The 72,089-nt window shown below is 35.3% G+C and overlaps 2 protein-coding genes across 3 annotated transcripts; both read left to right on the top strand.

Moving 5' to 3' along the window:
* Nucleotides 1-28,689: 28,689 nt before the first annotated feature.
* Nucleotides 28,690-39,366, top strand: LOC128223094 (tenascin-like). Its single transcript, XM_052932339.1, has 9 exons — nt 28,690-28,846; nt 31,704-31,914; nt 32,255-32,350; nt 32,948-33,100; nt 34,505-34,630; nt 35,637-35,768; nt 36,162-36,284; nt 37,797-37,955; nt 38,985-39,366. Exons 1-9 carry the CDS (start codon nt 28,832-28,834, stop codon nt 39,230-39,232), a joined length of 1,263 nt encoding a protein of 420 aa, XP_052788299.1. The 5' UTR covers nt 28,690-28,831; the 3' UTR covers nt 39,233-39,366.
* A 6,959-nt stretch (nt 39,367-46,325) lies between these two features.
* On the top strand, nt 46,326-62,565 carry LOC128224725 (uncharacterized). 2 transcript variants are annotated; one of them, XM_052934706.1, is made up of 7 exons: nt 46,326-46,378; nt 51,477-51,569; nt 51,901-51,931; nt 52,376-52,410; nt 59,253-59,293; nt 59,912-60,886; nt 61,691-62,565. In XM_052934706.1, the coding sequence occupies exons 6-7, from the start codon at nt 60,394-60,396 to the stop codon at nt 62,152-62,154; spliced, it is 957 nt and encodes a 318-aa protein (XP_052790666.1). In that variant the 5' UTR covers nt 46,326-46,378; nt 51,477-51,569; nt 51,901-51,931; nt 52,376-52,410; nt 59,253-59,293; nt 59,912-60,393; the 3' UTR covers nt 62,155-62,565. The 2 variants fall into 2 exon arrangements, with proteins under 2 accessions (XP_052790666.1, XP_052790665.1); XM_052934705.1 differs by having other exon boundaries at nt 51,864-51,931.
* Nucleotides 62,566-72,089: the final 9,524 nt, after the last annotated feature.

Below are 72,089 nucleotides of genomic sequence, written 5' to 3'. Positions count from 1 at the left end.
ATTTGTACGAGTATACTTGCTGAACGAGGTAACTGCGCATTTAAAGCATAATGTTTCGTATAACTAATAGCAGAAAACTTTAAGTCATAACTTAATGCTGGAAAAAACACAACAAATGTTGAACACACTCCACCATCATCGCTATATGTTGATAGAGGTAAACAACAATAACCTTTTATCGTATTAAATCTACATTCATTCCATGCGCAGTTACATTCCCACTAAGAACATTAAGGTTTCCAATAAATAAATATGTAAACGTTTGTTATGTTTGTTAATACCATTTTAGTTTGGTACCAAATAAGATGTTTCCATTTTGTAGAAGAAAACAAAGTATACAGATGTTCCGAGACTTATATAGTAAACAATCGTTTAAGATAATTTGACCATTAGACCAAACGATTTCTTTAAGTCATGCAAAATGATCTGATTTGCAACATCAGCAATTGATACGTACACACACAGTGCATTTCGGAAGTGAGAATTATGGGTTTACGTTAACGACTCAGTAAGTTTGACAGTGACGGAAATGTCAATTTCGATCTAGTAGAAATCATATTTAAATAATTATTCAATATTTATGATATTCTTTGGAAAGTTGTATTAGTTTTTTTATGATTAGTACTTTGGAATAAGAACACTAAATTGGGAGGATTTTAGGGCTTTGGCACTCGTTTAAGAAAGTAACATTTACAAAGGCAGAACTATTAAAGCGTTAAATACATTAATGATTGTATTCAAAAGCTGAACTATGTTTAATTCCATTCATCCTTGACATCTATGCGTTAGAAAATATAACCAATATGTAATAATAGCTCAGTTTAATAATGTTGACACTGTAAATTCTGTTTTCACACATTTTACAAATAAGCCCGTGCGAAGCTGTGTACTGATGACAACGTCATGAACAGCAGTAATTAATATTTATCGTCAATTTTTTGTATCATTCATCTTACGGCCAACACATATGAATTATGTGTTTAATTGTTTTAATGCAGTATACTTAGTCGATTTGACCTGCATGTGAATACGCATGTAATACAGGAACTAAATCTGATGTACTCATCTTTTAGTTGCTGGTGGTTGGTCTGCTACTAAGACGGAACCCTGTAATTGCAGGGTGTGCCCACACCATGGCGCATACCCTGAACAATGCTGTTATACATGCACCAGCACAGAATGCGGTTGTCCAAAACCTCAATTCGGCGGAACATGCCATTAAAGTTACGTGTATAGTCAATGCAATAAAGAAATGAAAAACAACGCGTGTTATTGTATGCTTCGTATGTATGAGGTCCTTTGTCTTAGAAAAAAAGGTGTTGTTGTCTGTTTTATGCATTATCATCACGAGAATACATGAAATTTAACATGGATTTATTTATATTAAGATAATCATGTTCAGAATCATTTAATGTGTTTTAATAATTCGTGAAAAATTATGATACTGCTAAGGGCATTGCAGAGCGATGCTGTTGTTTACATCGTTATCACAGGAGCTAGTCAATATGTATATATGCAATGCCCCTAGCAGAATCATATATATTTATAAGTATATTTATGTCTGTTTTAAGGAAAGCTGGCAACTTATATAACTATGTGTGATTCCGTATCTTATACAAAATGTGTTTTGGTGAGCATTTCGAGAGGTCATGAAAAAATACTCCCGATTGTTTTCAATCCAAATCTTCTCAGTTAAAAGTGCGATCTTAAACCACTAGACCACTCTCACCCTAATCCATTTGACTCGATCATAAAGGTTCGTAAGTTCACATATAGGTTATTGTGGGTAAATCCACGTCAAATGATTTACCGAGTATGGAACATAATCGTTTCGCATCCGTCTTTAAATAAAGGGTAATTGTTTGCTTCATTGTTAATACCTCCTTTAGCATAAGTACTGCATTGCTTAAAATCTCTCCTTACTAAACTTTTAAAAGGCCATTGTTCGGGGGATTTCCACAGTGACCTCATCCTTGCATCGCATACCTGGTGCTCAAGAGCCATGACAATACTAACAAAATGAACACTATTGTTTCTCTTTAATCTCTCGCAAATATATGTGCATATGCCAAATCTTACAATTCAACTATAAACTCTGTCAACCTTCTAAAACAACATTCAGTAATGATTTTGAAGTATATATTCCTTCACTAGTATCATTATTTGAAAATAAAAAACTTGAGTAAGAATCAGAGAGGGATCAATTTCAACCGAGTGCCGGACAAATCACGTAAACAAGGCTTGTCTTTTAGCATCAGCCTGGTCGTAAACAAAATTTGTCTACTGGTATCAAATGGTCAAAAACATGGTTTGTCTATTGGCATCAACCGGTCGTAAATAAGGCTAGTCTTTTGGCATCAAATAGTCGTAAACATGGTTTGTCTGTTGGCATCAAGCGGTCGTAAACAAAATTTGTCTACTGGTATCAAATGGTCGTAAACATAGTTTGTCTACTGGTATCAAATGGTCGTAAACATAGTTTGTCTACTGGTATCAAATGGTCGTAAATATAGTTTGTCTACTGGTATCAAATGGTCTTAAACATAGTTTGTCTACTAGAATTAAATGGTTGGTATAGTAGAACCAATAAGTCGTAAACAGCAGAGGCCAAAACAAAGTTTGTTTTTATGTTTGAAATTCATCAACATTTTATATACTTATTATGTTTTACCCTGTATATTGTTGTGAAAAATGTAACAGACGTTTCTGCGGTTGTCCTTAACCCCAAACATTCGACGGAACATGCCTTTAAAGTGACTAAGTAATGAATGTTAGTGTAATAAATTCGTCAAACATACCAATTATTTATATATATGTATAGTATTTATGCACTGTGCTGTTTGTAGAGTTGTGTGCTGTTGTATGTTTCTTGTTTGTGAATTTGTGTTCTATGTCTTTGGCTTTGCCCATTGCTACTAAACCGGGTTTATGTTAAAACTTTTTGCTACTGAGCATGTTTCTTTAGCCTTTTGCATATATATGGCCCTTTATATGACTGTCGTACGTGTGTCGTCTTAACTAAGGGAACGTAATAGATATGAGTGATATCGTTGTGCAATATCTAATGATGTAATGCCTCGTTACGTTGACAAGCAGCAGGACTTATATTGCAGAACAAATATATTGCAGCCAAACCATCAAGCGTCTTATGACAGGAAAAAATATTATATGTAATCAAATGTTTTTATTTATTAATGAATAAATGCGAAAATATAACTAACTGTATTTATTTACTTTACACGTCATTGCGTTGTAGGTAAAATAGTAGCGTTATTTTAAATACTGATATACCAAGTGTGTGTATACATGTACTGTAAGAGGTAAAAACGTTTTTTCCCAGGCAAACTGCATCTAACTAAAATTGCATCTATTTTTCACACTGCTATGAAGAGACATCAGTGCATGCATTATTTTTTATGCATAAATAGGTGTTATGTGTATCATTGTTAATCGATTTGGTTTTACCTTCTTCAGGCTTTGCAGTGATCTTTGATCAGTACAAAATAGAATGCAACTCAAATTAATTATAAATGATTATTTCTTTCATGCTTCACGATGAAATATAGCGGTTTTAACAGTGAAATGACAACAGTGAACGTATCAATTTCACCGCAAAATAAGGAGTGAAAATATCAACTTTCAGAACTACTTTTAAATTCCTTTGTTGGTACTTGCCTTGATCAAAACAGAACACTGGACTTCAGTAAAGGATGTAATAAAAGTTTAAAAATTAAAGAAATGTTTTATAAATTTAAATAAATATATATTTGTAATTATACGACTTACCTTTTATTACCGGTTATTCCGTTTATCTAACAGTTTCCTGATCTTTGAAGCTGAATGTTCGAACATTTTCTTTCATACAAAACAAATTACAGACAAAAACAACTGTTCGTAAATAAATGTAATCTTATATCATCGTTCAGATGTATTTTGAATTGTTTGCCGTTGTAATACGTAAAATGAGCTTCCTGGAAAATTCACACAACAATTTACAGATAGATCCGATATTTTTTACCCCACCCACACCTCAAAGTTTTTCAAAAAACTAGCTGGAAAACATCCTGTTTTAAGGAGAAACAGACTGGTCTCCGACAGTAAAATGACTGAATATTAATTTACTATGAAACATATGCAGTCTTAAACTAAGAAGAATGTTTAAAATCCAATGAGTATCCGCGCATTTGTTCTGCTTACACATTTGACCTTACAAATTTTCATTTATTAAATAGCGGCGTAGTAAATTGGTTATGTATTCATGCCCATCTTAAAATAAAAGTGGTTTCATTTAAGGAATGAATTGCGGGGTTGATGTCATTATCGGGGTATGAACGCAATTGGGCTGGTCAAAGTGTGTGGAGTCTCCACGCGCACTTTCACCAGCCCAATTACGTTCATATCCCCGATAATGACATCAATCCCGGAATTCATTACTTATATTTACTCCAATAGTTTCTTTTTTCATTCAAGAAAAGTTAAAAAAAAAACCCACTTCATTTCATTTAAGAAAACCTTTCATTAATCCTTCCTTACGCATGTTGTAAATAGAACGACCCGACTGTAACCGGAAACATTTTTTCTAATGACGTCACAATAACGCGGGAAAAGATCAACCACCTGAAATCACTTTTAAACGTAAAATTGAAACACTTATGGCAACAATACATTTAAAATATAATAAATTAACACTTTCTAAAATGTTGATTTATATGTAACGGGACCTACTGACACGATACCAACAGTAATTAGATCAATAGTTTTCATGTATATTGTTATGCGATGAATTGCGATCCGAACATATCCGAAGATTTTGCGTCCATCGATTGATGAACGCAATTGCCGAAAGGCAGTTCATTTAAGGAATGGAAGTTGAGGTGTAAACATTATTTTTTGGAACATATATGCACTAATAAAACTTCATAGTTTATTGTTCATAAAGCTTTGTACTAAAAACGAGCGAATAATAAGCTATAAGAATGAAGAACAGAGAACTACTTCTCAGAAAACCGAAAATAGAAAAGTTGACAGCTATAATTTTGCATGTGGGGCGCCCCACGGGTAGCGGCGTAAAACACATCCGTTACAAAAAGGGGATAATTCAAATATAAATAAAAAAAAATAACAATAAAAATAATCTTAAAAGAAACAGAAAATTTGTTTATTTCAGTGTAAGATCGCATTTTATTTCACGAGTGTCATAGAAAAACATATTTTCACGAGTAATACAAGTACAAACTAAAGTTATAACACTTATGAGAAGTATGAATGTTAGTTCTTGCAAAGCAAGGTTTTCCAAAAGATACAACCACATTAATCATAACTAAATTATATCCTTTTTAAAAATCAAACAAACACATACAATTACTGTTTTATTGGACATACTAGTGAATGAAAACATGGACATAGTTTAATAACGACATGAGACAATCAATACAAAAATGTTTTATTGCAACAGCCATACCATTATAATGCATAAAACATCAAAATTACCTCATAATTTTACCCTTAACATGGTATATAAAAATAGCTGTCACATTATTATTTACAAATCTTATAATTGCCAGTCTCAACCCTTACCCAAAACAAGCAACTTTTTTTGCACTAACGAGACGAGTTTTTGGTTGTAACAATAATATTCTCAAATCCTATACATTGCCATTAAATTGTAACAGAAGTTTCAACAAATGTTTTTTTTCTGCAAAAAATGTACAAAAACCCCTGCGATTTATAGAAAGTTGTGTGTTGTTTCTGACGGACAAGCACGGATGTATTCGGTATTAAACATACAACGGTGCTCTTTTTAAGGGTCGATACAGTCAAATGTTATTATCCGTTTAATCAAGATCGTGTACGTGGTATAATGGATACCACTAAGGTTAAGTAGTTACTTATACTTTGAATAATAACAGTTATGTGTACAAAAATGTGTGTAATCAAGCCTTCATGAATGCTTTTGATGATACACATTTAAAGTCGTAGTTTTTTTTGGTCAAAATAATGCAAAAGCCTCCTTGAAAACTAAAAACAAATAATAATATTTGGCAAAATATTACACAGATAGCAAAAAAGGACACCTCGCAGATCAAGTTTTAAATAAAAAAATGTATTTCATGTTTTGTATCTCTGTTGAACATTTAGCGCTGCTGTTAATTTGCCCCAATTCGGCAAATATATCCACAAGGGCAGCTTATACCCACAAGGGCCGTTGTCGTATTTTTGGTTGCGTTTATAATGCATTCGAGAAACTGCAAATATTTAAGAAAGTTTGTCAAAAACTACGTGAAACATAATACATTTCTCATTTGACATTTGATTCACGTTAATTTCAAAGAATAATATTCGTATTGGAATGCAGTCAAGGGTTCAAAAAAAATTTGATGAGTATTTTAAAATGCTTTCCCGATATATGATTCTTTACCGCTTGAAAACTCTTAAAACAAACGGCAATGTTTGAAACTTGGTATCGAATCTTCCAGAAACACAATCTGAATATGAAACTGATCCGGTATTCAATGACTAAGACTCAGAAGTGCGAATACAAACTCTTAAATTCATACTGGGCCCGTATTCACTAACATGTTAAGTCTAGGTTTGTGACCAAGACGCAGAAATGCGAATACGACCTATTGAATTCATACTGGGCTTAACATGTTGAGTCTATGTTTGAGACCTGACCACAGTAGTGCGAATACAACCACTTGAATTCATACTAGGCCCGTATTCACTAACATGTTGAGTCTAGATTTGAGACCTGGGCCTGTATTCACGTACGTGTCTTAGCCTCAAATGTAAACTTAGGACTCAAGACTCAGACTTTGGGCTGTAAAACGGTATTCACTAATGTTTCTGAGATCAAAGTTTGAGTCCAAAGTCTGAACCTGAGTCTCAAACGTTGAGTCTATAATTTAGAAGCTTTGCAACCTTCAAAGATGGCGGCTGGACATAGAGCTATCGTTAGAGATCATATGTATCTGAGGCAAGTGCCACGTCTTCGTGTTTTTCACGATAGGAGGACCTAAGGGAAGAGGAGATATTTGCTCGCTATCGTTTCCGGCTGGATACGATCTACTTCATTGTTGATTTATGCCAGGCAGCTGCCCGGGACACAGGCAGGTGTTTCGCAATACCTTTAGTGTTATGCGTTTTAAGCTACCTGCGGTTTTTGGCAACAGGAGCTTTCCAATTGACTGTCGGTGACACTGTCAACCTGAGCCACCCCACAGTAAGCAGAGTTTGCCGCCAGGTTGGACAGGTGCTTTCTGCTCTTCGGATCTGCTTCCCCTCCGGTGATCGTGTCCGCCAAGTGAAGCAGCAGTTCGGTGCCATGGCTGGTATGTAATATCCACTATAATATATTCACTTCTTAAGCTTAAACTTTAAAGGAATTACTCAGCAAAATATTGTTTATGTCACCTCCATTGAAGGAGAGTATTCTTAGTGGGACGCAAACCTTGCACCCTGTTATGTAGGTTAACCTAAAAATAGCTCAACCATAATCTTTTTCACTCTTTCTGGCATGAACACATTATGTTTATGTTTACCTGGATTTATGTATACATGTATGAAGTAAGTAATAATAAAAAAGGCTTGACAAGTGATTTTTAAGCATGACAATAACTGGAGGTAAATGAAGTTGTGCCTGTTTGACATATACCTTCATTTCAATGCAAATATTACTGTTGATATAAATATTTTAGTGAAATAAGTTAGAATTGCATGTACAAGGAGTTTTACATGTATTTTAACAGTACTGAAAGAAGTAACTAATATATAAAATCTTGATGAATGATCCAATTCCTCATTTGATGTGAATAAATATTCCATTTAAAAATCTGAGTATGAATTTCAATACATTTCGATGTTTTCACAGGAACCATGGAACGTAACCGATGATATACAGTTCCTGTTTTCTGGGACCAATAACAAAGAAATCTTAATAAGTCTAAAATTATCCATGATCATGTTTCAGGCTTTCCCAACGTTGTCGGTGTAATTGATTGCACCCATGTTCTGATAAAGAAGCTATCGACCAATGCAGAGGATTACATTGGGAGGAAAGGAGTTCCTACAATAAATGTTCAGGTAAATTGAATTGAATTGAATGTTATCCATTTTCCAAGAGTTTGAATTCATTTACCATAACCATCTTAATCCTTGAGTTTCTACTCAATTATAAAGTTATACTTAACATAACATTTATTGAACTGATTTGAATTATATGTAATTTAGCATTATTGAAATCACAAATATTAACTGTGTATATTTCAGGCTGTATGTGATGCCTCATATATGATCACATCAGCAGTAGTGATGTGGCCAGGGAGGACACACGATGCACGTATCTGGCGCCAATGTGCACTCCGAAGGAGGGTTGAAGATCGTAAGAACATTTATATGACTTAATTGGATACATTAGTACTGTTAATTGAAACCATATGCTTCCTATTTATTTATAGCATGCATTCATACAGATAAATATAGGCTTCCTAGATAAAGCAGTTAGAAATACTGGGACAATCTGGCTATTTTTTAATTGATCTGTTGTGTAGTTGTAATATAATGACACATTTAACCCACAGGTGATATGCAAGGGTTTTTACTTGCTGACAGTGGTTATGCCTGTACAAGGTATATGTTACCCCCCTACATAAATCCTGTGGGAGAGGCACAGGCACGTTACAATGGAGCGCTGTGTCGCACAAGGGTCACTGTTGAACACACCTTTGGAATTTTGAAGCAACGATTTCAGGTAGAATAACATTAACACTTTTTAAAATTTCCCTCTGCTTAAGGAAAATTATACAGATGTATGGCAATGTATTAATTATATAAAATATAGTAATATAAAGAAATTTGTTCTTGCAATGTATGTTTTTCCTCAAAACAATGCATTTTCTTGTTGTCAGGTACTTCGGAGGAAGTTGAACTGTTCCCCAGATAGGGCATGTATGCATATTAGAAACTGCATCACATTGCACAATCTGGGGATCGATCACAGGGATATCGTTGCTGTGGACCCAATCGACCCTATTGATAACCCCCATTATCATGGAGTTGATGTTGGGGACAACATGGATGGGAGGGCCGCCAGGGAGTACGTGACCAGAATGTACTTTGAGCGATAGGTAAAATCACTTGTAATACAACATTCTTTTTATCAATACATACACATGTACTGTTAAATGTGATGAGCTTTTCAGGCAGAACATCATAGATGGCAATCATAACATTTTTTTTTCATTTCAGGTGCTGAGATCCTGGCGACTATGTACCCATTAGCTTTTAATCATCCTCTGATGCATGCTAACCTGCTTGTAACATAGCATCAAGATGGACGGTGAATGTGTTGTACACCGTTTAAGTTATTAGCAAGGCAACCTTACCACAAAAGGACCTTGGTGTTCGGGTTAGGAACGCATGGTTTTCATACAGGACGATCAAGCACTAGTGAGTGGCACGTGCATGTAAATTGTTAAGTTTAACCTAACAGACTGATTTCCTGTTTTGTTTCTAGTTTTCATTTGAAGTAAGCATATAAAAACAACAAAGACATCATTTGATAGGTTTTGTGTTTTAATTACCTTACCACTATGAACAAGTAACAATGTGGAATGCTTCATATCACAATTGTGTTCTCATAAATGAACAGGCCCCAACTTCTCAAGTCTATTATAACGGTATTAATTTGATCACTATTTTTGTTTTCCAAAATTTTGCATTATATTTACTTCTTTAAGAAGTTTTATACTTTAGATAGGTATATGCTGTTGGTTAATAACATTTAACTATTTATTTTCAATCCAATTCAAATTTAAAGAAGTTTTGAGAAATTGTGACCATAGGATAAACTCTTAGAATGTTAACAAAGATGATGTTAACAATGCTGTTAACTTAAAACACTTCTTTTCAATACACCATTATAGTATAAACAAGAGCTGTCACATAGACAGCGCGCTCGACTGTTCGGCCGCTTTTCGGTATAAGGATTGAAACTATTTGAGGTAATACGCAAGTTTTAACATAAATTATAAGTCGAAACATGGGCTTAATTCTGTCAAAATGATTGATACAGTTACCTCCTCCTGTGTACATGTTACGGACATGATGGTGAACAAGCATGCAGAGTTTTAAAGCTAGATGTCAATGGACTTTGAAAATATTTGAGATAGTACGAATACTTTAATGTAAATTCTAAGTAGAAAAAGGGGCATAATTTTGTCAAAATGCTTGATAGAGTTACCTTCTCTTGTGTACACATATTTGAGGTGGTACACAAACTCTTACAATTTTTTTTAACATAAGTGGTTACGCCGACGCTCAGGTGAATAGGATAGCTCTCCTTATTCTTCGAATAGTCGAGTTAAAAACGATGAGGAATAACACTCATATATACACCACAGTTTTAACAAAGTATTGTAATTCAAATCAACCATAGGGCTTAGTGTGACAACTAGCTACAATTAAGCAATGAAAGTACAATACATATGCAAACATCACATACAGTTTTAGTTAGGACCGATATTATATCTGATGTACACTTCTATAATATTTGACAACGATCTGTATTCTCTGAAACCTAACATTAGTGTTTTATTTTGACTATATCATTTGTAATGATAATATAAACAACACAGATAAGTGACGCTCATGAAAATTGTACAGCCATACTTCCAAGACTTGCAGACTTTAAAAATGATACCATCTATTGTTCAATGCTAAGTAAATTTCGACAAGAACATAAGTCAGTACCTTACTGCTTATTAATTCACCATGCCATTTTTGACAAAAAGAACAAATACACTTATTGACTGTCCAATTAATGGATAAAATCACATAAGTTCAGATAAAATGTGTTTGTAAATTCCGTTAACAGTTTAGACTTTGCATAAAATGACAAACTATCAAAATCAGTTCCAGTTAAACAGGGACAGCTGTTTTTTTCATATAACTGAGATGTAATGATCATAACATATTAATAATATTAGTTGAATTTGATATATATCAATTAAAAAAACTACATAAAGTCATTGTTGTACATACATATATAAATATATAAATATATATATATATATATATATATATATATATATATATATATGAAGTCATGCATACAAAACACCGGGAAAGCTATCAATAAAAAGTATACACATTTGCATCAATAAAGTGCTCATTGTGAAAATAATCATCAGTATAAATTAACAGTGTCAATCATAAAGAGGAGACTTTCTCAAACTCCAGATGAAACTTGTGAATTCTAAATAAATGTGAACTGTGTAATAATTGAATATTTGGAAAGTTACAAGCAATACCCTTAACTTAATTGTCTGATGACTTTATGGCACCATACAGTTTGTAAATTTGATATGTATAAACTATATAGCAGACTTCATACCTTATGTCCTTTACAAAAAATATTTCATCGGACATGGACATTAGGTTTGTGTTTAATGCGACTATGGTAAACCTTTTTTCCTGTATTTACAACATGAAAATTTATGCAGTAGTCGAATAACATACATGGTTTAAAAACTTTAATAGCACATGAATTTCAGGGCATTACTTACTACAACAAGTACAGTTTGACTTGATCAAAAAATAAAGTCACCTAAGCCAATCATACCTGCAATTCAACACTGTACAAAGCTTAAAATATAAGAGGATTGATGTAGGATCTCAAAAGTAATTTTGAAGAACAGTTAGGTTAAACAAGTACATCACCCTTAAATACAATGAAAAATACAGGGACAAGCCAAAAATGTTTCAAAGGCAATCTAACAGTGTGCTTGTTACTTTCAAATATCCAATGAATTGGTTGAGCAGAATTATTTATTAAAAGTAAAGGAATCTACAAAAGGATTTCCTGAATGAGACTCAATGGAAGACCTTTGTAAATAATAGCTTTTGGCAGCATCAGCCATTTCCTTCACTGAAATAATTGCATTTTTTGTTCTAATAATAGGTCCATCTCGAGCTTGATCTTTTTGGTCTCCTCTCTAATCCTGACATTGTCAAGCGAAAGGTTTTTTGCAGTTAATTCATTTATTGTGGACTGCTCCGTGGTGACATGTTTTCTTTTTGGCTGAAAAACAACAAAAAACATATTTTTATTTTATACTCGACTTAATACATATAATGTCAGTATAGCTATCACATTTATCATTTACTTCCATCATACACTATTTTCAAACAAAATCATTATATATGCTGCTTCATAAATTATAGAAAAGATGTAATATCTGCTTTTTTACAATTTTGATATCAAAGAGTAACAAGAAGTTGAACTTAACAGTATTCATGAACACTAGATTCTTCGCAAGGGAATATATTGGTAAAATAAGGACACTGGCATATCAATACAGTATATGCATGAAACACCTTATATGTTATAGCTAAAAATCATATCAGATAAGACCTTTTCTAATGTGAGTTAATTTAAGAGCTACCACAGCAGATGGTACAAGCAAAGGAAGTGTATGCATAAAAAGTTCTGTCCTTAACTACGACACAAAAAAAAATCTCATTTAATCTTTACTTAATTGCGATTACCTTTCCCGGTTTTTTGCCTGCACGACTTCATTGGACCTGAAAGATATGAAAAAGTTATTTTGTTACGTCGACTATATTAAAGCTGCACTCTCACTCATATAATATGTCTTGTATCAGAAAGAGAATAATTTGGCGTAAAATATCTGCAAATAAGTAAAAAAAGATTGCATACAAAATATCATCTTGCAGATTTTCATATTTCTGTTCGAAAAATAATTGCTAAAACTGTTACTAACAGTTTAGGAAAAATACAATCAGTCTGAATCCTCAATTAAATGCAAACAAGAGTTATCTTAATTGGTTAATTAAATAGGTTGAATTGTTGAGTACAATTGTAAGAAGTCTCACTGCAATACTTTAAGAAATTGCTGGGAAATTAAATAAGGTGTGTTGGAAAACCGGCGATTGGGTGATTGTTTTTTTTCAGTACCAGACAACATTGCACGCATACATTCAGACTTCCTGCAAGACATAACACATTAATGAAAGTGAACGGGTTTACGGAATTGAATTGCTTCTATTGATTTCATGTGGGGATAAGGAATGAAACATTTCACCTCCTGATGTTTCTGGGATAGTGGCCCCAGACGTTGGCTCATCTGCCATGATCATTGAGACCGGTTTCGATGCCCCAGACGTTGGCTCATCTGCCATGACCATTGAGGCCGGTTTCGATGCCCGAAAAATTTGTTCAAGGTCTGCAATAATAAAAATCATCTCAAAAGTTTGGCATGGCACGCTGGATTGTTATTTCATCAATGGAAAACTCGTACAACTTCTAACAGTATACATAATGTGATTTTATTTTGTATTTATTATTCAAAGTCATAACAATTACAACCAAAAGATGAACACCTTTAAAATAAGAACTTGTTTCAGTCATCACAATTAGAATTTTGGATGAACAAGCCCGAACTCTTGTTTTATTTTATGGAATCATCTTTATGAACAAGTCCTGCTAATTAAAAATCAGAATTTGAGCAAGCCCGGAAGACATTCTACCAGAGCAGGGCTTGTGGGCTTGTGCTAATTTCGACCACTGCTGTTTACTGTCGATCATTTTGACATGACTATACAGTGCATATCAAACATTAGACTGATGAAGCTTTTACAAAACATATGTGATTGAAGGTTAAAACATATGCGAATGAAGGATAAATACCATCTGAATCAAATCCTCCGCCAATGCCCGTGACAACTTCGTGTGTGGCAGGATGGTCTGCCACACACGACTCTGCCACGGACAATACAGCCGATGGGCCCCCTCCTGTTGGTGGATGCCGCAGCCCACTGACTTTGTTGATGGCTAAACGAAACAAAGATAATATGCAAGAAAATGAACTTTTCTGTCAGATTTTCACACCTGACTGAATTAACAATTAAAGCAACCAAACATCTAGAAATATTTTGTTTCAGTTACTAATGTACTGACACAATGAGACTTGACACAATGAGATGCATATAATCATATACATGTATACTTTCAGTAACTTCTGCAATTGTTCATTGCAAATCTTTTAGATTGTTTCTGCCGCTATGAACTAGTAGAATGGTAAACATATTTTACTTACAGCGTCCTTTTACATTTTGAATTTTTTTCCTGCACTGTTCCGAAGAACGTGGAGCTGTAAATTTCCTTGAAATATAACAACATCAGGTGTTTTACTTTTAATTATTTTTACTTCAGTAATTCTTACTAAGTTGAATGTCCACAGGTAATTGTTTCAATGTATATTGCATTCTTATAAAAAAAATAAAAAAATATGAATATATATTTTTCATTTATTTGCCCATTCAATAACAAGTGTATCACATCAATTCAATGTTGATACATATATATTATAAATTAGTACAGTATGTTTCAGTGGAACAATAATGAGGCAGTAATACAGCTATGCATGGCCATGTTACGTAACTGTTATTTATAATAAAATTGTTAAAAGCTGTGTTTAATACCGCATGCAAAATATAAACCTTATGAACAATTATCCTTCGTGCCATGCTATCTCAACAAGAATTAACAACAAAAACACATGTACAAATAAGATATAAAGTCTGTTTCAACCATCAAACGTACTGGCTTACAACAGTGGCAATCTCTTGCCACTTTGCCCGGCGTTTAGTTGAAAATTTTTCAACACCACACCCTCTCATCTCTCCGAAAAAGATGATTCAAATTTTCACGTACGAGGCAGCAGAGTCTTACCTCTGCTGCCTCTATCCATGGGGGACTTTTTTTGTTGAGAAACCCTAAAAGAATAACAACGTTATAATATCTAAACTTTCTAGTCCATTGCTAAGGTATCTACGTAATAAAGATTTCTCAATGAGAAATTATTCAGTATATGATCAGCATGTAAATTATTTTTAACGAAATGCACGATATCAGTATCAATAATTTAATGAAAAACATGTAAACAATATACCTGTCGAGTCCATTATCCGTCTGTCAGTGATGTAACGGCGCGTGCGAGCACCTGCTGACGTAATCATAGAAAAATACCGCTTGCATCATCGACATATGGTATTCTCAGCTGAGTCTGAGTCTAAAATCGTTAGTGAACACAAAATCAAAATAGTCTCAGCATAGCCTGAGTCTGAGACTAAGACTGAGTCTGAGTTTGAGTCAATAACAAATGTACGTGAATACGGGCCCTGACCTGAGTAGTGCGAATACAACCACTTGAATTCATACAAGGCTCGTATTCACTATTACGTTGAGTCTAGGTTTGTGACCTGACCACAGTAGTGCGAATACAACCACTTGAATTCATACTGGGCCCGTATTCACTAATATGTTGAGTCTTTGTTTGAGACCTAGAGGCAGAAGTGCGAACACAACCACTTGAATTCATACTAGGCCCGTATTCACTAATATGTTGAGTCTAAGTTTGAGACCTAGAGGCAGAAGTGCGAATACAACCACATGAATTCATATTGGCCCAATATTCACTAACATATTGAGTCTAGGTTTGAGACCTGACCACAGTAGTGCGAATACAACCTCTTGAATTCATACTAGGCCCGTATTCAATAACATGTTGATTCCAGGTTTAAGACCTGACCACAGTAGTGCGAACACAACCACTTTAATTCATATTGGGCCCATATTCACTAACATGTTGAGACTTGGTTTGAGACAAGACCACAGTAGTGCGAATGACACCACTTGAATTCATACTGGGCCCATATTCACTAACATGTTGAGTCTAGGTTTGAGACCTGACCACAGTAGTGCGAATGACAACAATTGAATTCATACTAGGCCCGTATTCAATAACATGTTGAGTCCAGGTTTAAGACCTGACCACAGTAGTGCGATTACAACCACTTAAATTCATATTGGGCCCGTATTCACTAATTGGTTAAGTCTTGGTTTGAGACAAGACCACAGTAGTGCGAATGACACCACTTGAATTCATACTGGGCCCATATTCACTAACATGTTGAGTCTAGGTTTGAGACCTGACCACAGTAGTGCGAATGACAACAATTGAATTCATACTGAGCCCGTATTCACTAACTTGTTGTGTCTAGGTTTGAGACGTGACCACAGTAGTGCGAATACAACCTCTTAAATTTATACTGGCCCCGTATTCACTAACATGTTGAGTCTAGGTTTAAGACCTGACCACAGTAGTGCGAACACAACCACTTGAATTCATACTGGGCCCGTATTCACTTACATGTTGCGTCTAGGTTTGAGACCTGACCACAGTAGTGCGAATACAACCTCTTTAATTCATACTGGGCCGGTATTCACTAACATGTTCAGTCTAGGTTTGAGACCTGACCCAATAGTGCGAACACAACCACTGGAATTCATACTGGGCCCGTATTTACTAACATGTTCAGTCTAGGTTTGAGACCTGATCACAGTAGTGCGAACGCAACCTCTTGAATTCATACTGGGTCCGTATTCACTATCATGTTGAGTCCAGGTTTCAGACCTGATAACATTAGTGGGAACACAACCACTTGAATTCATACTGGGTCCGTATTCACTAACATGTTGAGTCTAAGTTTAAGACCTGACCACAGTAGTGCGAATACAACCTCTTGAATTCATACTGGGCCCGTATTCACTAACATGTTGAGTCCAGGTTTGAGACCTGATCACAATAGTGCGAACGCAACCTCTTGAATTCATACTGAGCACGTATTCACTATCATGTTGAGTCCAGGTTTGAGACCTGATCACAGTAGTGGGAACACAACCACTTGAATTCATACTGGGCCCGTATTTACTAACATGTTGAGTCTAGGTTTGAGACCTGACCACAGTAGTGCGAACACAACCTCTTGAATTAATACTGGGCCCGTATTCATTAACATGTTGAGTCTAGGTTTAAGACCTGATCACAGTAGTGGGAACACAACCACTTGAATTCATACTGGGCCCTTATTTACTAACATGTTGAGTCTAGGTTTGAGACCTGACCACAGTAGTGCGAACACAACCTCTTGAATTCATACTGGGCCCGTATTCACTTACATGTTGAGTCTAGGTTTGTGACCTGACCACGGTAGTGCGAACGCAACCACTTGAATTCATACTGGGCCCGTATTCACTAACGTGTTGAGTCTAGGTTTGAGACATAGAAGCAGAACTGCGAAAACAACCAATTAAATTCATACTGGGAACGTATTCACTAACATGTTGAGTCTAGGTTTGAGACCTGATCACAGTAGTGCGAACACAACAACTTGAATTCATGCTGGGCCCGTATTCACTAACATGTTGAGTCTAAGTTTGAGATCTGACCACAGTAGTGCGAACACTACCTCTTGAATTCATACTGGGCCCGTATTCACTGACATGTTGAGTCTAGGTTTAAGACCTGACCACAGTAGAGCGAACATAACCATTTTAATTCATACTGGGCCCGTATTCACTAACGTATTGAGTCTAGGTTTGAGACATAGAAGCAGAACTGCGAATACAACCAATTGAATTCATACTGGGCCCGTATTCACTAACATGTTGAGTCTAGGTTTAAGACCTAGAGGCAGAACTGCGAATACAACTACTTGAATTCATACTGGTCCCGTATTTACTAACATGTTGAGTGTAGGTTTGAGACTTAGACAATTAATTGCAAATACAACCACTTAATTCATACTGGGCCATTATTCACTAACATGTTCAGACTTGGTTTGAGAACTGACCAAAGTAGTGCGAATACAACCACTGAAATTCATACTGGCCCATATTCACACTCATGTTGAGTCTAGGTTTGAGACCTGAAAACAGTAGTGCGAATGACACCACTTGAATTCATACTGGGCCCGTATTCACTTACATGTTGGGTCTAGGTTTGAGACCTAGAGGCAGAACTGCGAATACAACCACTTGAATTTATACTGGGCCCGTATTCAATAACATGTTTAGTCTAGGTTTAAGACCTGAGCACAGTAGTGCGAACACAACCTCTTCAATACATACTGGGCCCATATTCATTAATATGTTGAGTCTAGGTTTGGGACCTGACCACAGTAGTGCGAACACAACAACTTGAATTCATGCTGGGCCCGTATTCACTAATATGTTGAGTCTAGGTTTGAGACCTGACCACAGTAGTGCGCACACAACCGCTTGAATTCATACTGGGCCCGTATTCACTATTATGTTGAGTCTGAGTTTAAGACCTGAACACAGTAGAGCGAACACAACCACTTGAATTCATACTGGGCCCGTATTCACTATTATGTTGAGTCTAAGTTTTAGACCTGACCCCAGTAGCGCTAATACAACCACTTGAATTCATGCTGGGCCCGTATTCACTAGCATGTTGAGTCTAGGTTTAAGACCTGACCACAGTAGTGCGAACACAACAACTTGAATTCATGCTGGGCCCGTATTCACTAATATGTTGATTCTAGGTTTGAGACCTGACCACAGTAGTGCGGAAACAACCACTTGATTTCATACTGGGCACGTATTCACTAACATGTTGAGTCTAGGTTTGAGACCTGACTATAGTAGTGCGAACACAACCACTTGAATTCATACTGGGCCCGTATTCACTAACCTGTTGAGTCTAGGTTTATGTCCTGACCACAGTAGTGCGAACACAACAACTTGAATTCATACTGGGCCCATATTCACTAACATGTTGAGACTTGGTTAGAGACCTGACCACAATAGTGCGAATACAACAACTTAAATTCATATTGGGCCCGTATTCACTAATTGGTTAAGTCTTGGTTTGAGACAAGGCCACAGTAGTACGAATGACACCACTTGAATTCATACTGGGCCCGTATTCACTAACATGTTGAGTCTAGGTTTAAGACCTGACCACAGTAGTGCGAATGATACCACTTGAATTCATACTGGGCCCATATTCACTAACATGTTGAGTCTTGGTTTGAGACGTGACCACAGTAGTGCGAATACAACCTCTTCAATTCATACTGGCTCCGTATTCACTAACATGTTGAGTCTAGATTTAAGACCTGACCACAGTAGTGCGAACGCAACCACTTGAATTCATACTGGGCCCGTATTCACATACATGTTCAGTCTAGGTTTGAGACCTAGAGGCAGAACTGCGAATAAAACAACTTGAATTTATACTGGGCCCGTATTCACTAACATGTTGAGTCTAGGTTTAAGACCTGACCACAGTAGTGCGAACACAACCTCGGGAATACATACTGGGCCCGTATTCACTATTATTTTGAGTCTAAGTTTAAGACCTGACAACAGTAGTGCGAACACAACCTCTTGAATTTATGGTGGGCCCGTATTCACTAACATGTTCAGTCTAGGTTTGAGACCTAACCACAGTAGTGCGAACACAACAACTTGAATTCATACTGGGCCCGTATTCACTAATAGGTTGAGTCTAAGTTTGAGACCTAACCACAGTAGTGCGAACACAACAACTTGAATTCATACTGGGAGCGTATTCACTAACATGTTGAGTCTAGGTTTGAGACCTGACCACAGCAGTGCGAACACAACAACTTGAATTCATACTGGGAGCGTATTCACTAACATGTTGAGTCTAGGTTTGAGACCTGACCACAGTAGTGCGAACACAACCACTTGAATTCATACTGGGCCCGTATTCATTAATATGTCGAGTCTAGGTTTGAGACCTGACCACAGTAGTGCGAACACAACCACTTGAATTCATGCTGGGCACGTATTCACTAACATGTTGAGTCTAGGTTTGAGACCTAGAGGCAGAACTGCGAACACAACCACTTGAACTCATGCTGGGCCCGTATTCAAGAACATGTTGAGTCTAGGTTTGAGACCTAGAGGCAGAACTGCGAACATAACCACTTGAATTCATACTGGGCCCGTTTTCATTAAACATGTTGAGTCTAGGTTTGAGACCTGACCACAGAAGTGCGAATGACACAACTTGAATTTATACTGGGCCCGTATTCACTAACATGTTGAGTCTTGATTTGAGACCTAGACGCAGAAAATCGAATACAACCAAAAGGATACATACTGGGCCCTTATTCACTAACATGATGAATTTGGGTTTGAGACCAAGAAGCAGAACTGCGAATACAACCACTTGAATTCATACTGGGGCCGTATTCACTAACGTGTTCAGTCTAGGTTTTAGACCTGACCACAGTAGTGCGAATGACGCCGCTTGAATTTATACTGGGCACGTATTCATTAACATGTTGAGTCTAGGTTTGAGACCTAGAGGCCGAAATGAAAATTCAACCGCCTAAATTCATACTGGACCCGTATTCACTAACATGTTGTGTCTTTGTTTGAGACCTGACCACAGTAGTGCGAATGACACCACTTGAATTTATACTTTGCCCGTATTCACTAACATGTTGAGTCTAGGTTTGAGGCCTGATCTCAGTAGTGCAAATACAACCACTTGAATTCATACTGGGCCCATATTCACTAACATGTTGAGTCTAGGTTTGAGACCTGACCACAGTAGAGTGAACATAACCATTTTAATTCATACTGGGCCCGTATTCACTAACGTGTTGAGTCTAGGTTTGAGACCTAGAGGCAGAACTGCGAATACAACCAATTGAATTTATACTGGCCCCGTATTCGCTAACATGTTGAGTCTAGGTTTGAGACCTGACCACAGTAGAGCGAACATAACCATTTTAATTCATACTGGTCCCGTATTCACTAACATGTTGAGTTTGAATTCAAGACTTAAGCTCAGAAATGCGAGTCACTTTTACGAGTTCTAACATATTGAGTATGAGACTGAAGTTCAGAAATTCGAGTAAGAAGGGTTTGATAACAAATATAGAATATTATAGATGTGTTTCATATCTTATTATGCGTTTGGCAAACTTGTGTGCGAACTATTTTTACAAGATAGTTTGTGTCAACGAAAGCTTAAAAATGAATCTGTTGTTTTTAGAGTTAAATTTGTTTAGTTTATAATCATTTTCTGTTCAAAGATTGTGAAACAATTTATTTCAACATTATATTAATTACTCATTGATACGATGCTTCGCAAATGTGGTATTGTGTTGTGGGGGCAACTGATGTACCATGAGAAAATCAATTTATCTGGCTTGGTGACCACAAACCAAACACACATGTGCCGAGACCGATAATCGCGCTTGGCTTGAGGGTGATCCAGGGTGAGAAGCGATAGCGCTAACAGGACAAATGGTTATTTATTTGTTTACCGCTTACATCTCCTTTTCGAACATATTACTTTGCTTAAATAAACGAGTACCAAACATAAGTTTAGAGGTTTTCCTTATGTAAATTGAAGAAATTACTACTACTAAAATAAACTACTACTACCACCACTACTACTTTTACTACTACGACTACTACTACTACTACTACTATTATGAAGATGATGATCACAACAACAACAATAATAATAATAATAATAATAATAATAATAATAATAATAATAATAATAATAATAATAATAATAATAACTATAATTATAATAATCTTAATAATAATAATAATGATAATAATAATAATAATAATAATAATAATAATAATAATAATAATAATAATAATAATAATAATAATAATAATAATAATAATAATTATAAAATTATATAAACAAAAATTGTTATTTTTTGACCCCCCGCTCCTCCACCCCCCATATCGAAAGTTGCATATACCAAGTCATAAATAAACATATGAAACATCACAATTTTTTTCATCATTTTTTGGCAAATTTAACATATTCAAGCATGTTACAAATTAACGTCGAACATCTTAAAGCATATATATACTTTAGGGTTTCAGTGTGATTTTCTTTACCAATTTGCAATTATGTTGGAATCTGATATGTATCCAATTAGAAAAAAAGGCTTATACGTTTTCCACTTTACGTACTTATCTTGTAATTACAGTATTTCAGTTATAAGATATGCAATATATCTAAACATGTGTTCAATTACCTAGCATCTGCCGGGCGTGATATCATTCACCGCAAAGAAGAGACAGTAATTTGATGCAATGGTGGGTGTTAATGCATAGGCAAAACAGCTTGTTATATCTGATAGTATCATTTTCATATATCCAAAGGAATACGTGCAAATATGCACGCGTGCAACTGTAGACAATTAAAATATTTAAAGGACGGTCAATTTGTACCTCCCCAAATCTTACACAAAATAAGTTTTGAACACTTTAAAGAGTGTAATGAAAGCTGCGAAATGATGGCTAATTGATATAAAACACATGCAAACTATACATGCTTGGATCGTGTGTGGATGCTATCCCCTTAGTAGTAAGTCTTACATTGATAGGTAAATGAATACGCTCATTGGCTGACGGCATTCTCTAATGAGTGAAATCGTTTTGCAGGCATGATAGATATTGCTACAATGGGATTTAAATTAATGGTATAACTTCCATCGACAGCATCATCAATATGGTCGACCTGACTGCAATATAAAACCTGACTGTAATGGTGAACCAAACAGCAATAGTCAACCTGACTGCAATTGTAAACCTTACTGCAATGGTCAACTAAAAAGCAATGGTCAACCTGACTGCAATGGTCAACCAAACAGCAATGATCAACCTGGCTGCAATGGTGAACAAAACAGCAATGATCAACCTGACTGCAATGGCCAACGAAACAGCAATGGTCAACCTGACTGCAATTGTAAACCTGACTGCAATGGTCAACTAAACAGCAATGCTCAACCTGACTGCAATTGTCAACCAAACAGCAATGATCAACCTGACTGTAATGGTAAACCAAACAGTAATGGTCAACCTGGCTGCAATGGTAAACCTGACAGCATTTTCCACTAAACAGCAATGGTCAACCTGTCCGCAATGGTCAACCTGTCCGCAATGGTCAACCAGACTGCAATGGACAACCTGACTGCAATGGACAGCCTGACTGCAATGGACAACCTGACTACAATAGACAACCTGACTTTAATTGACGACCTGATTGCAATAGACAGCCTGACTTAAATAGAAAACCTGACTGCAATTGAAAACCTCTCTGCAAAAGACAGGTGGGCTGCAATTGACAACCTAACTGTAATGGATAACCTGAGTGCAATGGTCAACAGGACTGCAAAGGTCATCCTGCCTGCAATATACAACACGACTGCAATAAACAACCTGACTGCAAAAATTGACAACCTGACTGCAATAGACAATCTGACTATAATTGAAAACCTGACTGTAACCTGACTGCAATTGACTACCTGACTTCAGTGGACATTCTGGCAACAATAGACAACCTGACTGCAATGGTCAACATAACTGCAATGGGCAATCAGACTGCAATGGACAACATAACTGCAATGGACAGGACACCCTGACTGCAAATGGCAACCTGACAGCAATGGTCAATTTAACTGCAATGGTCAACCTGACTGCAATCGGCAACATAACTGCAAATGGCAACCTGACTGTAATGAACAACATAAATGCAACGGACAACCTGACTGCAATGTTCTATATAACTGTAATAGACAACATGAATGCAATGTTCAACCTGACTGCAGTGGTCAACATAACTGCAATGGACAACCAAACAGAAATGGTCAACCTTTCTGCAATGGTAAACCTGACTGCAATGGACAACCTGACTGAAGCGACCACCTGGCTGAAACCTGACTGCAATAGACAACCTGACTGCAATGGCCAACCTAACTGCAATAGACAACCTGACTGCAACCTGACTGCAATAGGCAACCTGACTGAAATAGACAACCTGACTGCAATAGCCAACCTGACTGCAATAGACAACCAGACTGCAATAGACAACCAAAATGCAATAGACAGCCTGACTACAGCAGACAACCACACTGCTATAGACATCTTGACTGCATCCTGACTGTAATTGACAACTTGACTGCAATGGCCAACCTGACTAAAATGGACAACCTGACTGCAATGGACAAAATGACTGCAATGGACAACCTGACTGCAATGGACAACCAGACTGCAATGGACAACCAGACTGCAATGGACAACCTGACTGCAATGGCCAACCTGACTAAAATGGACAACCAGACTGCAATGGACAACTTGACTGCAATGGCCAACCTGACTAAAATGGACAACCTGACTGCAATGGACAAAATGACTGCAATGGACAACCATACTGCAATGGACAACCTGACTGCAATGGACAACCAGACTGCAATGGACAACCTGACTGCAATGGCCAACCAGACTGCAATGGACAACCAGACTGCAATGGCCAACCAGACTGCAATGGCCAACCAGACTGCAATGGTCAACCTGACTGCAATGGCCAACCTGACTGCAATGGCCAACCAGACTGCAATGGCCAACCAGACTGCAATGGTCAACCTGACTGCAATGGCCAACCTGCCTGCAATGGCCAACCAGACTGCAATGGTCAACCAGACTGCAATGGACAACCTGACTGCAATAGCCAACCAGACTGCAATGGACAACCTGACTGCAATGGACAATCTGACTGTAATGGCCAACCAGACTGCAATGGACAACCAGACTGCAATGGCCAACCAGACTGCAATGGACAACCAGACTGCAATAGACAACCAAAATGCAATAGACAGCCTGACTACAGCAGACAACCACACTGCTATAGACATCTTGACTGCATCCTGACTGTAATTGACAACTTGACTGCAATGGCCAACCTGACTAAAATGGTCAACCATACTGCAATGGACAACCTGACTGCAATGGCCAACCAGACTGCAATGGACAACCTGACTGCAATAGACAATCTGACTGTAATGGCCAACCAGACTGCAATGGACAACCTGACTGCAATGGCCAACCAGACTGCAATGGACAACCTGACTGCAATGGACAATCTGACTGTAATGGCCAACCAGACTGCAATGGACAACCAGACTGCAATGGACAACCTGACTGCAATGGCCAACCAGACTGCAATGGTCAACCAGACTGCAATGGTCAACCAGACTGCAATGGACAACCTGACTGCAATGGCCAACCAGACTGCAATGGTCAACCAGACTGCAATGGTCAACCAGACTGCAATGGACAACCTGACTGCAATGGCCAACCATACTGCAATGGACAACCTGACTGCAATGGCCAACCAGACTGCAATGGACAACCTGACTGCAATGGACAATCTGACTGCAATGGTCAACCAGACTGCAATGGACAACCAGACTGCAATGGACAACCAGACTGCAATGGACAACCTGACTGCAATTGAACACCTGACTGCAATGGACAGCCTGACTGCAATGGACAATCTGACTGCAATGGTCAACCAGACTGCAATGGCCAACCAGACTGCAATGGACAACCAGACTGCAATGGACAACCTGACTGCAATGGCCAACCAGACTGCAATGGTCAACCTGACTGCAATGGACAACCTGACTGCAATGGCCAACCTGACTGCAATGGACAGCCTGACTGCAATAGACAATCTGACTGTAATAGACAACCTTATTGAAATAAACAACCAGACTGCAATTGACTGCCTGACTTCAGTGGACAACCTGACAGCAATGGACAACCTGACTGCAATGGACAACATCACTGCAATGGTCAACCTCACTGCAATGGACAACATAACTGCAATGGTCAACCTGACTGCAATGGACAAGCTGACTGCAATGGTCAACTTAACTGCAATGGTCAACCTGATTAAATTGGGCAACATAACTGCAATGGGCAACCTGACTGCAATGGACAACATAACTGCAATGGTCAACCTCACTGCAATTGACAACATAACGGCAACGGACAACCTGACTGCAATGGTCTATATAACTGCAATAGACAACCATAATGCAATGTTCAACCTGACTGCAGTGGTCAACAAAACTGCAATGGGCAACATAACTGTAATTGACAACATAACTGCAATTTTCAACCTGACTGCAGTGGTCAACATAACTGCCATGATCAACCTGACAGCAGTAGTCAACACAACTGTTATGGATAGCATGACTGCAATGGTCGACCTGACTGCAATATGCAACCTGACTGCTATTGTCAATTTAACTTCCCTAGACAACTGACTGTAATTATCAACATAACTGCTACAGACGACAAGACTGCGATGTTCAACCTCACTACAATGATCAACATAATTGCAATGGTCAACCTGACCCAAATTGAGTACGTGACTGCAATCGTCAACATAACTGGCATGATTGCAGTGGTCAAAATAACTGCCATGTACTAACTGATCGCATTGGCTTTACATACCTGCCGTAGAAAATGACTGCAGTGGTCAACATAATTGTCATGGACAAAATGACTGCATATTCGCCTTTTACTGCAATGATCAACTTTATTGCAAAGGTCAACATAACAGCAAGAGTCGACAAAACTGCAATTGACAATTGACTGCAGTGGTTAACGGAATTGCAATGAACAACCTGACTGCAACGGTCATAACTGCGGTTGACAACCTGACGGTGGTAGACAAAATATATGGCATGGACAACCTGACTATAGTGGACAACAAAACTGCCACGGACGACCTGACTGTGGTGGACAACATAACTGCAATACAAAACTTTACTATGGTTGTTAATATTACTGCCACAGCCAACCTAACTGCAATGATCAACATAACTGCCATTGCAAACATGGCTGCAATGATCAACATAACTTCCATGAACAACCCGAATGTAGTGGTCATCATAACTGCCATTAACAACCTGACTGTGGTAGTCAACATAACTGGCATAGACAACCTGACTTTGATGGAGAACATAATTGCCATGGACAACCTGTCTGCGGTGGAAATATAACTGCCCTGGACAACCCCTGTCTTCAGTGGTCAACACAACTTCTATGGATAACCTAACTGCAGTGGTCAACATAACTGCCATGGACAACCTGTAAACGGTGGAAAACATAACTGCCATGGACAACCTGACTTAAATGGTCGACATAACTGCCATTGAAAACCTGTCAACGTTGGACAACATAACTTGACTGCAGCGGTCAACCTATCTTCCATAATCAATATTACTGCAATGGTCAACATTACTGCTTTGACCATCATGACTGCAGTGGGCAACACAATTTTCATGTACAACTTGTGGTGGTCATCATAACTGCCACGGACGACCTGACTGTGGTGGACAACATAACTACAATGGAAAACTTTACTATTACTGTCAACATTTCTGCCATGGCCAACCTCACTGCAATGATCAGCATAACTGTCATTGACAGCATGGCTGCAATGATCAACATAACTGCTATGAACAACCTGACTGCGGTGGTCATCATAACTGCCATTAACAACAACACTTTGGGGGTCAACATAACTGCCATAGACAACCTGTCTACGGTGGAAAATATAACTGCCCTGGACATCCTTAATGTACTGGTCAACACAACTGCCATGGACAACCTGTTTGCAGTGGTCAACAAAACTGCAAAGGATAACCTGACTGCAGTGGTCAACATAACTGCCATGGACAACCAGTCAACGGTGGAAATCTAAACTGCCATGGACAACCTGACTGTAATGGTCGACATAACTGCCTTGGGCAACCTGTCAAGTGTCAACGTTGGACAACATAACTGCCCAGGACAACCTGACTGCAGTGATCAAAATAACTGCCATAAACAATCTGACTGCAATGGTCAACATAACTGCTATGGACATCATGACTGCAGTGGTCAACATAATTTCCACGGACAACCTGACTGTGGTGGTCAACATAACTGTCATGGACGACCTGACTGTGGTGGACAACATAACTACTATGGACAACCTGACTGTGGTGGTCAACATAAATGCCATTGCCAACCTGACTGTGGTGGACAAAATAACTGCCATGGACAATATGACTGCAGTGGTCAGCATAACTGCTATTGTTGACCTGAATGTGGTGGACAAAACTGCCATGGACGACTTGACGGTGGTGGACAATATAATATCCATGGACGACCTGACTGCAATGGGCAACATAACTGCCATGGACAACATGACTGCAATGGTCAACATAACTGCCAAGGATATCCTTATTGCAATGGTCCACATAAGTACCACGGATGATATGGACAACAATGGTCCGTTTAACTATGTTACATGTAAATGTTTGTTGAATTATTCAGTTCAATTATAAGATGACCTTAACTTATTAAATGAAAGTATGTTTCCCCTTGATAATTTTTACCAGAATTTGTTTTATTTTCATAATTTTATTTTCTATTGATTTTATGTTTTAGAATGAACACAATTGTTATGGGATTTAATAAAACACTAAATGATTATTGTGGCATGTCTTTAACATTCTTATTTGGGAAATACTGAAAAACTGGTCTTACCATGGGTCTTTGGGTAGGATGAAAGTTTCTAAAGTTCCTCTTGCGCTAGAACATATGTTAAATATTGGATCTATTCATTTTTTTTGAGGATATCTGTTAAATTTTTTGTGTGATTTATTTTGAAAATGTTGTTGATGTTAATGTAAATTATAGGGATTGAATTATTTGGACTTTGAATTACCACAATCAGTCTTGGTATTAAATTTATTTTGAAGATATATATGTTCGTATGCCTACGGTTCTTCTCTGTCTCGTTAGCATCTGGTGTTCAAATATTCATACATATTTGGAAAGGTATAAATTGCATTAGCATAAAATGCCCATTTGTTATCAGTTTTCATCAGTATTATAATAACTGAAAAAATGCTGTTTTTAATGATTAATCATCGTTGCACCATACACTGTCGCCAGCTGAAGCTGTTCTCATTGAACATGTTTTTTCAAGTGGATTTCTCTTTCCATTAATATACATCTTAAAATTTGCACTCATACAAGCACACTTAAGTTATTCATAATTTCGTGAATACCACGGATATTTCGGAGATGAAGCTATGTTTGGTAATTCAAATAATTATTTAAAGTTTTCCTTATTGTTAAAATCTGAAGGATTATAATTCCTTCTTCGGAAAATGCTACTGAGAGTATTTTGGTTTTAACTTTGAAACTCTCTATTAGCAGAGAAAGGACATCATGGTTTTAGATAAGAATACCATGTCTCATTAAGCTTGTGTTTTTGATGAATTATACAAATAACAAATATCATATACAATATTTCGTGAATGTCTATTTGAACATTGTCGTGAATGTTTATTTGTACACTGTCGTGAATGTGTATCTGTACTCTGTCTAGAATGTGTATTTTTACACTGTCGTAAATGATTATTTGTACATCGTCGTGAATGTTTATTTGTACACTGTCGTGAATGTTTATTTGTACACTGTCGTGACTGTGTATTTGTACTATGTCGTGAATGTATATTTGTTCACCGTCGTGAATATTTATTTGTACACCGTCGTGAATATTTATTTGTACACTATCGTGAATCTTTATTTGTACACTTTCATGAATGTGTATTTGTACAATGTCGTGACTGTGTATTTGTACACTGTCGTAACTGTGCATTTGTACACTGTCGTGACTGTTTATTTGTACTTTGTCATAACTATGTATTTGTTAACTGTTGTGATTGTATATTTGTACTCTGTCGTGAATGTGTATTTGTACACTGTCGTTAATGTTTATTTGTACACTGGCGTAAGTGTGTATTTGTACACTGTCGTGAATGTATATTTGTTCACTGACGTGATTGTTACAAATACACCGTTGCAAATGTTTATGTGTACACCATCGTAAATGTTTATTTGTTCACCTTCGTAAATCTTATTTGTTCACCGTCGTAAATGTTTTTTTTATTTATTGTCGTGAATGTTACCAATACAGCGTCGTGAATGTATATTTGTACTCCGTCTTGAATGTTTATTTGTTCACCCTCGTGATTTTTCATTTGTTAACCGACGTGAATGTTCATTTGTTAACCGTCGTGAACATTTATTTGTACATGTCGTGAATGTTTATTATAATATGTCGTGAATAAAGGGTTAACTTTTTGAAGTCGTTACCATCTGCAAATTCCCGCAAAATGGTTTACAGCCCGAGTGCAAATTTACTGTATTACTGCGATTATTTACACACAATTCCTATTGGGTACTCGATTAATTACTGATACAGTCCTATTTTAACCATTGTGTGTTTTGACAACTAATTTAAGCCTGAAAATTTTGTAAACATGTTTTTGATAAAATGTACAGCATCTTCAGCGTCAAAGAAACAATATTTGAATATGCTTTGTTCATTGCATTCGACGTCATGGAATCATGTCAATAAAAGTTGTTTGTTTTGAATAAAATCGACAGAAATAAATAAAGTTCGGAGGAGTTGAACGTTTTTGACCTAATTTATTGCTTTTAAAGCAAAAAAAATAATAGTCGAAACAACTCCAGAAAGTACTATCTAGTAAACACATCAGAAAATATGTTAGATGCGGTTTATTTATTTTGTTGATATTTGTATACAGCTATATATGCTATAATTTGTTTTTGTGCAAAAATTGGAATCGTTGACACACTTTTGGTCAAAAACCAGGTCGCTCAGCTGCCATTGTTATGATTCGAGCCCTGAAAGCGCTTATGTAAAACAAAAGCCGGTCATTAACGGCACGTGAATTTACTAAATAATGCACGTTTTCTACCGATAACGCCCGGGTTTTTGTGTTTAATCACACCACGATAACGGACCGAAAACACACATTTAAGGCAATAATGTTTATTAATACATGTCGTAAATGCTTTTTGTACACTTTTGACAATGTTCGTCTGGGCACTGTTAAGAAAGTGTACTTGTACACTATTGTGAATGTTCATTGGTACACAATTGTGGATGTTGATTTGTAGACTGTTGTAATCTTTATTTGAACATGTCAATGAATGGTTATTTTTACACGTTCGTGAATATTTATCTGTACACTGTTGTGAATGTGTATATATACACTCCCATGAATGTTTGTTTAACATACGTTCTTGAATGTTTATTTATACTCGTTAGTTAATGCTAATTTGAACACGTTCGTGAATGTTAATTAATAAACTGTCTTATATGATTTTTTAACACTGTTGTTAATGTGTAATTTTAAACTTGTGTTGAGTGTTAATTTGTACCATATTTTGGATGTCCTTTGTACACTAATACAAGCAAAGCGTTACATTTGGATTCTTATTTCGTTAATTCAAGTGCGATCAAACAATCAAACAAACACAAAATGATATAAAACTTTACCTTTTCTTACCAATAGATGCATAGTTTATGTTGCGACCCAATAGTTTGGCTAATAAACTAGCTTCATTTTTTATGACACAGAAATGTTTATAACGACGTTCGCACGGTTATAACAAATAAATGTATTATCCTGTTAGCGAAGGCAAAATTGACTGTAATTTGACAAGTCTGTTTTTGTTAATCAAGAATCAAATCCGTGTAGTGTTAATCGTAATGTGACGTGTTAATCACAAAATATGATCACAATTATATACACCCACTTTTATGCTGATATTGTTGAAATCTATGATATTGTTTTGAAAATTTGATCTAGGTTTAAGTTATTAATTATTATTATTAATACAATATACTGTAAAGGTTATAATAAAAAAATTGTTGCATTTCAGTTTCAGTCGGTATGGTAATAAATAGACCTGAGAAGTGTAATAAACCTCGGGCTTCCCAGCGGATAGCACCACTCTGTCATCGTGTTTGAATTAATCTGCATTGAGTCACCCAACCGCTCTTAATTAGAGAACTAGTCATGATTATATTTCCGTTATTTCATAGATATACACATAGGTTATGGTTATTTATTTACAGGTGGCTTGCTTGGTCGTGCAGTTGTTGCATGTCCATGGCCTAAATGCGTTTAACCTGGGTTCTTCGTCCTCCTCCTCATCGCGTTCTTCACCGGGAGGCCGTATCAGCTTTAGTCTCTCGGACTTAATAAGTGTAAGCAGCAGCAGGAGCAGTAGTAGCAGCAGTTGCAGCAGCAGCAGCAGCAGCAGCAGCAGCAGCAGCAGTATCGAGGGTGAGTAGAGCACAGGTACTGATCCGCATTGCAGTCTGTGCAGCAATGTTTTAAGTAGTGACGACAGCAGCAGCAGTAGTAGCAGCAGCAGCAGTAGCAGAGAAGAATATATAAGCAGTTTCAGATTAACTTTATTTGTCACTGTAGCTCATCTAACAAGCCATATATTAATGTTATTAAGCTAAACTATTAAATGTCGGTAGCTTTCTGTAGCACATATTTAATATTTCACATGAAGTTTTTAAGGTTTGGGTCGCGTGCCTCATTTAATTTGCCAACAATAGTATGAAGAATGATGCATCCATGTTCTCGTAGTTCTATGTACGTCATTATTTGCAAGACGATATAAGTGGTAGCGGCGAGACGGGCATAGATGACAGTGGTGACGGTGGCGATAATGGCGGTGACGGTGGCAATGGAGGACAGGATCATGGACGTATGTTTGTTTCCTAAAGAATGCTTGAGGAATATCCGGTATAACGATGTGAAGCTTTGTTGCCTTTTGAATCAATGGTATTTGCTATCATATGAACGGATTTTCTGAATATATAAAATATATAAGAAAATATACAAATTTGAATCAGGTTATGCGTTTCTGTGGTTAAATGTGTTTAGATTTAAGTAAGTAGAACTTAAGAGTATTTATACCTCTTGGCTTGTTTTCTGATATTCTAGTACCCGCCTACTTCATGCTACATTCATCCTGCATGTCGGTTGAGATGTCCATGATAACTTAGATTATATAGAAAACAAAAAGGAACAATACATAACAAGATCAGCATACAAATAACACATGCGATCATATTTTAACCATTGGTAAAATAGCAATGTGGTATGTTTTTCCAGCCCAATCATTTTTTAAAGTTGTTTCTTTTTACTGTTAAAAACAGTTTTAATGGGTTTTTTTCTACAGCGAATATGGCCGCAAGCAGCATTATCATCAAATTATTTATGTCTTAATAAATAATATAGTTGAAATAAAAGGTATTAACTAAATGCACATGCTTATACTTATATGCATTTCTTACTCCAGCTGCCCATGTTGGTGGCGATTGCTCCGGCTGCGGAAGCTGCTACGATCCGCATGCTATCTGTGTGGAGTTTGGCTGTTTCAACATCTGTGTGTGTGAGCCGGGTTACACGTTCATCAAAAACGGAGCCTTTCAATGCGGACAATGTCTTCCTGGTGAGAAAAGTGTTGAAAAAATAAGTTTTTGACATTCAATTAATATGTTAAAATGTGTTCTTTTGATAAGGATGTTTTTAGGGCGAAAAAATCTGTTATTAAAAAAAAGTCTAACTATATGTGTTGTAAAAGTCAATAAAAATGTTCATAGCATGATCTGTCAATGAATAATTGATGATTTGACAGACACCAATTGTCCTGGACAGAATAAGGAGCGATTCACCTATCAAACTTTATGCATGCCAAATCAAACATGATTGATTTCTGGAGTTTACATTTCTTTGTTGATCAGTGACAATCAAGGATAGGTTTTTAATTGTTCTGCTCATTTTATTTACGCAGATTGATTCTGATAAATGCTCCCCCGACAACCCCCCAAAAAGTTCTTTAAAATATTTTCGAGTCAGTCTTTGTTTTCCTACAAAGCCTACTTGTTTAACTCATGTCAATAGTGAAAGGTTAAATATGATTGGTGTTTGTATTTAATGCGTAGGCCAATGAAAATCGAGGATTTTCAAAATTTCTGATCATTAATTTTACGTAGATCGACTCTTATAAATGTACGAACAACGAGTTAAAATACTGCCTACATTATTGACTTTTGACAGTGTTGAAAACACAATTTTGACGGCCAGAATTTTAAATTAAGGAACATGTGTTTTATAACATTATATATATATAAACCTAATGCAATTATTTGTAATGATGGTTACACACCACTGTCCAAACGTACTATACTTCAACCTACTAGCACAACTTAATAACAAAATAAAGGCTATTATCAATCGTATCATGCAATAAAACAATTCAGTTTAAGCCAAAAGCAGCCTTCTATACATGTTTCGATTATCAGCCTCACAACCTCATCTGCAAAACCTAATAACATTCACTTCCTTGTGATATGTTTCGATTCCCATCTGCAAAACCTAATAACATTCACTTCCTTGTGATATGTTTCGATTTTCATCTGCATAACCAAACAACATTCACTTCCTTGTGATATGCTTTGATTACCATCTGCATAACTTAATAACATTCACTTTCTTGTGATATGTTTCGATTACCATCTGCATAACCTAATAACATACACTTCCTTGTGATATGTTTCGATTCCCATCTGCATGACCTAATAACATTCACTTCCTTGTGATATGTTTCGATTACCATCTGCATAACCTAATTCGTTTTCATCCCTTAGGACCTATTTTGATTCTCTTACAACCTGATTGTAAGGGAACTTTATATTTTGGTTATTACCGTCCCATATGTCAATTTGTGTGAGATAAGTCAATTAAAGAAAGTTGTTCATTGATGTCGTAAATTCTGGTTTGGTTAAAATGGTCATAAATGTGATTCAAAGATTTGGAAACCTTGAGATGTCGCCCGAATTTTGTATATATTTAGATCCAATAGAGTGTTCATGTGACGATGGAGATAGCTGCCCATGTGGCGATTGCGAGGAGTGCGTAGATGGTACATGCATTTCTGGGTGTACCGGATGTGAGGTTTGCGTTGGTGGAAACGAATGTGGTGAGTACACTCCGGTAACATAATATAAATGAAGAGAAATTTCTTGAGCAAACACTTTTTTAGATTAGTAGATCCAAAAAATTAGCCATGCTAGAAATTCTTATCTTGTCCACGGGCAAATATAAAACCCGTACCCGTATGGAACTCCTTTTTAATGGTCACCACCTTGTAATTACCTCCCTTGATGAAGAATGTCCCCTGTAGCATAATAGAAAAATTGTCTTGTGGCAATATTTAGAATGCTAATTAATAATATCTCTCTTCAAATGTCGCCAATAAAAAAGTTTTCACGCACTAAAATAATGATTCACTCTCTTCAGAACGATTTAAAGACCGATTTGATTATTTACATAATCTGAATCACTGCGCGCATATCCATGACAACCACGAATTATCACATATCCATACGCATTTATTTACATTACGCACAAAAGAGCACCAGCAAAAGATACATTTTACCTTAATTGTATTTAACTGAGGTGGGAGAAAAGGCATCTACCATAGCTGCTTGTGTAAGATAGGTTCATCCCAACACCCGCGCAGGCTATGGAAGATACTTATAATGTAACAACACTGCATTAAAATATTCATGTTCAACGATAATTATGCAATTGAGCCAAAATAATTTTAGTTATTACCATTATTTCTTTTTCTCATCCGTTCTCTACATTCAAATATCAATGCGCTTAAAAAGAGAGAGATGAATTGAATGCAACTCTTATATAGATAAGTATGATACATGAATTATATATTTCAGTAAAATTATCTGCTAACGTTTATTTTACAGTATTCGACGGTTTAACGTATGAATTATAATACCACCATTGTGATAATTGAAACACCTGAAGGAAACCAATAGATTGAGCGATGGAAAAATGATCAAGCAGTAAATATCTCAGTGTTAAGTGCAGTGCAATTGTTATACGTATACACATAATATCGGTTGGATTCGTCTACATATTTGAAGTGATTTAGGTTTGAAAATCCTGTAACGTTATCATTACAGTGGAACTTGGTCACGGAGACGACTGCACGTTGCACCCTGACGGTTGTTGCCGTGATGATCTCACGTGCAGAAATGGCATATGCGAATGTGAGGATGAGAATCTCCTAAACGACGAGGACACAGATATGTGCGGTGAGAGTTTTTTATGTTATGTGTAAATCTATGTATGTATAAATTTGGATTGTTTAACATGCACGCAAAACAAAGGTCAGATACAATTTAAGGATCCGAGATCTGATTTAAGAGTTTGGGAATCGTAACTTAGGAAGAAACTCCCATAAACACGCAAGTCCTAAAATATAAAAAAAATAATTTTAATTTGGATTTTTATCGCCAAAAGATAATCAGAGCTTCTTTAATGTTGATTTTTGTAACAACGATGTGTTATCATCCCTCGACAAATTTCTTCAAACGAATACATATTATAGATACAAGAGGGTTTATTGCGGTGCAGTTGCCACATGCATATATGTTATATATTCGAAGTTCTTTAGGGGTTAAATTCAAGTGACGTTATAATTACAGTGCTACCTTGTCACGGAGAACCCTGCATTGACGAGTGTTGCAGTGACGATCTCACGTGCAGAAATGGTATATGCGAGTGTGAGGATGAGAATCTCCAATACGACGAGGACAAACACATGTGCTGTGAGAGTTTTATTATTTTATGTTCAAAACTGTGTTTGTAGAAATTTGGACTGTAAAAGTTGCACGTAGAACCAAAGTCAAATACAAGTGGGGGAACCTGGATTTGATTTAAGGGTTTGGGAATCGTAACTTGGGGAAGAAACTCAGATTGTGCCCTCCCACCCGCAAAAAAAAAACATAAATGAATAAAATAAAGCCCGAAATTTAAAAGAATAAGCTTAACATTTGATTGGGATGTTTTGTGATAAGAAAAAATCCAATATTAGTCTAAAAATGTATAACTTGGGTAATTAAATGTATGTTCTTTCTAACATACCGTCATTCAAATTTTGTTTGGGTACTTTAAGCTGGGTGAGTGGGGACGCCAAACGCCTCACGTTATCCTGATTCTGCCAGTTAGCTGTAGAGCCTAGTGCGTTAATTGAGATGTGTGGTTTTAATTGCTAAAAGACGAAAATATCTTTGTAAAATTTGTTCGTAAGACGAAAACATTTACCTCGAAAGAACGTTAACTTTCCGATGGTCCTAGGCGCAGCATAGTCAATTTAACACTTATCAATATTCTTACATACACAATAGGGATGTTATGCATTGTATTGTCCAATTAGTTAAAACGGTCTTATACAATCACTTCGGTCCATGGTCATCTCTACACAGGCCTTACTTATTTAAGAGAGATGCTCAATCACTGTCAATTTCAAATGTAAAATGTGGGCTTGCTTTATATCTTTAAGTTTATTGCATATTGCGCCAACAAATAATTAAAACACATCAGCTAGTTTAAAAATATTTATTATTATTTATTTATTTTAAAATAATCACAAATTATACGACAACCACATAGTGGTGTGTGCTATTAATGAACCACCTTATTCCGTCCGTACGTGCGTCTGCCTGTCTTGAGACATCAGAACAAGTCTATTTGTTTCTATAACAAAATATATATTAAAGATTTTTACTTCAAAATTCATACACATGTTGACTGTGTTAATGACAATTGCTGTGCGAAATATACAGATATATCTCATTGAGTAGACGTGCTGTGCTCAGGAGTTATAACAGAGTTTGCTCTTTGTTAATTTTCATAACAAGAGAGTCGCAGTGCAAAGGAACCATAACGTTGGTTGTATTGAGATTAACGGTACAAAGGGACATCAGTCAACTTGAAATGCTTTTTTAAACTAAAAATAGAAAAATAACATGCCCAATTATCTCAAATGCTAACTGCCATTGTTTCTATTAGAAGTACCATTATCTGAGTTGATGCATTTTCAACGACATATGGCATTCAATGACCATGCATCACCACCAGTGATTCCAAGTTTTACAAGAAGGTGTTGTAGTGGGTGTATTTATCACATCAATGATTACCTTTAGCTTTCTTTAACATGCGTATTAATTACACCACTTTTCGATCATATAAAACCGATGTTTACATTAATATATTCAAATATCAGTCCAAATTAAAACATACAACAAAGCGTTATATGGGCACAATTGTATATTCCTTAGTGGGCGATGACCTCGGTGAGCCATGCGATTATGATGATGAACCTGACCCATGCACAGATAAAAATAACCGGACCGAGTGTTTCAGTGATGAGGATGGCAATCCGGTGTGTATCTGCTCCTACCCCTACATTGAAAAAGATGGGGACTGTGTACCTCCACGTAAGTTGCCGCATCCTTTTAATCGATTATCCATTGTTGACAAACCCGATACTTTGTTTCGTTTATACTATCGTAGTAGCATGGGTCAATTAACTGTCCAAATTCCGAAAAAAATGATTTCCACTTATTTTTTAAAAACAAAACCAAAAACATACGCACAATATTTGAACATGAAAAGTCAAATTCTAAGCGGGTATTCCTTTATCATTCAAAAGAAAGAACATTCGTTCAAAGTATAGCGTTATAGTTTCATTACAGTAATATTTTTACTCGTAAACGGAATATATCTTTTCACATGTTTGTTTTATTTTATTCTATTTCACGGTTATTCTGCACTGCATGTAGTGCGGGAAATATCAGTGCTTTGTCTTATTTTGGTATTCGGCTCATCATCCCCACGGGTGAAACATATTGGTCTGTTTGATTTGATGAAATAATCTGACAGTTATCATTATTTGATATCAATTCATTGAGCTCTTCCAGGAAATATTTTAGTTACTTCGCCAAAACCTGGCTTACTGACAAATTTGATGTACTCGTTCACAACATTTATGCATGATATGAGGAATGGATCCTATTAAACCACACCAAAACTGATTCAATGTTAAACCCAGTATTTCAATTTAGAAACAAAACGAAAATAATAAACAGAAAATTACTTTTTATACATCGAGGAAATAATCCATTAGTTAAAACTAAATTCACCAATGTCAACGGTATTTTTGAAAACTGTAAATTCAAATATCAACTATAAGACATAATGATAGCTTTATACACTTAATTAAATACTGTAATAGAAGGCTAAATAGAAGTGTTATGATAAACTCATAAACATTGATATTTACATCAGTTTTTAATATGCAGTTTTCTATGCTATATTTTGCTTAAAATGTATCAATTTTAAAAGCTAAATGAAAATTAATACTAGAAAATGAATTAATTTGACCTTATATAGACCAGACCATCTTCAAAGCGGAAAGTCATTAAAGAACCTTTTATATATAGTGTACATTATTGTTTATATTCCAGTTCAACTCGGTGATGTATGTGGGCCAAAGGGAGATTCGAACGATTGTCTGAGGGACGTTGGGATCAAATGTAGGAGTGCTGATTGTTGTGGAAATGCAAATGATAATCCTGATTATCCATGCAATGTTAAGTACTGTGTGTGCGATACGGAATGGGGATTCATGCTGAACGCGACCGAAAACGGATGTGTACATTCTGGAGATCCAGTGGTACCGAAAGAGGACTGCGTGGACATGGTTTACGAGTGAAACTGAAGGAGCAGCAAAGACACACTTAAATGACATTTGCAATGTTGTTTAACATCTTTACCCAATTATGTTTTCTTTTATTTCAAAAAGGTCGTAATTTGAGTTGATATCTAATAAAATGATTGTTTCCTTTGGTTTTGATTGTTACCTTCGGCTTAAGATTGTTGCTTAAAACAGTCATAAACAGTTACGCTCTAACATCCAAAATAAATAATAATCGTCCAACATAGCCAGTAGAAATCGAAAATGAACAAAAGACATCGAACACGGCCAGAAGCCATCCAAAATAACCATTATAAATGGCCAGTAGTCACCCAAAATAAATGATAACCCTCCAATATGTCCAGAAGGCATCCAAAATAAACAATAACCATTATAAATGGCTAGTAGTCACCCAAAATAAATGATAACCCTCCAATATGTCCAGAAGTCATCCAAAATAGACAATAACCATCCAACAAGTCCAGTAGCCATCCAAAATGAACAATACTTGTCCAACGTGTCCAGAAGTCATAAAAAATGAACAGTGATAGTCCATCACGAACAGTAGTAATCCAACATGAATTGTAGTGATATAAAATGAACAGAAGTCATCAAACATGGACAGTAGCCATCAAAAATGACCAGTTGCAATCAAACATATACAGTAGCCATACAACCTGGTCAGTAGTCATCAAACATGATCAGTTACCATCAAACTTGGGCATAAGCCATTGAATATATACAGTTATCACACAGCATGCACAGTACCCGGAAAACATGTTTAGCAGCTTCAAACATGGGCAATTGTCATCAGTTTTTGATCAGTAGCAATTCAACATTGACACTAACCATACAACAACTCTCCAACAAGCACATTAACTATAAAACATCAACAGTATCATTCAACTTGACAAACGACTATCCAACAGGGACATAAGCTATTTGAAGTGTATATTGACTATTCAACATGCACACTGTCCATACAAAACTCACATTTACGATCCAAGATAGACAACGGCTATTCACCACTTAGTGTAACTTTTACCATTCATCATTCACATTAACCATCTGTCATAGACAATAACCATTCAACAATGACAGTAACCATCTAACATAGACAGTAACCAACAAACTTGTACAACAGCTTTTCAACATTAACCGAACCAATCCAACATGAACAGTATCCATCTCACATGAAAAGTATTCATCAACAATAACAAGTATCCATTCAACATGAACAGTGCCCATGCACCATGAACAGTGCATATCCAATACAAACTGCGCCCGTTGAGCACAAATAACAGTCATCCAACATTATGAGTAGCCTTCGTACATGAAACATAGCTATGAAACATGAACACGTATCATACAAAGTAATGTACAGCCATCCAACATGAACAATTTCCATTCAGTTTGAACAGTAAAACTCCAACATACAGTATCACCATAAAACATGATCAGTTACGTTCCAACATGGAGGACAACTATTCAACATACGCAGATGAAATCCAATAAGGACAGTAACAATCCAACATGAACAGTATATATAAAACATGTACAGCACGGATACAACTTGCACTGTTAGGGTCCAACATTGATAGTAAGGATTCAACATACACAGTAATCATACGACATGGACAGTAACCATTCATCATCGACAATAAGGATTTAACATGAACCATAAGAATCCAAAATACGCTGTAACAATCAAATATGATTAGTAACAAGCTTTTCATCATAGCTATTGACCATTCAACATAAACAGTAGGGATTAAACATGCAAAATCACCATCAAACATGAACAGTAGGGATTAAACATGCAAAATCACCATCAAACATGAACAGTAGGGATTAAACAGTAGCCATTGTGAAGATGGGGATGACCGGAGCTTAGTAAACATTTTCGGACACCCTTCTTAAGAGATAAAAATAACGATAAAATAATTGATATTCTTTTTATAAATGGCTCTTATAATTGATTGAAATTAAAACAAAATGAAGTATGCGAAATTAAACGAAAATACCATTTCAAGTGCCGCAATTGTTAACTAATTTTTCAAAATAGTGTGCCACATAACCTGGCAGTGAGTGTTGATTTGATCGTTTTAGTACAAATCATCTTTATTAAAATGTTAATAGTTAAACTTTAATATCCAATCCGTTTTTGATGATAATTTAAATGACACCATAGGACACATTTTTGTAGAAGATGTCACGAAATGTATCAAAATTGTATTGCTTTGGCACGTCTATTGTAAAGGCATATGAGTTGTTTAACATCATACTGGTTTGCCAGACGAAACTTTGCTGAAAGTTGTATACTTGTTTATCAGCCACTCACACTCACACTAACACTCACACTCACACTCACACTCACACTCACACTAACACTCACACTCACACTCACACTAACACTCAAACAAACACTCAAACTCACACTCACACGCACACTCACACGCACACTCACACTAACACTCACACTAACACTTAAAATAACACTCACACTAACACGCACACTCGAACTGACACTGACACTAACACTCACACTCACACTAAAACTCACACTCACACTTACACCTACACTCACACTTACACTCACACTCAAACTCACACTTAAACTAACACTCACACTCACACACACACACTAACACTCACACTAACACTCACACTAACACTAACACTCACACTCACACTCACACTATTACTGAATCATTGACTGAACACGTCCAAACTTGATCCGGCAGTACTGCGTGGTGTATCAGACAGAGCAGTATCAATAGTGTTACAGTCTGTGGTTGATGTTTTAAACCTGGCCGTTTACATCCAATAGCCGGATATAAAATGATTAAAGAAATCCAATGCCGATAATAAATCAGGTCAAAATCTAGGCACCAACGCTCTGTACAATACATGATTTGCATAGCACCACAGAGTGTAAGTTCATTCATCTCGAACGGTTACGGTGGGCGTGTGCAAGCGACATAATAATAACAAAACAGTGTGAAATTCTCATTAAACTTGATCATGAATACATTATTTTGGCTGAGCGAGGATTTGATCTTCTAAATAGTGTAGGCACAATGTGTGCTGAAGTGTTGATATCCTCAATCACCAGGGAGAAAAAGAACAATTTGGTGCCAGGGATGTGAAGAAGATGCAAGACATCAAACAGAAGTATTCACGTCGAAAGAGTGATACGACTTGTTCGCCATATATATTAGATTATGTTTGCAAAAGCGCCACATAACTATCATCGAACTGATGAAGACAGTATACTGCCTGTGGTTAATGCACTGACTAGCATGTGAAATTGAGCTGTGCCGTTCAACAAAGCCTTGTCTTGATACAAACAAATAATTTCATTCTAATTTACGATGTTTTAGCATCATGTAATGATGTGTTTTTTGCTACTGCTTATAAGTAGTCGAAGTTTATTAATCAACGTACATTCCTTTATCATGTGTTCCCCATGCCATGATCTTTTTCACTTTGTATCATGTTTATCATACCATTTACTATGTTCAAAATAAACTTTATGAAAATATTACTCTGTCTAACATTGAAGTAATATGGAGATACTGCAGACATGTCCAGTTATTGACAATGGACATAACTCAAAACTTACTGGTTACATATTTGCATATACTCTTCAACATTCGAAACAAGATTTATAGTTATTCATCTTGTTGGTCGAGATATTTACATGACAAAGTTATTATTTTTTTCCGAGAACAACGACAATATATTCGATGCGCATGTGAAATAGTAATGTAAAAGTAGATTGCAAGTTAATTTTGCCATCCTAACAATAAGGACAATACATGAACAATACGGTAAGGACAGACAGTAGGAAAGTAATTTGCATCAAATGCACATCGATATTACACGAGCTAGGACTGTCCAATGGTCCCTTACAACATAAACAGCTTGATCTTTGGACCCTTCAAGTATGTTTGTCCCGGGTGACGTGCGCTTCACAAATATTTCTGAGTTTCTTGCAGTCGGGACAAAACCACTACCCTTTCGGCACACACTTTCTACCAACAAAGTGTGCAGTAGGATGTTTTGAAATGAGATGTTTAAAACGATTCAGTGTATTTATATTATATCCCTTCTTATACATTTTAACTCTAAAAAAAAGGTTCATCACCGATTTAGGAGACGGCCAGATAATTCATATAATCAATTTATGGCTTACTCTAGATGGTCGCCAATTTCTTACGATTTGCTGGTTTTTGTTCAGACTGGCCTGAAATTTGAAATTGGTTGGTGTTCGGCAGCACCTACCCCGCCCCCCCCCCCCCCCCCCCCCCCACACACACACTATGGAATCTATCAAGTAAGCGAACGAATTTTCTCTTAAATGTTGTTACATTTTAACAATTTCACTAGAATTGTACTGCCTGCACCGTACATACGATCCATAGAATTTCACTGTCTGCACCGTACATGCCATCCATAGAATGTCCATGTCTGCACCGTACATGCGATCCATAGGTTGTTCCTGCCTGCACCGTAAATGCGATCCATAGAATTTCCCTGTCTGCACCGTACATGCCATCCATAGAATGTCCATGTCTGCACCGTACATGCCATCCATAGAATTTCCCTGTCTGCACCGTACATGCCATCCATAGAATTTCCTTGTCTGCACCGTACATGCCATCCATAGAATTTCCCTGTTTGCACCGTACATGCGATCCATAGAATGTCCCTGTCTGCACCGTACATGCCATCCATAGAATGTCCCTGTCTGCACCGTACATGCCATCCATAGAATTTCCCTGTCTGCACCGTACATACGATCCATAGAATGTCCCTGTCTGCACCGTACATACGATCCATAGAATGTCCCTGTCTGCACCGTACATGCGATCCATAGATTGTTCCTGTCTGCACCATACATTCGATATATAGAATGTTCCTGTCTGCACCGTACATGAAATACACATAATTTCCCTGTATGCACCGTACATGCCATTCATAGAATTTAACTATATGTACTGTATATGCGATATATAGAATTTGCCTGTCTGCATCGTACATATAACATATAGAATGTCCATGTCTGCCCCGTACATGCCATAAATATAATTTCACTGTATGCACCGTACATGCGATATATTGACTGTCCCTGTCTGCATCGTAACTGCCATATATAGACTCTCCCTGTCTGCGCCATATATGCCTTATATAGACTGTCACTGTCTGCATAGTAAAGGCGATACATAGACTGTCCCTGTCCGCATCGTACATGCGATACAAAGAATGTTTCTGTCTGCACCGTAAAGGTCATATACAGAATGTCACTTTCTGCATCGTACATGCGATGCATAGAATTTCCCGGTATGTACAGTACTTGCCAAACATATAAATTTACTGAATACACCGTATATGCCATACATAGAATGTCCTTGTCCGCACCGTACATGCGATGCATAGACGTCCATGCCATGGATTACACTGAGCTTTGCCGAATCATTAAAGAAAATCTGATAGAGTTCTAACAAGCCCATGTTGGTGTCTCTTGTGTATCAATTATATTTAGTTCAGTTATCAGTAATTCTCCTTCGTTTCGTATTCAAAACATTCATATAAATCAGCATTTAATCTTTCAAGACATCTTAGATTGGCTGTTTCTCGATATGATGTTGTAAAATTTCATCAAACTAAACAGGTTATACTTAACAATAATTGGTCAATGAGCTAAGCATACCGTGTTGGTGATTAGGTTAAAAACAATATCTTTAAAGAATACGTTCTTCCAGGGGTAATATTGACAATTTCAGGTTTGTATGCTCTTCATGGTATAGTGTAACGATGTTCCAGCTCTCTTTATGTGTATGGCATTCAATGTACAGAATTTTATTTCGCATAAGTATTACTTTATGCTTGGACAAATATATAACAGCTGATATTCTCTTCCTACTCTTTGTTTTCAGTTTTCATTGTAATATTGTATTTTGTAGTTATTTTCTTCTTTAAAATATTTTGTTATTAAAACAATGCAGCTTGTAATACAAATCACTTGCATTCGCTCAAAAACTAGACACAAAATCATTTACAATTTACTTCAATGTATTAACAGTTCTGCACTTAATGGGCGTCAAATGTCGTAAGGTGAAAAAAATTTGCAACAAGACCGGACCGCGAAGGCACTGGGCACAACGAATCGTACGAAATATTTACATGGAAGACCCATACAATATTTGTCGTGGCAATTTCTAGCAACATACCAGAAATATATTTTTAGTGGCCACAAAGGCTTCGAAACATTGTTGATGGTTGGCGATGGAGACGGGACATACACAAATATGTCAAAGATATGTCGCAGATGTGCAAGTCAGACTTGGGACCACAGTGAATATCACACCACCACGTGATAATATGATTCTATTTTTTTACTTGTTTTCTGGCCATTTTACCCTTTTTCACTTTGTATTTAAATGATGAATATTTTTATATATAAATTTCAAAAATAACTTAATATAGTTCAATCAAAACAATGGCCAACTTTAACTGATTACCATTGCAGCTAAATGAATAGCAACAACTTACTAAAGTGTCTTTCAAATATATACTATGTACCACTGAATTTATGAATGAAACGCTAATTTCTATAAAAAACGACATACATCTAATGTCAAGCATTTTTTTTCTAATTTACACTGCTAACATCTATAAAAGGTATATTACGAAAGAAACTAAGAAAATCAGATGACAAAACAACATGACAGTCAAATATTACTGATGTCAGAGAGAGAAAACGCAACAATAATCCAAACAGAGCAGAAAAGCACTTCACTGGAAATTACCACCTGTATGCACTCAGATGTTTTAAAGTACGTCAATATATTTTCGTCAGTGATAACTGCTTACAAATAGTGTATCTCAATCTCAATTTTTAAATAAAAACAATAGTTTGGCACTTAAATTGACTAAGAAGAACTAAACAAATGAATGGATTATATTGCTAAACATTTAAAGCATATTTGATCGTCCATGATAATCAATATAGCACTTTAAACCAAATGAATTAATCGTTACATGCTTTTATAAGGATATTTTGACTCTGTTCCAGTTTAATTAACAAACTTCATCTGGTTGTGCGGTACCGTCGCGATCAAAGCTTTATCGGATATTAAAGGATTATACTTCGCTTTCGTAAGATATAATTTTATAATTGTAATTATAATTTATTTAGAATAGTTCTAGATTGTCTTTGCTAATCAATAATTGCTAGGATGTCGCCTAACATGCTTTGTTATATTGTTTAATTTCAAAATATGTCTTAACAACTAATATACTTTCTTATACTGGCTGAGACCTAATTTGTGTTTTATATGCGTCAGTAAACAAGCAATGAGTGCCAGATTTAGTACTGATAGAGTAACCTGCTACGATTTTGTTTTATCAAAATGTTTATTAAAACACTTATAGTTTAAAAAGAATCACATTGTTTCATATTGCTGAGTTAAAAACAGTAAAAATGCATTTTCGTGTGCGTCCGGTCTGGGAAGATTCGGTTATAATGAACATCTGAAGAGCCATTACATTATCAAATACTGCTAGTTTTAAACGAATTCGCGTTCATACTTTTGAGTGAGTTTGTAAGCTTAGCATAGTTTTAATGCGACGTTTCCTGATAACGAACGCATTAGGCAAAGGTGAATATTTACAAAGAAATAGAGGACAAGAAGTCAATAGTTTATGATTGAGTTCATTTGTTTGTTTGCTACCTTCTGTCATAGTTTACGGAGCCAAACACAAAAATAGTGTTTTTATTATGTATATCTAATGCATAAACATATTTATATCGCGATTATATATGGCTCTTTTTCTGTTCATAATTCCACGCATTTATCAATAAAAATTTCACTCTTACCCCCATATACGATTTTCCACAATTATTGCAATTGTTTAAGTATACCAAAATGATTGAATATATGTCGAAAAAACTTGTTCTTATGGAGGATACCAAGTTTAATTTGGAAGAATAATGAAAAAACACAGTATTTCTACCTGATGATATAATTATAGTTGATCTTTGTAAATCTTTTAGCTCTCGCCAATCACTTAATAGTTTTGCGATTTCAGCTTTTAAATACACGGTTCGATCTTGTAATCAGTAATTAATATTTTTCTATTAATGCCTGGTTAAGTAAATAGTGAAAGGTATATCACTCAATATTTATGTTTGCTATACATGTGTGTACATTGATTTTGAATAAGAGTGTCACTTTAATTGATAAGAATACATATGTGTTCCTCATTACATGAAATTATTTTTTCTTGCTATGTTATAAATAAACAAAGATAAACTTATATGGTGGATGTATTGAATTGAAACAGGACGGAAATGTAAAATTATCAAATTAAACACTAATCATAATTAGAAGGTTTATATTGAGTACTAATACGTGCATTTTAACAATTAAGATGAAATGACAATGGACAAATATGAATGGTATTTGAAGAAATTATCATTTATATATTACGCATTGCTTAAAGAGGATTACTATATAACTTTATAAGTAATTAACGTATTTGATTATGATACTAAATTATCAATGAATTGGCGATGTATAAATGATTCTTAAATACACTTCAACAAATTAAATTGAACTACCCGTGTCTTTCATGAAATCAAAGATTATAGTAGATACAATACAAATGTTTTGAGTTTGATTCGACAGACCCTATTAATTAATATATTTAAGTGTCAACATTATTGATAACCCAGATTACATTCCTTTCAAAAAGACAAAGACCTGTTAAATATGACTTTCAAACACATGCGTGCGTTAAAATATCATATTATAAACGAACAAAAGAATTATAACTTATCTAAATAGAACACAGTATAAACAATACATATTTGTTAAGTATAGATGTTTATGTGAATTTCCTCCACGTCCCTATTGGCTAATAGGTCAGAGTACTTAATGCAACAACTTTTCAAATATTTGATGCAGTTATTGTTTAAAAATTTCAATATCCCAAACAGTCTGCCTTACCAAATCAAAGATTTAAAGCTGTGTGATCATAGAGTTTCATAATGGAAAACATCATTGTACTAAATCTAGAAAAAAACCCAGAGTAAACAACCATGTTCTTCACATCACTATGGGGCCAGTATCGGTAGTTTCAGGAACACGATTCTGGCTACTGCATAACGCACATGAAAAGTATTATGCTGCCCAATATACATTTTAGTTTTGTAACTTTTCATATATTGAATCATGATATTCATTGACTTCAAAATTGTCTTAATTGTATTTTCACCAAGGTACTTTAAATGTTAGAGGAAAGGTAACGATTGCGCCTTCAAAAATATAGAAAACAGGATAGTCAATGTAAAGAATATTTAATTAAGGTTGAACAATACCTCAAGATTGTATCTTGTTTTCTTGTTATCTGAATAAGAAAAAAATGAAGTTAAGATGAGCTTGTGGCTAAAGGATTCTTATTTAGATATTCGGCTACGGTGCTGGTTTATTCCAAAAAAACTAGTAGGATGTACAGTCAGAAGATTTCCATCTTACCAAAATACTTACTAGAAACGATTGATGGATTTTAGTGCGTTTTGTGTATTGCCTTGGGTGATGTTGACTCAGTACTGTAACGTGAACACGACCAAAGTTTTATGAACTCTGACTCGTAAGATATGAGTTTTCCCTTCAAAACTATTTCAGACCAACAGTGCCTAGATGAACTGTGAAATGTGACTCAAGGTTTCACACCTTATTTGTATTTCTGGGGCAGTAAAAAACAACAACATGCGGTCATTGTGCCCATATTTCATTTTGTTCGGTAAGACACGTATTTATATTGTATCTCCATTTGTTTTTATTGCTTTGGTATTTTACTAGAATGTTGTTGAAATGTGTTACATTTCATTTTAAAACTAACCAATGTTTAGAAACTTGATCATTGCGCCATTATATTGTTTCTTTGTCTAATAAACCACAGTTTCATGTTTCAAACCGTAGAAGTAATATTTAAATTAAAGTACATGTTATATTTTACATAAAATTCCGATGTTAAGGTTGTTACATCTCAATGCCCTATGAAGATGGGACTGAAGTTTGCGCAACCAATATGGAAAAAGAAGATGTTTATTTGTTTTGCATGTCCCTTAAAGAGTAGAAACCAAAGAAAAAAACTAAAACTTCAAAGATTTTGTATTGAGGAAATAATGCACAATGATAATACATGTTTTACAAGTTTTATATCCATAGCCTTTGATTTTAAAAATGATAATTTTAAGTAATAACCAACTAATAGCTTACTAATTTTATGTATATAAGCGCAGAATTATTTTGATTTGCCTCATGATTTATTTCATTTCAAGTGGTGTGACAGTGTCCAAAAAGTGGGCGTCATGATGTCATTATGTTGACCGCGTTGTTTACATGTTTTAAGTCAGTTAAACACCTCAAACTGCCGAATATGTCAGCGAAACAACCTCTGTTACTGTTTTTTAGGACATAATTGACAGCTTCGGCTTTTCACCATTACTTTAATTTAAATCGCCATTCATCTAGTTTAAATTTCCTTGTTTCTACCTTACACATGAACTTGTTTTTTTATAGCAAATACTTATTTATTTCCTTTTAAGCAAGGGACTTCTACACGTCCTCCTGAGAATCACCCCATTCTGGACAAATCCATAAGCGGCGCGATTGATGCCTGCACATACTACTGCCCATGCTATAATCTTTCTACTGTAGTAGAATCTATTTCCGTAATAGACGACAGTAGATTCCTTTTATTTGTTAACAATGCACTGGGATCAGTGGAAACATTCGACCAGACACTTTGTAAAATATATGAAAGAGTTCAATTGGACAGAGGAGTCAAAGACATTGTCAGTGTTTCCTATAAAGGTAAACAAACATTTGAAAAATATACATCCAAAACAGTTATAAGGAAATACAAATGAACATATAACAATGAAAAAAATATATTCATAAAAACTGTAAGTGACATTGGCAGCAATCATTTACGGTACTATCTCAATGCCCTATGAATACCTACGATTTGGTCAAACAGTATTTGTTCATACGTACTTAACCAGTATAAGATACATATACGGCATGCGAGTATACGTAATTCGTGTGTTTTTCTACTTTATTTTAGCTACATTTATTTGCAATGGCAGATTCATCACCTAAGTAGAAGACGATGAGGTTTCTTTTGCTATTACTTGTTGTTTCGTTGGAACTTTGTCAGAGATGCGGATTTATTTATGCCAAGTAAACCGATTCGATAAGCAAATTTGCATCCATTTAACATGTTTCGGTAGATACGAACCAGAAACATGATGACGAAAATATAAAACCGAATTATCATATACGAGTATATATAATTTGATGTCTTTATAATTGACTTTTATTGAGGTGCAAATAACATCAATTATGAATTACTATTGATGTTATTTATGTATTTGTGCTCATACGGACAATTACCAGGTTAAACAAAAAATATCTCAGTTAACTCAAGTTTTGGTTCCTTTCTTGGTGAATACATTTTATCAATGATTTATTCCGTGTAAAATGAACACCATAAAATGAGCGCGTTTTCTCAAATTGTTTTTTTTTTTTCATGGATTAATTTATGTTCCTCTAAATCAAACCTCATTTACTTAGATTATTTCGACGAAACCTATCAAATCGGCCATTTGTTTCAGACTGATGAAGGCGACAATGCAACTTGTGATGGTTCTCGACCACAGAAGTTTTGCGTTTCGTATTTCACCGATCAAAATACTAAAAATGTTTCACCACAGGAAGGATTTGATATGGGTTACCATTTTTTATGCACTGGAAAATGGCCTACTTCAAAGCAGTACCCTATTTACGGTACCATCTCAATGTCCTACGAATACTTACGATTTGGTCAAACAAATATTTTGCATTCGTACCTAACCAGTATAAGATACATAGATGGCATGCGATTATACGTAATTCGTGTTTTCATACTTCATTTTAGTTGCATTGTTTTGCAATCCGATAATTATCATTTACGGGGAAGACGAGGCGGTTTTATTTGTAATATTCGGTTCAAGACAATGACATAAAACTGATTATATGACCACGTGCTTTAAAAGTATCGTTGCAACTACGGCATAGCTGTTTCTATATGAAGCTGTCAATAAAATAGATAACTGAGAGACTATTGTACATGTAAATTGAGTTCAAACTAAAAATTCGTAACCTTAATGAAAATGTAAACTAAAACTAAAGCGTTTTCGTTACAGAGAATAGCAGCACAAACTTTCAAAATTGTTTGGGAAATTCGAAAAGACCAATCATCGGTAGCACACATTCAGTGATCGGTTTCATTGCAGTATGTAAGTATAATTTATTTTACAAAATGTGTAACAGTTGTTGCTTTTCAGAATATCAACTAAAGCAGGGTACGAGACCAATCACATTTCCAAATTAAAAAAACACACCAACAAACGCTGAAGTACAACCAGTTTTTAAATTAATGCACTATCTAAACAAAATCATTTGATTTACAACTTTGAACAATATGAACATGAAGCCCGTTAAATAATTAAGGCGTTCTTTTAAATAAAGATTTCGTATTTTTGCTTCATGTATCTTTCCCGCACCTTATTTATATTTTTCATTTTAAACAGATAAGAATACACTTTATCTTTGGCAAATACTTTGCAGAAGGATAACACTGATGTTCATCCAAGATGAGGTATGTACCTCCATGTACATTAAACACAGTGATGATGATGATGATGATGATGATGATGATGATGATGATGATGATAATGGTGATGATGATGATGATGATGATGATGATGATGATGATGATGATGATGATGATGATGATGATGATGATGATGATGATGATGATGACTACGACGACGACGACGACGACCGCGACGACGACGACGACGATGATGATAATGATGATGATGATGATGATGATGATGATGATGATAATGCTGCTGCTGCTTCTGCTGCTGCTGGTGGTTATGATGATTATGATGCTGCTGCTGTTGCTGCTGCTGCTGCTGTTGATGATGATGGTGATGATGATGATGATGATGATGATGATGATGATGATGATGATGATGATGAGACGCTATTTAAGAAATATTTATTTTTATCACCAAAATGTGTTTTACACTTATAGCCAATGATGAGCGATGGCAGGTTAAAGGACAGAAGGTAAGACAATTCGAAAATCAATGAAGTTTATTGTGTACAGTATAAATTCTAAAATTATCTTGATTGGGCGTAACCGTTCTGTAATTACCTATTGGATAAATAATAATGCTTCACGTATACCACTGCTACCTTTTTAAAGTTGTCTTAGATATCATTAAACTTAACAGTATCGTCACCGGCAACACTGTTGGTTGAAATTATAAACCTACGCTTAAGCGCTCGAGTAGTATCTCATTTATTCATAGTATAAAGTTCGTAATAAGCTGTGTTCATGCAAAACAAAGCCAGAATACACTAACATGACACACTATAGCAGTTTCAAGTCACCGCATTGCATAATAAATCTGAACTCGTTTTTAATATACTCGTCACAATTATTCCGTATTATATAACAGTTTTTCAGTCAGCATAACAGAACGTAATGTCACACAACGTAACGCAATTGTACGTAAAGGAACACTTATCTGAAATAACCCTATCAAAATAAACAAGACACAAACATTATATACACAATTACATTTTAAAAAATGCAATTATTATAACAAAAAGAGGTTCACTAAGTATTTTCATGACATTGAAAAAATACGTTAAGTTACAAAAATGCTATGAAGTTGGCAAGCCATAACAACTTGCCCTTACCTTCATTATATAATGTCAATTAACTTTATTGATACAGTACATAAATGTAACAAAATATAACTTACTAAATATTGGTACGTTTACCGACTTATTAAAAAAAGAAAAAAAAAAGAATTCGTTCATGTCTTTTCACTCGCACCCCACTTCATGGCCAAGCTTACTTTTGCCAGGTACCTTCGCAGCTGTCAGTCAATCAAAACCCAAAACCCATGCTAAATATATTTCGTATACGTATCTTGCATATCCAGGCCAAATTATCAAAACATCGGGTCTTGTAAATTTATGCTATAATTCTTAAAATGAATCAAACTTGCTTGCGACCTACAAATAATGAACTTAATAAGCAAAGTAATAGCTGCGGCACATCGTCCCTCAATGAATTTTCATTTTGGAGTTCATTCAATTATTTTGTTTATGTACATTTCTAGAAGATATAATTTCGTAACCGGTTCCGGATCCATTCACACGTACCTCACACGAGTGAACCAAGCCGTCTCGTCCTTTACTTATATCTTGAACCAGTCCGATTGGCAAACGCCCATGTAGTAATGGCTTATCGCACACAAGAACTAGATCATTCTCCTTAATATTTCGTTGAACTTCTTCCTGATTTTGCCTCTCTGGTATGTAAGGTACATACTCGTTACCAAACGTCGCCAGAATACGTCTGCAAGATACAGACCTTGATGCCAACAATACTTAAAATAATTATCATTCTTTGCAATAGACAAGTGGTATACACGTATTTGGAAGCAATAGTAACAGTTCGCTTGGTGACAGAGCTTCCAGATCTCTACTACCATCACGTATTTAGTTAAACTTTTTAATCGGTCTGTTATTTACAAACTTTTCTGCCTCTGTCATGAACGAATCGAGTACTTCGTCATTCAAAAGCTACTATTTGACTTTAAGGCTTTCTTTCTTGACTGAACCAGTCTTAATTACACACCACCCATGTGACTTGCATAATGGAGATATGAAATGCCATTCTATGTCTTTTTGCATCAATTTATTCATGAGACGACTCCGGTTCCATTCGGCAATTGATCCGCTTAATTCCCTTTCTCTTGAAGTAAGGTTCGTTCCAGTTTTGCTGAAAATCTTCTCTTGTGTTCCTCTGCTACACAGTTTACACATTTCGGTACCGTAAGTACTTTCCTGTGCCTTCATCAGTATCAACATCGTATTTATTGTCACTGTAGCTACAAACCCTAACGAATTGTAAGTAGCTCCATACACATACAACTTCTCTTCGTGTTGGTCCCCTTTGTTTCAGATGTACGTCAAAAGAGTATCATCTCGGATTTCCACTGCAGACATCAGTTTTGAGAGTTTTGCTCGCTCTTCCGGTGGGATTGAATCAACACAATCTTGGCAGTTCGACATCCACTTTGTTTGAATGAAGCTACCCCTACCGAGCATTTCTCTGAGATCCTTACACATCAATACTGATTTTTCCTTGTGGTCAGTTTTCTTTAAAATATTATCTACATAGATGTTCCTCTCCAGTGTTCCGGTGCATACACTTCTGCATTGACAGTCGCCGTTCTCCTTAATGCATATGATGCGCAGCTCGGCGGGGAAGTCCCGCCAAACAAATGTATTTGCATCTGATGGATTTGAGGCTGTCGACTTTAGGCCACCACAGAAATGTTAGCGCCTGGCAGTCTTCATCCATACACTCATACTTGGTGAAGCATAGCTTTAATATATGACACTTATGCAATCCTTTCCTCTCTGAAACGCGTTATTACTCCGACTACACTATTTACTTAACTGGGTCCTTGAAGCATCCGACTATTTAGTGAAATACCTTAGAATAATGCATCGCCGTCAAATGTTACTCTTACCATTCCAGGTGTCCGTGATCTACCAACTGGGTACCGAATTCTGTCACTTTCATGCCTTGTCTCATTTTTGGTATAATGGTTTTGCATGTCCTTTCAATATACAGACTTCCATAGTAACACTTTATATTTTATGTTATTTATCATTACATTGCAATTTCGTTTGAGGGCCTGCTAGACGTGGAAGTGCCATGTGTTTGTTATGTGAAAGACATTTGTCAACGCGCCAAGGTAGTTCCATTTTGTAATGTCCATCCCCTGCAGTTGTTGTCTTTTTCATTATACCTTACGCTCGTCGGTCGTCTAGGAACATCCCCTGAAAGTCTGTTGACCAGAGTTTGTGCATTTGCTGTAATGCATCATCGGCTTGTTGATAATTCAAATTGACATTCAATGGACACCTTACCTGTTGTTCGAATGTTAGTACAACTTAAAAGCGTTGTTTTAGCATTTGGTTCGACGTGCTTCCTTCTTCTTTCTTCTTCCACCCAGAAGGTTTCCGGTTTGTCACTGCCAATTTATCCTTCCACTTCATTTATGAATTTATAAGGCCATCCAATGCTTGGTAAGGGAGACTACTTAGCCAAGTTCGATCAACTCGGAAATCCTGAGAAACGGGAAAACGTTCTACCGACTCTAGGAAAGGTAAAATGCCTCTGTCCGTCAATATATTTTATCACTGCATATCATCCTTTGCATTTTTTTCTTCGCTTGACCTTCATTAACTTTCGACCTAGAATACAATTCTCTCAAAACTAACGTTTAGCCTTGTCTAATCAAGTAGAGAACCTCTACAATGTGTGACGCCAGACCCCTCATCAGACAATGCATAGGTATACACTGTATTATATTCCCGATGAACGGCAACCGAAACTATTCGTAGACATGAATTTGTGCTGTAACTGATGTTCAAATACCCGTCGTTATACTCCGGTAGCATCGATGCAGCATGACATGATGTTTTATTCTGCGTTTCCGGGACGTCAAATCCGCTCTGATTCCTTTAAAATTTCGCAATGTGCGTCAACTTTGAGCAATTGTCGCATCCCATTCCCAACCATTACAGAAGACAAACGACAAAATACACATTGCTGGCACATTGTCGCTATAAATTATCGTAGTAGCTTAAGTAATAACTCTCACAATTTGGACCATTCACACAAGCTCTTTCTGTGCTTGTTTTGACCCCCTCACCGGCGAGATTTTGCTCATGCATAGTATTTGTGACAATAGCCAACTTTACAACAAACTTCATTAAAATATTAAAGTTTGGTGATTGACCTTCGTCAATAATTGACCATTTTGTTTCTCAAATTTTAAGCGATATTACCATCTATCATTTACCCTAAATGAAAACGTGTAATCTCATATTTTTCCATTTCACGTGATAATCTGATTGAACATCATATGCCATTAACGGATGACCTCACCTATTTAATGGTAATAGATTGATGTGACCTAAATTCAGTTACTCTACTTTTAATGTGTGTTAAAAAGTTCTCATGAATTTGCAATTGTTTTCCGGATTATCACTAAAAGTTACAACGTTAGGTTTCTGTGTATAGAACTATCCCGGATGGTATTTCCCATCGCTTATAACAGCTGAACAAGGCCTCCATCTCCGCCGTCTCCTCGGTGTGCTTGCCTTTCACGCATAGCCAGTTTGTCAGCACCGCAGGTTTGCTGCTCTATAACGTCACCAAATAATATCCCCTTCATGTTAGTTCAGTAGCAGGGAACGCTGCTAAGGAGTGGTACTTTTTTTAGCGGTCTGATCGTGTTGCTCCGTGATTTTTGGCTGTCAAACTTCGCAAATCATCTTCATCACATAAAAAACCCTCAAAATTTTAACGTTCCATCTCATTGTTTAGTTCTTATAATTCTGTTTAATTCCTTTTGTTTTAGCTCAATACTTTCTATTCCATTTAATTGTGTCAGTTCAGATTATTCACCCAGTATATAAATATCCATTTCACTTATTGACGATACTGATGAGTCACTCTCATGTTCTTTTTTAAAGCTCCGGCACCAGTCTAAAATTATGATGTTCTTTTCCACAAATTCCATTTGTGACCTTAATTTTCATACGTCTGTCCTGTTTATCTGTTCTCGTATTCCTTTCTGTATGTCAAATAGCGAGGTGTAACCTGACTCGCTCTCAATTAACATAAGCAGCTCTGCAATTTTGTACTGCTCGGCTAACATAGCCGAATATCTAGCTAGATCACGATAAAACTATTCAACATCAATCGCCGCTCTCTAACTGCCGTATTAAGAGACGCATACGTCAAGTATCGAACATCGTGATCCAAACAAACACTTTATGAACATTGTACAATGCGAACTTAAACGTTCAACGTTCCATAACTTTCGCAGTTTAAGGTCAATAAAATCACTTAACCGCGGATTCTTTTTTCCATATTATAATCCGCAACTCGTCTTGAATATACTCGCATTTATTTATTCCATACAATTAAACTGTCAATCTGTCAGCATAAGAGAACGTTATGAAACACATTGTAATGCAATTGTACGTAAAGGAACGATACGGGTAAATAAACGAAACAATAAAAGAGAAAATACTGGTTGTCGAATCAAAATCAAAAAAATCATTTAAATACAAATACTGAAGGCCTATTTTAAGCCTTTTATAAGTGACCCCGATCCCCTCAATTGCAAGTATAGTACACAATTATGTGTACTGATTTTTATAAAGAACTGAAAGGCGTGATACTTTCTACATGATTGAGTGCGTTGGCCTTGTAGTTTCTACCCTGCTCCACATCAAAAATTCCAATCGTTTGCATGAGTATTTATTAAAATCACTTTACCAAGCCCTTGCAATGAGGAAATCTGAAAAAAAATAACCTGGTCCTCAAAAATGAATGGATCAAACTCAAGTTTTAAAGTTGAAAGAACGCGTTAATAGATTTCGATATTGGTAAAAATACGAAAGAAAGAACAAAGCAATTATTGGGTGTCGAATCAAAATGAAAACAATCGTTTTAAAAATACAATTTCTTATAGCCCTAGTTTAAGACTTCTATAAGTCAACCCCCAATCCAAGTATAGTAAACAACGTTTGTGTACTGATCTTAATCTGTATTGCCTTTAGCTGTCTATTGGATATCCGATATGAGTGTCCCGCTATACAGGTTTATGGTTTATTATATAAATGGAAAAATCATCTTGTCTAAAAATGTGATTTTTTATTGTTTATTTTTTATTTTGTAAATAATTAAAATGGTATTAATTCAATGCCTAAGAATAAGAATTAGAGAAATGTTGTATATATCATGGCCCATCAATTTAATTACCCTTCATTTAAACTGAACTCGAATATATATATTCTGTAAAAATGCAACACTCTTATTTGTTTAGTATTAATATCCAATCGGTTAAATTAATAAACACAATAGCTATGCATATGGTTACATGTATAAGTGAGACAATGAGATAATCAAATCTAAAAGTGTCAACCTTTAATGGCTCTGAGCCAATAAACGAATACACAGGAAATTGGCCCCAATTCCTATTGTGACACCAGTGCAAAAAACAGGAGGTACAAAGCAGGTGATATTCATGCCAAACAGTTATAAAACTAGGTCCTTAAGTTAATATAGATCATTAATGCAGGAATATATGATTTATATTGTTACAGCCCAATTTTGTAGTTATCCCTTTAAAATTAACGTGTAATGTTAAAACTTAAATAACATATATCCTTATTTGATCCCCAGTAGAGGATTCTTTTTTGGCCCGCCTGGCGTTCGTTTCTTATGTGAGCCACACCATTTAAGAATTGCAATCCAATATATAACAGTGTAACAGTTAGGATGTAGTGGCTACATTGGACTATTCAAGAATCCAATTACACCTTTGCTTTTCATGAAATTTACAACTATTTCTACTCTTTTGAAGCAAACATTTATTTCAGGTTTTTTTTTAAATATGGCGCCATTCAAAAAGTCGCAAAATATTGTTAACGCTGATGGTTATTCTCTACAACAAATTTATTATTTGTTATATGTTATCTGAATTCTATAATGACAATTTATTTTGCAATGATCATACATAATCTTTACTGTTGTAAGAATTAACTAATCTCATAATGTTATTTAACTAACATCTCATTTAATTGTCCTTGCGATAAGTAAATATGACCAAAGGTTTAACATATCGATCCCGTTGTTAAATGTTTCTTAAGTACAATATATGAAATATATCAACAAACACACACGTGCAAAATACCAGAACTGAACGTCAACGTTGCCTGATTCAAATATCTCAACCCTTTTAATTATATTTAGATATAACCTGTCTGTTTCTATATTGTATTGTTTACTTGAATTTTAGGGAACCGTCGTACGAATCCAACCAATGGACCGAGAGAACAGGTACAATACTACAAGTGGCATCCATTTCTTATTACTTCATACTTGCCTACTTTACAAAGACAACTAAACAATATAAAATTAAGGTTAACTTAAGTAGACAGACAGGATCAATGTACAGTTATACACATATGCAACTGTTTTTATCTCACTATTTAGACTATGGATATACTGAAACTGATCAAACTATGGCAAAATCAATGGATGTTTCACTTGGTTTAAAAGCTGACCAACAATGTTATTATTTTCTATACGACAAATCATATTTGTAAACAAATAATCTTTAACAATCACAATAAAATACTTGCTAAAGACTTGTAAAGACATGCTTGAATAAATATTATTAACGTTCTGACAACTCCCGGAAAACTGAAAACAATACAATCATTAACAATAGAAGAATAGAAGTATGAGAAAGAAAGGAAAATCTTTTCATTTTCATTCTACCCTGCGCCCATTCCGTTTTTAAACTTATGTTGATCAAAATATGAAATTTGTTTTGTGTTTGGCAATTAAGGTAAAGCGTATATTAATATTATTATTCTTTAGCTATTCAATTTAAACAACACTTGTTCTATTAGCTCTACAGTTTTTACGAATTAGCTTTTCTCATGTTTATAGGAAACAAATCAAAGCTCTTTCAAAAGATTCAAAAAGGGTGGAGTCCGCCGGATTTTACGACTTGGAATGAAGTTATGAACATATTTTCTGATGAACCGGACACACAGAGACGTATTTGTGAAGTTGTAAGCAGGAACATTGAAAAAAGCTTGGTAGAAAGCTCACATCAAAGGTTTATGCCGCATATGAAGAAAATGACACCGACAAAAATATCGTCTTTGTAGTCGTTGCAAACAAAAACGTCAATAGACCTGAAACTCAAGGTTTTCCTTTAAAAATCCACCATAAGGCCATGCTAGTTTCAGAAGACAGAATGATTTCAAGACAAGAGAATAATCGAAAACTTAGCTTGTCTCCAAAGATATTGCGAGACATGGGAAAACTGTGAAAAACAACAAAATAAAACTCTCTTTCAATATCCAAACCTTTCAAAGAGTTCATACAGTTGTCTTAGAGGCAGGAATTATGCTGATCCAGAAAACATGCAGTTTGAGGAAAAAGACTGCATAGTTCTGTCAGTTTTCTTGAAAGGGTGGATCCCGTTTGGATTTGAAAAGTTCGATGATAAAGTGGGAAACTATTCAGTTGATGTGAGGGAGTTTCAAGGAATAGATATGCAAGGAGATAAAATTGACATGCTGTCACAGAAAAAGGAAACAACGATTTTTGAACAAGACATTATCACGTGCACAATGCAAGGGTGTCTCAAACGAGATGATGCACTCACATGTGCTCATGGTGTTCTGAGTGAAAGTAATTTGCGTGAACTGAAAGAAGATTGCTACAGTAAAGAAATGAAAGAATTTAAAAACGTCGGTGACCTTTTCGAAGCATCTGATCCTCCTTCGTGTAAGTTCGGAACCATCAAAGATGTTTATTACGGTAATAAAGACGATGTTTTTGTTGACATTGCTGTCATCGAACCCAACGTTCCAATGATTAACTTAACAGACGAAATAAGGAAGTATGCATCTGGTAACTATTAAAACTTTACTGCTCATGTGTTTTGTTGAATATGCAGGACTTCGCATACCTTTTTTTAAAAAACAACAACATTTCTTATTATACATGTTAATACACTTCAAAGCTCATTTTAATCTATTCTAAAAAAGGCATTGATAGAATACATATTAAGCAATGTAACGTAATTTTTATCAAAACTCATAGCGCAACAAAAAGTCGTCATAAACTCCGTTTAATATTTTTAAACAGTCAGCTGTTCACAAACAATTTAAGTAGGTTGGGAATCCCGTGATGCCCTCGGCAGTGGCGCTTCTTTTCGCTATTGCACGCTGGTGGTTATGCTGTCATTTTTATTTGACTGATAAATTTCCATGAACCACAAGACACATTTTGCCATTTGTAATCGTTAAACATGAGATTGCTAAGTGAATTTCTTCAACAGTTTAATGAGATTTCTCCGAAACTAAATACACATTGCACGTGTTGTAGTGACTAAAGTATACTATGCTGGTTTCATAAAACGTACGTGCCCTTGCAGTTAAACTTGAGTTGAACACTTGATATTTTGGACGTTCTTCCTGAATTAAAGCGAGTTGATAACCAACAAACCGTTAAATAGCTTATACTACATGAGTATTTAATTCATACTTGTTTCAACGACTTTTAAAAACATTACTTTGAAGAATTAAAGCTCTGAATTTTTATTGTGTTCATCCTTTACAGATAACGAGAGCCATTATAAGCAGAGTATATTCATAGTATATATATAATATATATATATATAATTGTCCACCCAACCTAGTTTTATTTTTGCAGATTTTGAAATACAACCGATTTGCAAGCTCAGCTACCAAGAAAATTGTGATGACATACGAGTACGTGGCAAGACAATTGTTATAAAATATGGCTGTGCATCGGGACTTACATTTGGGGTATTCAGTCACCCTATCGACCTTCCAGACTGCAACAAACTTGATGTTTTAGAAATTGACGGAGAATCAAGAGAGTTTTCGCATCCAGGTGACTCCGGAGCATTTTTGCTGAAAGTTGATCCCAAAATAATCAGCAATACGGTACTTGAAGAATTCCGAGTTAAAAGGGACAAATTGATTGATTTGAACAACCAAGACGGAAACGGTGTTCGATTTCAAAAGAACGAACATTTCCAAATCATCGGAATCGTGCATGGATGTGCAAAAGATGATCCATACAAAACATATTGTACTAGAATTACCCCAAGCATATCAGCGTTGAGAAAGCCGTATTACTTTTGTTCGTAGGAAAGCTCACCCGACGTTAAAATGCGCTTGAGGAAAGTATGAGTTAGAAATGGAGACAGCATACTAGCTATTAAGGGACGTTTAAAATGTTATTTGATGATAATTTCAGTTTTATTCTTATTGAGGTATTTAATGGACTTCAAATAAAATAGACCGCTATTTATTACAACATCATTTCATTTTAAGATTATTTACTAGGTAATAGTTATGCATTAATAAAGAAAACTAGAAAAGCTAATCTTTGTAACGGTTTGTTTTAATCTAGACCCGCGTTTGGTTAAATTATTATGTGTATTTTTATCATATATTTAAATAATTTGTGTACTTTTATTATTATTTCTATCTTTGACGGCATGTGACTTGTGTTGGTAAATATTTGGTTTTCAAATAATTGCAGTCACAATGACTTATACAAATATAGGGTTAAATATAGCATCCTTTCTTAACTAACATTTCAGTGCTTTGATTTTTTATCACGATATTGCTAATTCATGTTATCTTTAAAACCTTCTTTTGCGAACACGTTTTTGGCTGACTCGGAGTGATTTGGCATGTGACTTCAATTTCTTCAAATATTTTACATTTTCAAATAATTTGGAAGGAAAGATTAGCGAATACATGTCGCTTTTATTTTTAATAATGTTTTCTTTATTTGTTCCCAGTTCTAGTACAATGATGCTTTTTATTATGAAACTCTATGATCACACAGTTTTAAACCTTTTATTTTATAAGGCAGACTGTGTGGGATATTTATAGTTTCTTCCAATGACTGCATCGTACCTTTGAAAAGTTTTTGCATTGGGTGCTCCGAATTGTTTCCCTCCGTCTGCAGGTAGAGTTGGGATCTCTAATCATAGAAGTACTTGGGGTTTACCTTTACGTTTATTATTATTTATTTTATCGATAAAATTCCTCAAGTTAATGCATACTTTGATAAGATTTACCTTTTGCGTTTTATCTTTATTAAGAATTGTTGGGATAAGAGTGAGGTTTGTGCACATAAACTGGTTTAAACCCCCAGTAAATTGACATTTTACTGACCGTTTCAAGGCGCTACCTAACAATTCTTGATAAACGTACCTATGTTTTATATATATATATAGTATGTATGCACTGTGCTGTTTGTGGAGTTTTGTGCTGTTCTTCTATGTTTCTTGTCTGTGATTTTGTGTTCTATGTCTTTGGCGTTTGCCCAGTGCAACTAAACTGGGTTTATGTTTAAACGTTTTGCTACTGAGCTTGTTTCTGTAGCTTTTTGCATAAATATTATAATAGAACTCGAATGTGGAAAAGAAATTTATTTAAATATTTATTTGTTTTTGAAACAAAATAATTACCATTGTTTTTAATTATTAACCAATTTAGCTCTAAGCGATATTTGCGTCCTGACATGCACAACCAAATTGACACTTTGAACACATTTAGTTGAAACTCACAATGGTATGTATACAAGCATGGTAAAATCGTTAAGTGTGAATTTATTTAAAGACAATAATGCATCTTATTATAACTTGAAAACATATAACAGGTAATTTACCTACATAAAGCTTATGATTCAGTACTAATGTTCCCGGTTTTACATATATACTATTATTTAACAGGAAAAATGATCAAGTTGCAATAATCGCTTACATTACTTAAAATTGTAGAACTATGTATACAATAAAATAACACTTACTTTGCCCGTAATTTGAATGTTTAATATTTATGTGAAAAACATATTCCTTTTTTTGTTTTTTGTATGTGTTAACCTATTTGTATTTCGTTTATTGCATGAACAAAGGGTGTTCACTATGGAATGCGCCTTATTCGATTGTTCTATTGTATATATTTGATATTAATTATGATTTCGTATTGCTGTGTTCTTGAAACTTGTATTTTTATTAATGATTATTTGCTAATACACTTTATGCGTTTGTAGCAGTTATTTAATATAGTTACGTACTGGAGAAAAATACCTCTTAACCCTAAACAAAAGTATTCTTAAATACTGAGCATAATTTAAATGTGATATGCACCTAGTAAATGTTTAAAAACAATAAAATTGTTTAATATTTCAGATACAGTCATTTTTATAACTTATTACAAATGTTTCAGTGGTTTATCCCTGATTGTTTAAAAGCTATACCAACATTTCAAATCGGTCTTTAAAACTGATACCTAAAAACACGTCTTTACCAAGTAGTGCCTGAAACTGCTTTTTCTCTTTTGCATCACATAATGCATGTCCGTAGTTTGTCCTTTGTATTGCTTTTTGCAATGATAACTTGTAAAGATTACTAAAATATATGCCGATTGTATAGCCAGAGTGTAATTTTAAATTATACATATTAAAGACATTTTACATGTCGTTTTTTTTCTAAAAGAAAACATGATGTATATTAACCTACTAAAAGTGAAACGCTACAGTAGAGGGTTCCTATGCACACACTCAAGTTTAGGATTTCAATATTTCATATAAATTAAGTAAACCACATTCCTGCCTTTTTCATTGCTGTCAATTTGCATGTTTAAAGTATTTGACGATTACCACTATCAGAAATTTGGAAAAATATAACACACCATTATATAAAAGTATTATCGTTTCGTTTTGGATGATTTGTAAATATGAATGTGTTTTGTTTAAATTGTTGTTGTTGTTTTTTTATATGCAATTGCATGTACACATATAATCATTGCATTAAAGGCTACACCAAATTATATTTTGTTCTGACTTTTGCCGGACATAATAGTAGTGGGAAGCGCAATACAAAACATACAGAAAAACTTTTTTGTCGTTTTCGGGTTTAAACACAGAAACGGGTTATAGATGTCAATAGATATTTATAAACATTCTTAACAATCAAAGCCTTGGTCTTTCTTTCAGTTAAATGGTATCATTACTATCTTGTTCACCGTTGTACATTTTTAAATAACTCTATTCCCGAAATTATCAAAGACATATAATGGTATTTTTGCAGTTTTTAAAGCAACACAATTGATTTCCTTTCAACAAAACCATTATTCGTATTTGGATTTACAATTGATATTCAAGATTATGCTAAAAAAAGGGACAGTCGCAAAAATGAAATTGATATTTTTCGTATTTTCGTATTTTCTGGACAAATAGGTGCAGGAATTCCGACAAATAAATCATCAATCTGGTGTGGCCTAAAGTGTATAACTTTATGTTGTGCACTCGTTACATAAGTAGTATGTAAAAAGAACATCTTGACATTTGACAACCGAATAGAAAGACAATACGAATCAACACCTAAATGATGGATGCATCAACTAGTAATTATCAAGACTCAAAAAGAAAATTGATCAAATTGATCGTTAAACGATATAAATAACTACAAATTCATGAATGTAAGAAGGTAAGAATATAGTCTGTTTATTTAAGCAACGTGTAATGTTGATTATTAACAGTTTTCTATTGTTTTGTTAATATTTTAATTATCATTTGTTATATATCATATATCAATGTTATTAATTTGGGTATGTTTCGGTAGTAATTGAAGTGAACTATACACCAAATAAAACCTATATCTAGAACTTTACTGAGTACTCACTAATATCAAAATACGATTATCCTGGTATTCTTTATTTAAGGTTTTTTTTCAGACGTTTACCACACGTACGTTTTGTCTGAAGTTCTGAAAACTGTATTTTATACTAAACGCACACATGTTTAATTCATTTCGCATTCTCAATATTCAGATGTCACTATCACTTATATACTTTTTTTGATGCACAAAACTAGGATCTGATATATTGTCAGCAATAATATGTTTTGTCAGCAATAATATATTATTGGCTTGCAGATATTTATCTCTGTGAGAATGCAGCTTTAAGCAAAATCAGATTTTGATAGAGTTCATTTGTCATGTGTAAAATCATTATTAATGAACATGCAAGTATTATTTATTTCTAAGGTAATAAACTTGTTTACGAACATACTAGCAATTCAGGTTTCTTAGGCAAAGTGCTAGCCAGGCGTGGTCACTTTTATCCAAATCCCAAATATCTCTTAAAAGAAAATATCTCAAAGATTGGAGAAATGGTAATGTTTACTTTTTTTAAATGTTCATGGTTGAAACAGTGACGATTGATATTTTCTTTGTTTAAAGTTTATCAATTCAATGATATCACATTGTTGGAAAAGGGTGTAGGAAAGCCGATATTTAGAAGTGGCGTTAGAATAGCTGTCGTAGCAATTCAATTTGTCTTGACCATTGTACATTATCTCTCAACTTGGATATACAACACTCGGTTATTCTAAAAACAAATAGAGATAAGTCTTTGCTATTTTCCTTTTTTATGTAATGATTCTTTTAGTACAGGTTATAATGCTTATTGTATTTTGAACTTATCCACCCGTTTATTCCACTCAACATGAGTGTCGGGGTTTCGACTAGGCCAAAATTAGGGGACAGTTCAACCTCATTATAATTGATCGTATGATTATGGTTAAAAATGTATCATCTGGACGATTACATTACCGTTGACTTATTTAATTCATATTTGATTAAAGAAAATGAAAAGCGTCAAAGAGCATTTGTCATTTATATTGTGTAAATCGGACAGACTGCTTCTTAAACATTTACTGATTAACTGTGACATTGTAGATTTCTGAACATAAGAAATCCCAATTTTAATATTTCTTTACCCAAACTTGCGATTGCCACTGGTAAAGCATTTAGACGTTTTATCCTTATTAATACCTATTTTAATTTGAGATACCTTAAACGTGTTTCCCCATGCTTGTTTCATTCTATCTGATCAGAAGAATTGTTAAGATGTGACATTCAGGATAGCGAAATGAAGTGGAGATCGACAGGGGCAGCGATGAAGAAGATCCGGCTAACAATTATCATACATCATATTCCAATGTTAATGTCTTAGGCGAAGATGACTATTGTTTGTCATATAATTATTGTTTTCTTGAGACCGGATTAGATGATTGAAAACATAAAGCAAGGACTACAATTCAGAGTTTCTATCATTCGCGACTGAAAAAATACAACAACACCAGACGTATAGTGTTGGTATTTGCTCAGGAGTGCTTTAGTAGTCACCGCTTTCAGATTCCCATTTGTTGGTGAGATATTGGTTTACACAGTAATCATTCATACGGTTGACAAAAATGCCACAGTTTTGTTAACTTTGTAATTTATCTGGTATATAAGTGCAGGAATGAGGAGAAAGCCAATTTGTTTTGGAGCCCTATTCAATGGTAGAAATTGACAACGATTAGTTTCATTCATGAGAAAAGATAATATGATGTCATGCATTTGGTGTAATTAGACACGTTATCGACACTTAGACGACATAAGTTATCTACGATAGACATTTAATTGCCAATTGGATTGACAATTTATGCTGTACTTGTGCAGGTTAAGGACGTAATGCCCGTCAAGTCAATCAGCACATTTTGATCGAGTCCTTCATCGAGAATAAGACTAACATACAATTTATATTCGTCGAACAGATCTTAATATACGCAATGGAGGTAGAAGCTTTAAATGCCTGTCTGGAAGAACTGTTCATGAAAACTAAAATATGTGAAGGAGCTCATCAAAGACATACTTTCAGGAATTACTGCCAAAATGAGTAAGAAAGTACATCTTTGTTAATTTGTGTTATGACACTTCAAACATAATGCATTTATACATGCCATTTTGTCGAATAGTGACATGTTTATCTTTCTATTATTATAATAAGGGAAAATATAAATTAAAGAAATGCGTCATCCACATTCGGCATGTGGAGAAACATTAAGCCAAAATACACACCAAGGTAATTATATTATGATACTTTATCAAAAGTTAATATATTATTCAAATACTTGTAGATTATTGATAAGGGACGATCGTCATTGATTCGTATGTTTATGCGTTAATCAACTTAGTTTATGTACTACATATCACTAATATATGTGCATAATATTGCATGTGTAAATATCAAATTATATGTTTACGTTTCAGCTTATCCTGAGAAGGAGAAAATTATCCTTAGACGTTTGTTTGTATGCATTTTGAACCAGTACTGGTATGCATGCAATATGGCTTAAATGGAAACCGGGAAGGAAAGTCACTTTTGTACTGATGTTTGTATGCTTGTCCTTAATGGTAACTGTTAATCATCTTTACAAAACTCTACATAGCATGATGACGGATGCAATGATTGTAACAAGCGATGGCTGCAGCATATGCAGCTCTAATGAACCTTTAATCTGCATTGATGGACGGGAAACATCTGAGCAAAGAAGCGTCCAACCTGAACTTGTTACGAAACAGTATACTATTAAATTCATGATATGAGGTAAACACGAATATACACAATATTTGTTGCATCATTTCGTTCATGTCATCTTTCAAACAAAAGGAACCGACGCAATTACTTGTTTTGGTGAGATAACCGAGAGTTATTGAACTCAATACTGATTATTTTACTTATATCAGTTTGTCATTTGTTGTGTGTAAAACGGCTTAAATGGTCCAATTCATATTTGTACGTGGCATTTTAAAGGCACTGCTGAGGTAGAGGGTTTTCACAAACATATTTTGATGTACTATTCAAAGCGCTTTGCCTATAAACCTGAATGTGTATCGGATGAGGAATTGCTTAGCTACATTTAATCATAACCTGCATACAGATTGCATACTTCAGCAAAACAAGGATGGCTTAGTAAGGTTTATACATATGTGACTTTCAATAAAACTATCAACAATTAGGTAGAGTTATAGACTTAAAACATTTTCATTATATACTATGGTTAATCTGTACAAGTGCGATTATTATTTAAATGGTAATTTGCTTCTTAGCAATACTTTTTAAAAGATCTTTTCATTTTCTGGTTTAGTAATGCACAGAATATATTTATTGTATTATTTTATATAAATAAACCATCCTGTTTATCTGTCCGTTCGCCTGCATTTATTAGGTTCTTTAAATTTAATAGGTATAAATTGATCACAATTGCAAAATACCAGCATTCTTTTTACATACATGATATGTTTCGTATTTAGATTGAGAAACGTTTTCAATATGAGAAGTTGCCGCTGGTCTGTACATTCTCTGAAGGCACGACTTACCTGTTTATTCAGGTTATGCTGAAGAGGCCCTTTAAACTGCTATTCGTATAGGGATTAGTCGACAAAAAAGGAGGAGGGGACCTAAGGATAATTTCAAAGTATTTGACCCAATTATCCTCAAAGAAAACCATGGAGCTTAATTAAAACAGCAGTCACGTTTGAAATCAAAGTGAATCACACGAACATTTGAACTAGCAAGAACAATGAAATATACATGTTCTTGTGATACTGGCTGTCATTAGCTCAAACAACTTATCTTTTTCTGATGACCATTTATTTGTGTAGTTGAAAAACATAGATCATGATACAAACGTTAAGGTTAGATGATGATACTCACCACTTGCGATATGATAATAATTCATTTGGAAATAACACAGAGTACTAACTATTTCTGTGTGTATTTAATAAAGAATGTGTACCGTGGAATAGTTATAGCATATGTGTTTTATAATTGAGATAAGAATAAACTTTGTATTAAGACGTGTTTTTGCACTGCATAAAAAAATAAAAAAAAATGTATTTACGAAACAGCATTGTTCATAAACACAAACATGTCTTACTTCTTTATTGATAACTTTATTAACTATCTCAGGAGAATATGTGTTGCTAAATTAGATTGAGGTAATCAATAAAGTTATGATAGATTTAATGTAGTATGAAATAAAACAAAATGAAAATGTTGTACTTCTCGTATATTTATAGCTATTATATTTTTAAAACGGAGATGAAAGCTTTAATTCCTGCTTATATTTGTTATTTAATTGAAAACCAAATTGATTTCGTTTCGACACACCTGGGTTTCACAAAAAGGGCAGTTGCGTTGGTAAAAGTATAATCACTATTTGCATAAATGATGACATATAAGTCCGCTGCTGGATATAGGACACTCAAATTGTCAAACCAAACACCACACTTAACATAACTAAATAACGATTAAACAAACAACTGTCACAGAAAGTTATCGTATGATTATTTTTTTTAAATCGTTACCATTTTGAGCGTTTTTTCTAAACAGTGAGTCCTTTAATAGTTGCTATATCAAAAGTATTTGGTAGACCGGACTTGTCTGGACCCCCATTGACAAGCAGTGCAACAAAAGAATGATTATAGTTCAGGTCAATCACGTTTAGTTTCATTATTCTTTTTGAAATCGTTCTTAAGTGTTTATGCACACAAAACATGCAAAACAAAACAACGTCTGCTGCAAAGTTGATAGTGACAGCAAAGGTTTATTCCCCATAATTGTTAAATACACTGTTGTCCGTCATTTTCACCAAGTGGTTGTCCCCCCTTCCGTTCGCCGTCCGTCTGTCCGCTTTAACGATACAAGGGTAGATTTATTTGACTTAACAGTGTTTAGGAGCTTATTTCAATGTAGGGGCCTAAGCACATAAACATCTGTCTAATTTGAACCATTCATTCATTATGTGGTTACAATGCTTTTGACAACATAATAAAATGAGTACATTTGGGGAGTCTCCCTTAGATATAACACTTTCAATCGGTTTATTCCGTAACGTATCTTCGGCAAATTCCGTAGTAACGCTATCAAATGTGTTCCGAAATGAAATTATGCGCATGCGTATTTGAAGACATCATGGCGGCATGATCCTCAAGGATGAAACACTGTCGGTCTGTTCCTCCGTCCTTTTGTCGCTCTGTCTAAAAGCACAAACATTAAATAGATGCAGTGTTCGAAATTCATTTAGGTGAACGTAAAGGCCATTGCATACCGCCGTTGTTATTATAATATTATTAACGATCTAAGGGACGTTTTATACTTTGAATAGAACGACGATTTTGTACTTACATGCTTTTTTACCTGAATAAATGCAAGCGAATCTTAATGTTAAAAAAAGAATAAAGTGGAATTTGTGTATGTATTGTTTACATAGAAACATTAGAATGGTTGTATAATTATACGACAGTCAATACACTGCATCTTTTCAAAGTTGAATAAGAGTACTTAAAATATGTATCACTCTTGGGTTGAAAGCTTATAGTTGATTTCATTTCTTTCTCTACTCTTGAACGGATCCTAATAAGCATAGTCTGTGTTGTTTTTTTTATATTTCTCTTTCCACCGACGCATGTAAGTAGGGGCGATTATATGCTATTTTTTCATTATTTCTACCGCCACCGACGCATTTATGTCGCAAAGGTTATATTTTAAGTTCTCCAATACTTCTCCACCCATCGACGCTTGTATGTCGCAAAGGGTTTATTGTATGTTTTTTCAATAATTATCCCACTACAGACGAATGTATGTCGCAAAAGTTATATTTTATGTTTTCAAATAATTCTGCGACAACCGACGCATGTATGTCGCAAAGAGTGTAATTATTATATAATTTGCAATACTTCTCCCACCACCGACGCATGAATGTCGGAAAGACTATTGTCTATGTTGTTGTTTTTTTAATACTTCTTCTGCCACCGACACATGTATGTCGCGAAAAGTATATTCTATTATTTTGAAAACTTCTCTCACCACTGACGACGCATGTTGCAGAGAGTATATTATATTGTTTTCAATACGTCTCCCAACGTCGACGCATGCAATTAGTATATTCTATGTTTTTCAATACTACTCCCTCCATCGACGCATTATGTTGCAAATAGTATATTCTATGTTTTTCAATACTACTCCCGCCACCAAAGCTTATATGTTGCAAATAGTATATTCTATGTTTTTCAATACTACTCCCGCCACCAAAGCATGTATGACGCAAAGAGTATTTTGTATGTTTTTCAATACTTCTCCGTCAAACAACCGACACATGTATGTCGCAACGAGTATATTCTATAATTTGCAATACTTCTCCAACCACCGACACATGTTTGCCGCAAAGAGTA

The sequence above is a fragment of the Mya arenaria genome, chromosome 17 (genome assembly GCF_026914265.1).
Source record: "Mya arenaria isolate MELC-2E11 chromosome 17, ASM2691426v1".
Taxonomy (NCBI): Eukaryota; Metazoa; Mollusca; class Bivalvia; order Myida; family Myidae; genus Mya; species Mya arenaria.
This window is presented reverse-complemented; position numbering and strand designations above follow the sequence as displayed.

Bases quoted from the DNA above. Each gene is read 5' to 3' on its own strand.
- LOC128223094 (XM_052932339.1), top strand. The intron at 32,351-32,947 runs GTATGTTTGTTT...TTCTTACTCCAG, and splicing joins TGGAGGACAGGATCATGGAC to CTGCCCATGTTGGTGGCGAT. The intron at 33,101-34,504 runs GTGAGAAAAGTG...GTATATATTTAG, and splicing joins ATGCGGACAATGTCTTCCTG to ATCCAATAGAGTGTTCATGT.
- LOC128224725 (XM_052934706.1), top strand. From the start codon at position 60,394: ATGCAGTTTGAGGAAAAAGACTGCATAGTTCTGTCAGTTTTCTTGAAA. The intron at 60,887-61,690 runs GTAACTATTAAA...TTATTTTTGCAG, and splicing joins AATAAGGAAGTATGCATCTG to ATTTTGAAATACAACCGATT.